General features: G+C 46.2%; 4 protein-coding genes, 1 long non-coding RNA gene and 1 pseudogene across 6 annotated transcripts in view; 2 read left to right on the top strand and 4 right to left on the bottom strand.

The window, feature by feature from the left end:
- Positions 1-17,906: 17,906 nt before the first annotated feature.
- Positions 17,907-19,717, bottom strand: LOC123042392 (uncharacterized). The gene is made up of 3 exons (XR_006418772.1): positions 19,649-19,717; positions 19,379-19,517; positions 17,907-18,706 (listed from the first exon to the last, which is right to left on the bottom strand). It is a non-coding gene; the product is annotated as an uncharacterized lncRNA (long non-coding RNA).
- An 8,934-nt stretch (positions 19,718-28,651) lies between these two features.
- On the bottom strand, positions 28,652-31,952 carry LOC123042393 (endo-1,4-beta-xylanase 5-like). Its single transcript, XM_044464858.1, has 4 exons — positions 31,730-31,952; positions 31,570-31,616; positions 30,362-30,584; positions 28,652-30,253 (listed from the first exon to the last, which is right to left on the bottom strand). The coding sequence occupies exons 1-4, from the start codon at positions 31,776-31,778 to the stop codon at positions 28,848-28,850; spliced, it is 1,725 nt and encodes a 574-aa protein (XP_044320793.1). The 5' UTR covers positions 31,779-31,952; the 3' UTR covers positions 28,652-28,847.
- Positions 31,953-33,976: 2,024 nt separating this feature from the next.
- LOC123047695 (uncharacterized) lies at positions 33,977-34,098 on the top strand (annotated as a pseudogene).
- Positions 34,099-46,898: 12,800 nt separating this feature from the next.
- LOC123039528 (putative serine/threonine-protein kinase-like protein CCR3) lies at positions 46,899-54,000 on the bottom strand. Its single transcript, XM_044462659.1, has 3 exons — positions 53,537-54,000; positions 53,046-53,390; positions 46,899-47,517 (listed from the first exon to the last, which is right to left on the bottom strand). The coding sequence occupies exons 1-3, from the start codon at positions 53,998-54,000 to the stop codon at positions 46,899-46,901; spliced, it is 1,428 nt and encodes a 475-aa protein (XP_044318594.1).
- A 4,736-nt stretch (positions 54,001-58,736) lies between these two features.
- LOC123047082 (alpha-N-acetylglucosaminidase) lies at positions 58,737-68,024 on the top strand. 2 transcript variants are annotated; one of them, XM_044470576.1, is made up of 19 exons: positions 58,737-59,133; positions 59,624-59,700; positions 60,314-60,525; positions 60,911-61,032; positions 61,556-61,641; positions 62,096-62,190; positions 62,273-62,354; positions 62,950-63,056; positions 63,616-63,646; positions 63,734-63,851; positions 64,085-64,132; positions 64,728-64,837; positions 64,945-65,047; positions 65,145-65,243; positions 65,562-65,672; positions 65,964-66,208; positions 66,839-67,076; positions 67,358-67,436; positions 67,517-68,024. In XM_044470576.1, the coding sequence occupies exons 1-19, from the start codon at positions 58,900-58,902 to the stop codon at positions 67,807-67,809; spliced, it is 2,490 nt and encodes an 829-aa protein (XP_044326511.1). In that variant the 5' UTR covers positions 58,737-58,899; the 3' UTR covers positions 67,810-68,024. The 2 variants fall into 2 exon arrangements, with proteins under 2 accessions (XP_044326511.1, XP_044326512.1); XM_044470577.1 differs by lacking the exon at positions 58,737-59,133 and adding an exon at positions 59,196-59,553.
- A 333-nt stretch (positions 68,025-68,357) lies between these two features.
- Positions 68,358-70,330, bottom strand: part of LOC123047083 (D-3-phosphoglycerate dehydrogenase 1, chloroplastic) — a 2,897-nt gene continuing 924 nt past the window's right edge. Inside the window, exons 2-5 of the mRNA XM_044470578.1 lie at positions 69,826-70,202; positions 69,518-69,628; positions 69,328-69,423; positions 68,358-69,241 (exon numbers count right to left, since the gene is read on the bottom strand). Of these exons, the coding sequence (XP_044326513.1) occupies positions 68,564-69,241; positions 69,328-69,423; positions 69,518-69,628; positions 69,826-70,202 (1,262 nt within the window). The 3' untranslated portion in view covers positions 68,358-68,563. The remainder of the gene's footprint in view (positions 69,242-69,327; positions 69,424-69,517; positions 69,629-69,825; positions 70,203-70,330) is intronic.

The raw sequence follows: 70,330 nt of genomic DNA on the forward strand, positions 1-70,330 counted from the left end.
CCAGTGGCCCAGCCCACCATCGTAGCTTCTCCTGTCGTCTTCGTCCTCGGACAGAAGGACGAGCGTGTGGCCGCGGCGCGCGCGCACGCGCCCGAGCCATCTCCTGCTTGCCGCCCCGCCCCGGATCGGCTAAGGATGCCATGACACCCCCCTGGAACCCCCTCGTCCGCTCCCTTGCCTCCCTGCTCTCTCCCTCTCACTCCCCGTACTCTCTCACTCTCCCCCGGTTCTTCCTCTCCTCTCCCTCGCTCTCTCTCTCCCGTGTCCGAACGCACCCATCGCCGCCGTTCGCCATAGCCGCCGCCACCGGCCTCCCCTCGCCTTCCCGACTCGCGCAGGAGCTCCGCCCCCTCGCCCTGAAGCTCTCCGTCAAGCCACAAGACGCCGGACGCCCTGTGGAGCCGCCGTCGCCATCGTCTTCCTCCTCGGGCTCCGACCACCATCGCCGTCGATTCGCCGTCTCCAGTGCGTCCCCGAGCCCGCTTCGACGCCCGCTGCAACCGCGGTGAGCTCCGCCACCGTTTCCCTCTCTTCTCCCCCTCGTTCCCGCGCCGTAACCCTGTTTCCCACCATGGCCGAACCTCCGCCGTCGCCGAGCTCGCCGTCGACGCAGCTCCGGTGACCATTTGGTCACCCCGGCGAGTCCAACAAGTCCGTAAGGCCCCGTAGAGCATCCCTAGCGCCTTGCTTCGCTCGCCTTCGAGCTCCAACCATGTTTCCGTGCACGACCGAACCCCGGCGGCCGCAGCCGAGCTCGCCGCCGTCGACTCCGGCCACCCCAGGCCCAGCCACGGCCACCGCCCGACGCGCCATCGAGCTAGCTTTCCAACGCACCTAGCCGCACGCCGTTTGGAGCACCACAGAGGAAACCCGGGGCACATGTACGCCGCGGACCTCGCCGGCGACTAACCGCCGGCGGGTTTGACTTGTCCGACCTGGGGTTTGACCCCCCCCCCCCCCAGAGTCACTGACACGTGGGCCCCGTCGGCCAGGTGGTTAGCTTAGTGCTAATCACTGTTAATTAACCCCCTCCCCTGACACTGACCAGTGGGCCCCAGCGCCACTAACTCTTATTTAGGATTAAACTAACCTCTGTTAGACCCCCCTGTCACTGACGTGTGGACCCCACACGTCAGGTTTGACCCTAGCCAGCCGCAGTTGACCGCTGACGTCGTGCTGACGTCATGCTGGCGCAATATATATATTTCTGGATTTAAATTAAATCAGGAAATTCCAGAATATAATTTAAACTTCAAAAATTCATAACTTTTATTCTGTAACTCCAAATCAGACAAATTATATATGAAAAATGATCAGAAAAATCCAATCTATCCATCTGTACTATTTTCATGCATGACTAAACAAGTTAACTTGATGTTTAAATGCAGAACAAGGAAAAGCACTTTAAAAGGCCATGTTTGAGTTTGAAATTTGAATCTTTGATTCAAATTGGTTCAAACCCTTCTGGTCTTAGTTGCATTAGCCCAACACACTCATATTGCCATGTTTCATGCATGCATCATACTGTTGCACATTGTTTGGTGATGGTTGTGTATCGGTGTCCTTTGCGACAGGTTCTGCCTCCGAGGAGTACCGTGATTACCCTAACGAAGAACCGTATTAGTGCATCGAACCATCAGGCAAGCAACCAACCATTTGATCATATCGATACAATCCCATGTTCTCGCTCCTGCTCTCTTTTACTGCATTAAGACAACGCGTTTCAAACTGCTGTGTGCTACGGTAGTTGAACCCATTTCCTCTGCATGACCTGTCATTGCCACAGTAACTAGATGAAACCCACTAGCATGTGTAGGAGTTGATTGAGCCATATGTATGTGTTGTTCCTACCTTGCTATGCCTGCTAAGCTTAGAGTCGTGTCAGGTCTGGTTCATCTGGGTGATGGGCTAGAGTGAAATGATTATGTCGGTAATGAGAGTGGTGTGGTGAACACGATTTGGTAAAGGTATCGATGAGAGGCCATGTAGGAGTACATGGTGGGTTGTTTCATTGAAGCCGACCTTAAGCACTGAGATCTGTATGTGTGATTTAAGATACAGCTACTACCATGCATTGGGCCCTGAAATATGACCCCGCTCGACTTCTTATTCACCCTAGCTCTCTGTCCAGGAGTTGCAAGTAGTTTCTGGTGTTTGTAGCCTACTGGAGGCCGTGGACAGCGCTGACCGTAGGGGTGGGCTGTGATGCGGTAGGGACGTGGCCGGGTGTACCGAATACCCGTTAGGTATCTCGGGAACCCTGTTCACATCGTTCGGCATGAGTTCCGGCGACCCCACGACCTCCCACTTGGTCCTCTGGATGCGCGAGAGCAAGGGCCATCCCCTGGTGCCCTCAGCGCGCCAAACTGACGCCTCTAGCGCAAGTCCGGCGTGCCCTCGCCGTGTTCTGTGGTCGCCGTCGGCTGGTCTCCGGCGTGCTGACGTGGCGTCGTCGTTAGGGGCTAATGACCCTGCTAATTAACCCTGAGACACTGACAGCAGGGCCCCACCTGCTAATTAATCATAGATTAGTTTCTATTTAGTTTTTAACTAATCCTAGTGGGCCCACACGTCAGCTTTGACCAAGCTGACGTGGCTGTTGACCTGGTCCCACCTGTCATTGTCACTAACCAGCACTAGTCACTGACCAGTGGACCCCACTGGTCAGGTTTGACCTGGGGCGCCCAGTTGACTCTGCTGACGTCACAGTGACGTGGGGCTGACGCAATAAGTATTTTCTGGATTTAAAAATAATCAGGAAATTCCAGAAAATAGCTAAAACTTCAATAAATCATAGAAATTCAACCGTAACTCCAAATTAAATAATTTATATATGTAAAATTATCAGAAAAATTCAAGGAATCCATCTGTACCATTTTCATGCATGTTTGAACAATGGTTGTCCTCTGTTTTGGACAAAACCAATAAAGGGCATTTAAATAATCACATATGGAGTTTGAATTTGAATCTTGTATTCAAACCAACCCCATTTAACTTGTTGCTAGTTGCATTAGCTCAAAACACATTCATATTGCCATGTCATAGCATGCATCATTTTGTGCATTGCATTGATTGTGTTTTTCTGTGTTGCCGGTATTTGTCCCCTCTCGATAGACGTGATACCGATGATGTGATCGTTGACACTGATGAAGACTCAATGTTATCTTCAGAAGTGCCAGGCAAGCCAAACCCCCTTGTTCATTCCGATACAATCCTACTCTCTCGCTCCTGCTCTCTTTTACTGCATTAGGACAACACCGATTCATCTGTTACTTGCTGCGGTAGCTGAACCCCTTTATCCTTTGCATGACCTGTCATTGCCACAGTAAATAGATGAAACCCACTAGCATGAGTAGGAGTTGTTTGAGCCCTGATGTGCCTACTCATTCATGCTTGTTTGTCATGCCTGCTACTGCTTAGAGTTGAGTCAGGTCTGATTCATCGGGGATGAATCAGAGGTGTGTGAACATGTCCTACTATGTGTGAGCTAAGTGTGTGAACACGATTTGGTAAAAGGTGTCGGTGAGAGGCCATGTAGGAGTACATGGTGGGTTGTCTCATTGAAGCCGTCCTTAGGAACTGAGTTCTGTGTTTGTGATCCATGATTCAGCTACTACCATACATTGGGCCCTGAAATATGACCCCGCTCGACTTCTTATTCACCCTAGTCCTCTGTCCAGGAGTTGCAAGTAGTTTCTGGTGTTTGTAGTATGCTGGAGGCCGTGGACAACGCTGACCGTAGGGGTGGGCTGTGATGCGGTAGGCACGTGGCCGGGTATACCGGGCGCCCGTTTGGTGTCACGGAACCATGTTCACATCGTTTGGGGCTGTGAGCGAAACTCCGGCCGGATCTCCTCATGGATGGAACCCGAATAGGCGATAAACCTGGACTAGAGACTTGAGTGTCTAGGTAGGTCGTGGTCTACACCCACGTCGGCTTTCGCTTGAAGTCTGCCGAGCACATGTCGTGTGCAGACGCTAAGTGGTGGAAACATGTATGAAGAAGTACACCCCTGCAGGGTTAACATCATCTATTCGAATAGCCGTGTCCGCGGAAAAGGACTTCTGGGTTGCTTATATCAGTTCATAGACAAGTGAAAGTGGATACCCTAAAATACGCAAGATAAGCGTGAGTGCTATGGATGGCGTTCTCGTAGGGAGACAGGAGCGGTTCCATAGTGGTGTATTGATATGGTGAATATGTGGACTCGTGTGCGCCACCTCAAAAGAGTCGCTTGCAGTCGTAGTTTAGGATAGCCACCGAGTCAAAGCTGGCTTGCTGCAGTTAAACCCCACCATCCCCTTTGTTGATAATGATGCATATGTAGTTAGTTCTGATGTAAGTCTTGCTGGGTACATTTGTACTCACGTTTGCCTATTTTATGTTTTTGCAGAGAGACTTCGGTCTCACTAGTAGTTCCACGTGGACTTCGACGTTTAGCTTGTTACCTCAGCTACGATCTTGTGCCCTCGGCAGGATCTGGTAGATAGTCAGGCTTCTCAGCCTTTTTCATTTATAGATGTCTGTACTCAGACATGTTAAGCTTCCGCATGTGCTTTGACTTGTATGCTCTGATTGTTGGGTCATGAGACCCATGTTTGTAATATCTCGCTCCTCGGAGCCTATTGAATAAATTACTTGAGTCGTAGAGTCATGTTGTGATGCCATGTTGTATTTACACATATCGAGCATATTGTGTGTATGCTATTGAAATGCTTGGTATGTGTGGGATCTGACCATCTAGTTGTTTATCTTTAGTAGCCTCTCTTACCGGGAAATGTCTCCTAGTGTTTCCACCAAGCCATGGTAGCTTGCTACTGCTCCGGAACACTTAGGCTGGCCGGCATGTGTCCTTCTTCGTTCCTGTGTCTGTCCCTTCGGGGAAATGTCACGCGATGAATATCGGAGTCCTGTTAGCCCGCTACAGCCCGGTTCACCGGAGTCCTGCTAGCCCAGTGCTACAGCCTGGATTCACTCGCTGATGACCGACACGTTCGATGCTGGGTCATGAATGCCTATCCTTGTAAGTCTGTGCCACTTTGGGTAAATGTTTGATAAATTTTGGTAAGGGTTCTGGTCCCAACCAAAATATTGAACATTTTTAAGGAATTATTTTTGGGGCTTTGGATTTAATTCATTAGCTATTTGAATTTGAATTATATTCATATAATTAGAATATAATTTCAAATACCCCCTGAAATATTTCACAAGCTTTTGGAAAAGTCCCTCTAGCAATATAAAATATTCAGATGAGTTTTTGGCATTGTTTGAATTATTTTAAATTCAAAACAGTGGCAAAATAAATTAAATAAAACAAAACAAAACAGAACAGAAATAAATAGAAAGGGAGAGAAGGCCACCTGGGCCACCTACCTGGCGCCACTTACCTGGCCCAGCTCCCCCAACGGCCCAGCCCACCGCCGCCCCCCCCCCCCTCCCCTGTCGTCTTCCTCCCTGCCAGGAGGACGGACACCGCGACGCCGCCGCGCGCTCCACCTCCACCCTGCTCGGCCACCTCCTCCTTCCCCCGGTCTCCCTAGCGGCGCCACGACGACGCCTCGTGTCCCCTCGCTCCTCTTCCTCCCTCGCTGCTCCCTCTCTCTTCCCCGAACACTCTCCCCCTCCTCTGTTCTCCTCACCCGAACGGAGCCTCCGCCACCGACGAGAGCCACCGTGGCTACCGGCCACCCCACGGCTCACCGACGCCCCAGGAAGCTCCGCCGGTCCTCCCTCTACCTCCTCAACGAGCCACGAGGCCCCGGACGTGCCGCAACACCGCCCTCGATGTCTTCTTCAACCTCGGGACCGCCGGCCATCTTCGTCAAATTCGTCGGCTCCGGACCGCCCCCGACCTCGCCGAGCGTCCCCTCGTCATCGCCGTGAGCCACTGACCTTCTCCCCTAACTCAGCATGCTCTCCTTCGTGCCGTAGCGCCGTTCCCCACGAGCTCCGAAGCCACCGTCCGCCATTGCTGCTGCACGCATAGCCTCCGTGCTCCCCTGGCCTCACTGAGCTGCTCTTAGTGCTCCCCATGTCTAGCAGGTGCTGCCCAGCCTCTCCATTTGCTCACTGATGCACCGTAGCGACGCGCCCGAGCACCACCGAACACCATCGCCGCCAAAGCTCGTCGCCGGCATGAGTTCCGGCGACCCCACGACCTCCCACTTGGTCCTCTGGATGCGCGAGAGCAAGGGCCATCCCCTGGTGCCCTCAGCGCGCCAAACTGACGCCTCTAGCGCAAGTCCGGCGTGCCCTCGCCGTGTTCTGTGGTCGCCGTCGGCTGGTCTCCGGCGTGCTGACGTGGCGTCGTCGTTAGGGGCTAATGACCCTGCTAATTAACCCTGAGACACTGACAGCAGGGCCCCACCTGCTAATTAATCATAGATTAGTTTCTGTTTAGTTTTTAACTAATCCTAGTGGGCCCACACGTCAGCTTTGACCAAGCTGACGTGGTTGTTGACCTGGTCCCACCTGTCATTGTCACTAACCAGCACTAGTCACTGACCAGTGGACCCCACTGGTCAGGTTTGACCTGGGGCGCCCAGTTGACTCTGCTGACGTCACAGTGACGTGGGGCTGACGCAATAAGTATTTTCTGGATTTAAAAATAATCAGGAAATTCCAGAAAATAGCTAAAACTTCAATAAATCATAGAAATTCAACCGTAACTCCAAATTAAATAATTTATATATGTAAAATTATCAGAAAAATTCAAGGAATCCATCTGTACCATTTTCATGCATGTTTGAACAATGGTTGTCCTCTGTTTTGGACAAAACCAATAAAGGGCATTTAAATAATCACATATGGAGTTTGAATTTGAATCTTGTATTCAAACCAACCCCATTTAACTTGTTGCTAGTTGCATTAGCTCAAAACACATTCATATTGCCATGTCATAGCATGCATCATTTTGTGCATTGCATTGATTGTGTTTTTCTGTGTTGCCGGTATTTGTCCCCTCTCGATAGACGTGATACCGATGATGTGATCGTTGACACTGATGAAGACTCAATGTTATCTTCAGAAGTGCCAGGCAAGCCAAACCCCCTTGTTCATTCCGATACAATCCTACTCTCTCGCTCCTGCTCTCTTTTACTGCATTAGGACAACACCGATTCATCTGTTACTTGCTGCGGTAGCTGAACCCCTTTATCCTTTGCATGACCTGTCATTGCCACAGTAAATAGATGAAACCCACTAGCATGAGTAGGAGTTGTTTGAGCCCTGATGTGCCTACTCATTCATGCTTGTTTGTCATGCCTACTACTGCTTAGAGTTGAGTCAGGTCTGATTCATCGGGGATGAATCAGAGGTGTGTGAACATGTCCTACTATGTGTGAGCTAAGTGTGTGAACACGATTTGGTAAAAGGTGTCGGTGAGAGGCCATGTAGGAGTACATGGTGGGTTGTCTCATTGAAGCCGTCCTTAGGAACTGAGTTCTGTGTTTGTGATCCATGATTCAGCTACTACCATACATTGGGCCCTGAAATATGACCCCGCTCGACTTCTTATTCACCCTAGTCCTCTGTCCAGGAGTTGCAAGTAGTTTCTGGTGTTTGTAGTATGCTGGAGGCCGTGGACAGCGCTGACCGTAGGGGTGGGCTGTGATGCGCTAGGCACGTGGCCGGGTATACCGGGCGCCCGTTTGGTGTCACGGAACCCTGTTCACATCGTTTGGGGCTGTGAGCGAAACTCCGGCCGGATCTCCTCATGGATGGAACCCGAATAGGCGATAAACCTGGACTAGAGACTTGAGTGTCTAGGTAGGTCGTGGTCTACACCCACGTCGGCTTTCGCTTGAAGTCTGCCGAGCACATGTCGTGTGCAGACGCTAAGTGGTGGAAACATGTATGAAGAAGTACACCCCTGCAGGGTTAACATCATCTATTCGAATAGCCGTGTCCGCGGAAAAGGACTTCTGGGTTGCTTATATCAGTTCATAGACAAGTGAAAGTGGATACCCTAAAATACGCAAGATAAGCGTGAGTGCTATGGATGGCGTTCTCGTAGGGAGACAGGAGCGGTTCCATAGTGGTGTATTGATATGGTGAATATGTGGACTCGTGTGCGCCACCTCAAAAGAGTCGCTTGCAGTCGTAGTTTAGGATAGCCACCGAGTCAAAGCTGGCTTGCTGCAGTTAAACCCCACCATCCCCTTTGTTGATAATGATGCATATGTAGTTAGTTCTGATGTAAGTCTTGCTGGGTACATTTGTACTCACGTTTGCCTATTTTATGTTTTTGCAGAGAGACTTCGGTCTCACTAGTAGTTCCACGTGGACTTCGACGTTTAGCTTGTTACCTCAGCTACGATCTTGTGCCCTCGGCAGGATCTGGTAGATAGTCAGGCTTCTCAATTTTGGAAGCCTCAAAAACTTAAATAAAAGAGGGGCAAAAACCCTAGAAATCTCATTCATTGCTCCAAAAATATAGACATGACGCACACATGAAGCTAGCCTAGAGCACTACCAGCAGCTAGGGATGTGACAATGCATCTATATATTTGGTAAAGGGTGGAAGGCTCGGCCTTATGCCTGGTGTTTTGTTCCACTCTTGCCGCTTTAGTTTCCGTCATACCGGTGTTATGTTTCTTGATTTTGCGTTCCTTATGCGGTTGGGGTTATGGGACCCCCTTGACAGTTCGCTTTGAATAAAACTCCCCCAGCAAGGCCCTACCTTGGTTTTACATTTGCCTAACACCCTATAACTTTCCCTTGGGGTTGCAAACCTGAGGGTCATCTTTATTTTAACCCCCCTGGGCCAGTGCTCCTCTGAGTGTTGGTCCAAACTAGAGCCACTTGTAGCGCCACCTTGGGGAAACTTGAGGGCTGGTTTTAGTTGTACGTAGTGTTCACCATGTGTGCCCTGAGAACGAGATATGTACAACTCCTATCGGGATTTGTTGGCACATCGGACGGTCTTGCTGGTCTTGTTTTACCATTGTTTAAATGTCTTGTAACCGGAATTCCGAGACTGATCGGGTCTTCCCGGGAGAAGGAATATCCTTCCCTGATCGCGAGAGCTTGTGATGGGCTAAGTTGGGACACCCCTACAAGGTATAAACTTTTGAGAGCCGTGCCCGCGGTTATGTGGCAGATGGGAATTTATTAATATCCGGTTGTAGAGAACTTGACACTTGACTTAATTAAAATGCATCAATCGCATGTGTAGCCGTGATGATCTCTTTTCGGCGGAGTCCGGGAAGTGAACACGGTTTGGGTTATGTTTGAACGTAAGTAGTTTCAGGATCACTTCTTGATCTCGTCTAGCTTCACGACTGTTGCATAGCTTCTCGTCTTACTCTTATTTGTGTATGTTAGCCACCATATTTGTTTAGCGCTTGCTGCAACTCCACCTCGTTACCTTATCCTACCCATGAGCTTAAATAGTCTTGATCTCGCGGGTTTTGAGATTGCTGAGTCCTCGTGACTCACAGATACTACCAAAACAGTTGCAGGTGCCGATAATACCAGTGCATGTGATGCCACCGAACTCAATTGGGAGTTCGACGAGGTCCTTGGTCGTTACTATGTTTCGTTTCCTGTTGATCAGTAGTGGAGCCCAGTTGGGACGGTCGGGGATCTAGCATTTGCGGTTATCTTCTTTTCATTTGGATTTGTCCGTAGTCGGACTATGTGTGTACTCTGAATGATGTATGAATTATATCATCTTTGTGTGAACTGGCGATTGTAAGCCAACTCTCTTTATCCCTTTCTTGTTCATTACATGGGATTGTGTGAAGACGACCCTTCTTGCGACAAAACCACAATGCGGTTATGCCTCTAAGTCGTGCATGTACACGCGGGAGATATAGCCGCATCGTGCGCGTTACAAGTTGGTAATCAGAGCCATCCCCGACTTAGGAGCCCCCTACTTGATCGAATCGCTGACGTTGTTGAGTCTAGAACAAAAATGTTTTGAGTCTTAGGATTATATATATATCGGAGCGTAGGATTCTTTTTACTCCTCAGTCCCTTCGTCGCTCTGGTGAGGCCTCCTGACGTAGATGTTGTGACTTTCCTCTCCTCAAATTTCATGAATTTTTTTAGGATCACGCGGGTATCTTGAGATCGTTCTGATATTCTTGTGACGAGAACATTATTCTTGGTGCCTCCTGACATTTAGGGGTTGTGGCAGTGTCCCGGGGAGTTGAGCTCCGAGGTGTTGTCGTCACAATTTTATCGTTGCAGTTCTGGAATACCTGAGTTTCGCCGACATCGAAACTCTCTTTTATGCAGTTGTTGGTGAGATAACCTCGACACCACCCAGTACGGTGGCAAGAGATTGGGAGTATTGCCATAACTCGTATAATGAATGCTTTTCGAAGGTTGAGGTACACGATTTCTGGAGTTTTCTTGGTTATGTGCTGACGGATGGATACAGCTGGATGTAGGGATTGTTAGTTTGGGTGAGATATATTGCTTCCCCTGTATCCCCAACACCAGATTGCATAACCAGAAAGTTTCAGGATTTTATAGATGGGAATTCAAGTATCTTGTGGGATATATTTCCAATAGACACATGATATGATATGATATGATATGATATGATATGGGGTCTATCATATGTTTGTTCCGGCCTATCCTGCAAGCCAAATCCTTTGTTTTGTCTTGAGTTGTGGTATTTGAGTTGCTTCGATGTCAAGTGTTGATCCATACCTTCCCTAAATGGTGTTCTCATATTCCTATGTGAGTACTAATCCTTTCGATCATTGAGATTGTCATGTCAATTCTTTCCAACCGGCGTGCTTCTCTTCAAGTGGATCCGATCATTCCAACATCCGCAAGATCAATTCTAAGTTCTCTCAACGGTGTTCATTTCATCTGTCCAAGTTGCCTTTGTTTTTCCGCCCTCCCACCCTTTTTCTTCAAGGACTCAAAATTTTAATCAAGTATCCTTTTATTGATGGGAAGTCTCTCCATTCTTTTTTGTCAATGTTCTTATCCGATGATTCTCAGGAAGATACTAATGGAGCTTCAAGTTTATTATTCTTCATTCTCTTTTCTTCTCTGGTGGATTCAATTCAAGCTTTGTCGATCATATCTTTTCCTCGTTTCAAATGTTTCCCATGTCGGTGCACCTCTCAATCACTCACCTCTTGCTATTCATTTGTTCCTGAGTGTTGAAGATATCTCAGAAGATTTGTGTCTCCATTATCAATCCATTGAAATTATTTTGAGGTTGTTATCTCATTCAAGCCATTTAATTCAACCGGTGCAATCTCTCTTTTAAAATCGTTCAACGGTGTTTCCTTTTGAGTGGGCCCTAACCCACAGGTCTTTTTCCAGGATCTTACCTGACTCTTCTCATTTTCCCAGAGCCATTCCCAAATTCATTTCCAAGTTTGACGTGAGAATGAATTTTCATCAGTCATATGTCTTCTTCAAGATCGCTTTCAAATTCTTTTGATCCTTGGTTTAACCTTTATATTCTTCATTCCGGAGTGTCTCAACAATTCATGGTGGTTCTCATCTTCACTCTCAACATTTGAAGATCGAAGAAGGATTTCTCCTAAATCTTGGTCCGCTCTCTTGAAGATTCATAGTTCTACCTTATGCCATCCTCTCATAATTGTTTTCGATTGTGAGAATTCTTTTCACCCATCCGACGCATTTCAAGGGTTCCTTTCCTTTCTCGATCATCCGAAGGCCATTATTTCAGAAGATCTCTCGATTCTGAATTGATGTCTCTTCATTCATTCTCCAATGCTTCCGGTGCACCGTTCAGGTATTCTCTAGTCTTCTTGTCATCTCTTCATTCTCTTGTATCTAAAATCTCTCAAGTATCTTCGTTCGTTTTCTAATTCTTCCCGACGATTCGTTCTCTTCTCTTCAATCGTTTTTAATTCTTACGGTGGTTTGTTCATGTTTTTCCCAAGTTTGTGCTATGTCTATCCTTAATCCCTCAAGAAGAATAAGTAGTATGCCAAACCCGTTGCTTGTCATCAATATAAATTGGTGAAGGATACGCATAACGTAATTCTTATTATTGTTTCATCCAAGTGATCTAGTTTCTTGTTTCCAGAGTTTTTCATCATGTCACATTTCTTGGTTCGAGATGCTTCATCTTTTCTTTTCTGGAGTTCCAAGTTTTCCGCATTATATCATCGCGAAGCTCCATCTAAATCATCTCAAGGCTTCACCTTGTGTTTCCAATTTTTACTTTCGTTGATCATTCTTTTATTACCAGAGTTCTTCATGGAGGCTCTACATGGTGGTTCGTCATAGATTCCTTTCATTCTCAATTTGTTCTTCAAGATTTCTCTTGAAGTTAAGATCCGCCAAGCTTTACTCTAAAATAAACATGGTGTTCAGCATATGTCTTATTTTAAGGAGTTCAAGCATTCTTCATCTTGCCTTCCAAAGTGCAATTCTTTCTATCCTATCTTTTGAGGTGGTGCTATATCATTCTTGACTACTTCCATTAATGTTTTCGCGATTCACATGTTGTCAAGAATGAGGTATTCTAAATACATTAATATCTTCGTTTGAGTTATCTTGGTATAGATTTCATTTAAAGCCTTCCCTAAGGAATGTTGTTATTGTGGTGATTATCCATGATCCAAGTTATCTCCTAATCATCTTGTTGGAAGAAGTTTTTCATCTCTTTGGTGTTCTTAATCAAATTAATTGATTTCGTTAGTGGCTGGTTTTCGCCTCAATTTTGAGAAGTTTTCCATAAGCCCACTACAAGCTTATTTGTTTCGTTGTTGGTTTTCCATCAACTCCGTTATAACCTTCTTGGAAGGGTGCTTTTGCTTTCCAAGCTCATTTGTGGCAAAAGTTGGCATTTTCTTCTCCATTCTGTTATTCCAATGATCTATCTTCCATTCTTTCTTCCGGAGGCATTGTGATATGGACTCGACTGGATGACGAGTCGATCATCGTCCCGACCATTCACGGTACTAGTAGCAGCAACAAGAAATCTCGGTCGAGCAAAGATGCAAGATTGTAAGATCAAAAACTAGCGTCGAGTAGATTAGATCGACTCCATAGGCAGCAGCAACAAAATCCCCACGGATTAGCAACGAAGGTATTTGGTATCCCCCGACATGGGACGTTTTCTGTAGCTTTATTCAACTCACGACAAAAAAACCAAATCTGCCTTGTTACACGGCTGTAGCCTTTATTTATATGATGCGCGCAGGCATGGGTTCTCAACCTCAAACCCACAAAAATCTGAAACAGACTCTCCTATCCAAACTAAACAAGCAACTACCTAATTAATCACGCGGCCACGTTGATCACCTACCAATTAACTTGGACTCAGAAAGGACTACGTGACTACTAGTACCCAGAACAAAAGACTTGGACGTGCTTTTGCTACTACGGACCCGGATCAAATTGACAAGTACCGTTCCTACCATAATCGTGTAGCACAAGGAGTTCTGAAGGTGGGCTTGACTTCGTCCGGTGCAACCAGTTGAACAGGAATTTTTCCAAAATAAATAATATGTTCATTGTTGACTGATTTAGATGTGTTCATCATTCTCCCATGATGACTACTGTCACTGATAGCCACATCATTCCCTCCCTCTTGAAACGAAGCCGTCCTCGGTTTCGTGATAGGCTTTGGGTTCTCCTTCTTCTTTACTGACAGAATAGTATCCTCCTTAATATCACTAGCAAACATGGGTTGTAGCACACATCATCTTCCGGCATACCGAAAAGAATAATTGTTTGACCTTCCATCATGTGTGGCCTGATGATCAAATTGCCAACGTCTCCCCAGCAACAAGTGACATGAATCCATTGGCAAAACATCACAAATCACTATGTCGGTATAGTCACCAACCGAAAAATTAAGACGCACCTTGTGAGTAATTTTTAGTCTACCCGACTGATATAACCACTCGATGCAGTGTGGTTGAGGGTGCTTCCATGCAGGTAACCCCAAAGCTTCCACCAATCCCTTGCTGACCACATTGGTGTAGCTTCCTCCATCTATGATCAACTTACAATTGGTGTTGTTGATTTGGCATTGAGTTTGAAAAATATTCCAACGCTGCCCCTTATCCTGAATGCGATCCTCTTGCACTCGTTGCACCATTAGTGAAGGATATGACTCAGCAGTTGCAAAACTCGCAACCACATTTTCAGCATCCTTAGATTTTTCGCTAGAAGTGTCAGAAACTACCTCTTCTTCACTAGCGGATGCATAGCCATCTCTTGTGAGCAACACTCTTTTCTCATTAGAACATTCACGCTTCATATGTCCCCTTCCTCCACACTTGAAACACTCTATGTCACTAGTGCGTCCGATCGACTGTGCACTAGAATCAACCATCGACAGTCCTAATTTTGAAGCATCCTTTTGCATTGAACCATGAGAGCGATTTGATGATGTCGCCCTAGAGCTAGGACCGACATCCTCACTCTTATACTGTGAGCGTCGCCATGTGTTCAAAGTGGTACTGGGAACTGTGTTGACTTGGTGCCGCTTAATTTGTTGTTCCGCACGCACAGCTTGGTGCACAAGATCTTGTATGTCATAGTAGATCACCATCTCAACACGATCCTGCACCTCGATATTTAGCCCGTTAAAGAAACGTGCCATGGTCGCCTTCGGATCCTCCGTTGTCCCTGTACTTATCATAAGCAATTCCATCTCCTTGTAATATTCATCAACACTCATATTACCTTGAGAGAGCCGCTGCAACTTGTTGTAGATATCTCTTTTATAGTGCTCGGGAACAAAACGTCGCCTCATGAATTCTTTCATACCTCGCCAAGTCGTCGGGCGATGTCTTGAACGATAAATTTGATTCCACCAAATTAGCGCGTAACCGGTGAACTCAATTCCAGCAAGTTGAACTTTCTTCTCCTCGCTATAATGATGGGCATCAAAAATTTGATCAACACGCATCTCCCGCTCCAAATAGCCTTCTGGTTCGCACTTGCCGGAGAACGAAGGGATTGAAATTTTTATGCGCCCAATTCCATCGTCCAAAGGCACACGCACAGCTTGACCAACTCGGCCATGCACTCCACCACGAACGGATGTTTCAGGACGAGGCTCATAGTGTCATGGTCGTGGAGCGTACCCTGCTGCCTGGTCAACGCTGTCATCAAGACCATCATCTCCAACATGAGGTGCCGCCAAACGGCGATCATGCACGCCGGTATGTCCGTCGCGAGCCGATGGTGCATAATGCAGTGGAGCAGCCGGAGCAGTCTGTGGTGGTGCAGAATTCGTTGCCGATATATTGATGATGTCTGCCAAACCATCGAACCGAGTGATTAGGACATCTATCCTTTTGCCGAGCGCATCATGACATTGCTTGATGTAGTTGCATGTGTGTTCAAAACTATTCCGAATATTTTGAGGAATATCATCCGCGTACACTAGACGTACAATTTCCGGAGAATCAACAGCAACCTCGTCTTCCTTGTTGACCGAGGTCGACATCTTGATCAACACAATACCGTGAACAATCTTAGCTTTCAATACCACTTGATATGGACTCGACTGGATGACGAGTCGATCGTCGTTCCGACCGTTCATGGTACTAGCACCAGCAACAAGAAATTTCGGTCGAGCGAAGATGCAAGACCATAAGATCAAAAACTAGCGTCGAGTAGATTAGATCGACTCCACAGGCAGCGGCAACAAAATCCCCATGGATTAGCAATGAAGGTATTTGGTGTCCCCCGACATGGGACGTTTTCTGCAGCTTTATTCAACTCACGACTAAAAACCAAATCTGCCTTGTTACACGGCTGTAGCCTTTATTTATCGGAAAAACTAACGCCCGCACGTGTGGGCGTTTACACATCGCCCACACGCCTCCATCACTATTCATTTTGCCACGTATGAACAGATGACATCAGCAGAATTTTTTTTCGTTTTTGGCTTAAAAATATTTTATCTTCTAATTAAAAAAGCGAATTAAGAATCCATTTTCACCATTAAATCCATCTCGACGAGATCTTCAAAACTAGACCCCATGTTGATATGTTTCGACGAAAATTATTTTTGCCCAAAAGTTGCCATGATGTTTACACTGTAGTTGCCATAGTGCTTAAACTAAAGTTGCCATGTGGCAATTTTAGTTTGTAGATCATGGCAATTTTAGTTCTTCGCCCAAAAGTTGCCATGATGTTTACACTGTAGTTGCCATAGTGCTTAAACTAAAGTTGCCATGTGGCAATTTTAGTTTGTAGATCATGGCAATTTTAGTTCTTCGATGACGGCAATTCCAGTACTTTGACCATGAAAATATTTTTTTGTATGAACCATGGCAATTTTAAGTGCATTTATCATGTTAATTTTAATTTATGGTACATGGCAAGTCCAGTTTCTTAATTCCCCGTTTTATAATATGTCAAAATTTACTTTTAAATGTCGAAGAAAATAGTTGAAACATATTATGGCAACTTCAGTGTAAATATCATGGCAATTTATGTGCAATAGACACGGCAACTTTTAACCCGAAACAAAAATTCGTCGAAATATATTGATATGGGGTCTAGTTTCGAAGATCTCGTCGCGAGGGATTTAATGATGAAAACGGATCTTCAACCGGATTTTTCATTTAAGAGATAAAATATTTTAAAACATAAAATTCAAAAATATTTCCACATGCATGCGGTGACATAGCGTAGTCTGTATGTTATAGGGCGTGTGGGTGGGTTTGACTCCCATCACACGTGTGGGTGTTAGCGTTGTCCTTATTTATATGATGCGCGCAGGCACGGGTTCTCAACCGACTCAAACCCAACAAAATCTGAAACGGACTCTCCTATCCAAACTAAACAAGCAACTACCTAATTAATCACGCGGCCACGTTGATCACCTACCAATTAACTTGGACTCAGAAAGGACTACTTGACTGCTAGTACCCAGAACAAAAGACTTGGACGTGCTTTTGCTACTACGGACCCAGATCAAATTGACAAGTACCGTTCCTATCATAATTGTGTAGCACAAGGAGTTCTGAAGGTGGGCTTGACTTCGTCCGGTGCAACCAGTTGCACAGGAATTTTTCCAAAACTAGTAAGCTTACACGTGAAAATTCACGTATATAGAAAAAAAATCAATCATAGTAGCCAAAATTATTACCAAGGAATTTGTAATTGAAGTTAAGTTTCAAAAAAGCTAGTATAATTAAGAAAATTACTTTGTAATGTACCTAAGTATTTATGTACAGATTCAAGGAATTTAAATTCACAGCTTCATTCTCTTTGAGCTGCTGTTGGTCGTTCTTCAAACTTATGAATACCAATGAGCTACGTATACATACATTTACACCTTTTCTCTCTCTAAATCCCATTGATGGAACAACGTAACAGAAAACACATCGGTCCTTTTGAGTAAATCAATGTGTCTAGAAGCATATATATATGCCAGTGGGTTAAAATGCGCATTACCATAACCTTAATATCATCATAAGTAACATGAGTACAAAAATAATATAAGCTCAAATGAACTCGTACATAATGAAAGGCAGGAGATATGCCATGTCCAGTTGTCCACAAGGATCAACATGCTCATTGGGGAAAAAAGAAACCCACTCTGCCCTTTACAAAAAAAGTCATGCCACCTGAGATACAACACCGTTAATATTTCCTCCTCAAGCATATGGGTGGCCTGCCTACACAAATCATCAAGATTGGTACTGCTTTGCTAGTAACCTTGTGGCAATATCTGGTGAGTATGGTTTTCTTGAACACCAAGGGGCATGGATCTCCAATACGTTGCGATAGATGTGATCTATCTTGTGCCTCATTTGAATGAAAGGAATATAAAAATTGTCAATAAAACTATGTAGGAGTGAAATTCAGCACAACCAAAAAGTGTTAATCACTCACACAATTAAGCAATACTGAAAACTTTTACTTGGATTGGAATGAAAACTTTTACTTGGATTGGGTTTCTCTATTAGCTGCAAACTTTAAGATTACATAAGATCCTTACATTACAAACAAGGGGAGATTTTCAACAAGCTATTGACAATTGATCTGTAACGTTAGCAAGGTAGATCTCGATCCCAAAGCCATGCCATTGAGACATGTATTGACATATACTTGGTGAAGAGAACTCTGCTGTCATATGTAAATTTACCTGTCCTCCCAATCTATCAAATGGCATCTAAAGTGTGCAAGAATATTATCCCCAGAGCTATAATATTACTGGCATGCTAAATAAAAAGGCAGTGCTCTTGCATGTTGTTGGCCTTGCTGCATGGATGGAAGCATGTCTATCTTCTAATTTATTTGCAATATTTAAAATTTAAATTTACACAGATAGGTTAGAACATCATTCCTATAGGACATGAGGTGTTGCAAAGGCACAAGGATTCACAACAGTGATTATATGAGGAGTAAAAAAGCATTTAGGCTACATCTAGAGCTATCTATGTATGTCCAAATTTTCATCCAGCAATGGTGAGTACAAAGATACACATAATATGAATCAATTGTACTCCCTCCGTCCCATAATATAAGATCGTATTACATCCAATTTTTGAGCAAAATGAGTGCAATAAGATATTATATTATGGGATGGAGGGAGTACTTCCATTTGGACGCTGAAGATAACTGCCAAATACTTAAAAAGAAATTTGGAATAGGGGGAACCCGTTCAGTCAAGTCCAGAATTCAGCAAGAACTGCACAATGTTCACAAATGTACTGGATCACACTTCACTGAAGCCTGCTCCTTGACTGATTTATGTGCACATAGCCACGTAGTGAAATGCATCTGGAAGCAGCAGAAATGTTAAACAAAATAGACGAAGGAGCAGAAGCCCCGATCTTTTCCCAGAAATAGAATGAGAGTATGTAGATTCAGAATTTTAGATTAAGGAACATTGACCAGAGGAAGGATCAGCAGTACAGAACCAAAGTAATGAATAACTTATGGTAAATTTGGAAGGGTCATTTGAAACCGAAGTATTGCACCTGATCTACTTCTGACGAATACCACAAAATCATGAAAGCTCCTCAACAGCACCGTAAACCAACTGATAGAGAAGCAAAGGAGATGACCAATCGTTCAGGAGGCAGGTAGCAATGATGGCTCAGATGGATTTTGCATTTTGCATTGAAGGGGATGAATTTGCTCATCACCATAGTTAAAGGTAGTTTCAGATGATCATGATTTCTGTATTCATTAACATGGCATACAGAAATTAGCAAAATCAATGAAAATGGAAGAAATTAGCAAAATCAATGTTATTGGTGGACAGAGATTTTTCTTTAAGATGTAGATCTCAAAGTAAACAAAGTAAATAATCATGTCCAACAAACGATAGACAGGCTACTCATTACATGAACCAGGTGTAGAGAGCTACTTGTAGAAACAAGTAATAATGACAAAGTGCAACCAATTCTTCTATCTTTATGTAACTATGCGTCAATAGGCTCAATATACCTCACTTGTAGCTGAAGTGAAGATCGATTCTGGATCAATGCAAGCTTCCGGGTATCTCCACAGTAGCAATATCATAAGCTTCTGGGTTGTTGCACTTGCTCCCTTGATATAGTTGAAGCAAGAAAAAATATTCAGTAAACTGAAATGAAAAACTTTTATACGTAGAGAACCATCATCATCGTCAATAGGTCAGAAAGAGAAGCGCCCTCACCGCCCAACCACTTTGTGGTCGCTGCAGCGAACGAAGTGAGTAATATGGTCGTGCTGTACCTCAGGCAGTAGGGGGACAGTGTTGAGGGAGTGGAGGTGCTCAGGTGGTCTCCTTGCATCATTATCTTCCATCTAAAATTGATGCAGTTGGGCTCAAATAGATCGGCGCGGTGTCACGCTCGGCAGCAATACCTCTGTATATCAGCAACCTCGACGGTGGTACAGAAAGAAAAGAAGCAGAAGCATCAATTTTTTTTGTGGAAGGATCATATACTGGGAAATCCCGTTAACATGAGAAAATACTTGTGTATTAGTACAACATGATAGTATTGTAAGTTTGTAACTCCTTGTATAATGAATATTTCAGAGATTTTTCTTTAAGATGTAGATCTCAAAAGTAAACAAAGTAAATAATCATGTCCAACAAACCATAGATAGACTACTCGTTATAGGAACCAGATGTAGAGAGCTACTTGTAGAAACAAGTAATAATGACAAAGTGCAACCAATTCTTCTATCTTTATGTAACTATGCATCAATAGGCTCAATATACCTCACTTGTAGCTGAAGTGAAGATCGATTCTGGATATGCAAGCTTCCGGGTATCTCCACAGTAACAATATCATAAGCTTCTGGGTTGTTTCACTTGCTCCCTTGATATAGTTCAAGCAAGAAAAATATTCAGTAAACTGAAATGAAAACATTTTTAAAAGTAGAGAGGCTTGGTGCCAAGCATTTCAAATAAAACTAACATCTCTAGGACCGTCTTCTCAAAAAATAGAAATGGAAGACCAGGTAAATTTTGCAACAGTCTCTACTTTTATGAAGAGTCAACTGACTATCATAATTTTTGGAAGGGCTATGACTATCACACTCATGAACAAAAAGATACAATGCATCATTGGGAAAATGGCATACTAAGTGCATATTGCGAGAAAAGATATATATAGAGTGGCTAAACTCTCCCACACTCACCTTATCTTACAACCTGAAGGCACATATCAGCATACCCAAGCTTCTTTTTAGACTTATTCCATTCATAGTTGGTAGCTGCTTACCCATTGTTCTAGAAAATTCACTGATAACAGGAACAACAATGATTACATTGCATCAAAGAAACAAAAAAAAATGCAGCCAAGTAATTCTGGCATGGTACTACCTCACTATTCAACATGCTTTTGTATCAATCTACACTTGTGCCCCGCCCCACTAAAAATCCTTTGTAAACCACCACTTAAATCTAGGGTTGGGATAAAGATGAAATGTCGAATATAATCCCCCAACAGCAACATACACATGTGAATTCTATCTGCAAAATTGAGTTGACTGGTGATGTAATCGGATTTTTGGATGAGTCAAGTTTCTTAAACATGTTTATGGTACAACACTTTTGACAAATGTATCCATCTACCATTACCAAACTTAAGACCTCAAAACAAGGTTTTGCTAAGAGAAACAAGATCTGAATTTCGTAATATGAGAATAGAAATTTGCAAGAGAAAGAAGCCGAAAACTTACAAATAGAAGGGGAAGGGCCGGTAGCTGGAGGAGCAGTACGACGGAGAGTCGGAGCAGCTGAGGAGCCGTGCTCATGGTGGTATTCCGTGCAGCGGCGACCACGGCGGTTGGTGAGCAGCATGGGCATCCATGCATGATGTGCTCCACTGCTCCTCCCCACGGCGTAGTGCCCAATTGGTCATTAGAGATTATATACACAGGAAGGTGAAAAAGGAGAGATGTTGAAGGAAAGGAATAGTCACGGGATTTGAGGAGATGATTAGGAAATTGTTTTGGAAGACTATTAGGAAGCTTACAATGACGTCTGAAGCTTCCTTTTGCTTTTGCTATTTGGGCCAGCCAAATCTCACGCAAAACTGATAAGAACCGGGCATGTGTTAGTTAATATCCAGAACCTGTTTATTTGGTGGTCGGGTGCCGCGGCAGGGCGGCGGCTCCTGCGGCGACCCGCGGCGAAGGGTGCGGCGGCTCGGCGGCTCCCGCGGCGACGGCGGGGCAGCGAACGGCGCGGGGAGGATGGGCGTGCGGAGGGCCCGCCCGTGGTGTGGTGTCCGTTGGGGGGGGAAGGGGGGAGGGGTCGTGCGGGCGTTGTGAGGAGGAAGAGAGGGGAGAGGTCGTGCGGGCGTGCGTTTTGGGAGTGGTTTTTTTTTCAGCGGCGGTGCAGGTTAGCGAGGATGGATGGATCAGTGGCTTAATGCGTGGCTTGGTGTGTTAAACACGGAAGGATTATGGGCTATCGGATATTGTAGATGAACGGATAAAATTGCTTGGATCTGCCCCTCTCTTCCTTTTATAGGGGTAGTAGATAAATAATATGTTCATTGTTCACTGCTTTAGATGTATTCATCATTCTCCCATGATGACTATTGTCACTGATAGCCACATCACATTGTGACGTTGCTCTTTTCACTTATCATCTCGAATTGTGAGGGTCGTGTTTTTTTCGTGCTTATCCATTTAACATGAGTGTCGTGTCCTCTTTTTAAGTTCTTTTCATCTTATCAAGTCTTGCATCTCTTTTCAACCGGAGTGTTGTCCGAATTTGTTCTTCCTTGTTCCTTGTTTATCTCGTTTCAACCAGAGTGGTTTCAATTCCTTCTTGTCCTCTGTACTCGTCATTCATAGCTTTGCAACCTCCAAGGTTCCCATGGTGTTGCTTGTTTCTATTTTCTACCGAGTGCTCTTAATTGTGTTCAACTCCGTTGTGTTCTTTTTTTTAACTTTTCAATCTCTCAAGGTTCTTTGGTTTCACTCATTTGTCGAAGAAGCAACTTAATTTTACCTCTTCTCTTCCTCTTATGTTTCTCTCTGGTGCCATCCTAGATCTCGGGACAAGATCCTCTTATAGTGGTGGAGTGTTGTAACACCCCGGATGTAACGTTTCATAATTGTAACTCCAACTCTTGCCATTTCCGGCTATGTGTTGTCATTTTCCTTCGTGGTTGAGTTTTTGTCTTTTGTTTTGCATTTTGTTCATGTCATGCATCTCATCTCATAGCATCACGCGCATTGCATCTGCATGTTTTCATAAAACTTGCATCCGCTCGTAGTTACCGCTTCTCGCTTCTCTCCGTTGCATTTGTTGATCGTTCTGAGACCAACCGGGTTTTTGATTCCCTCTTGTCTGACCTTTTGACCCTCTCTACACTTTTCTCAAACCCCTCGCACGCGTCCAAAAGTTGTCCTGAACCGGATCCGGGCTTTCATGACCGTTGTGTCTGGATCATCTCCAAACATCCCTAAAATATCTTCATTTATTTGTTTGGACTCCCAAAGCATTTTATTCCCGACCGCCCGATTACGATCGGAGGGACGAGAATGACCCCAAGCCTACCCACTCACTATATATAGCAGCCTAAGCCTAGATCCTAGGATGTTGTCCCATCCATCTCGTCCCCCCCCCTGCCGCCACCCACTGATCATCTCCTCGGGATCCCTCCCAATCCTGAATCCACCAAATCCACCAATCAACAGCCCCCTCGATCCACCAGCGCCTCCTCTGCGTCGATCCTTGAGCTCCATAGCCACCTCCACACGCCCCTCGTCCGCGAGCACCCAAGGCCCTGCCTCCTCCTCGTCGCCTCGTACCTCACCCCGGCGTTCCCGACTGCCTCCTGGCCTCCTCCGCGCTTGATTCCCGCCGTTTCCGAGTCCCCTGCTGCCATGGTCGCCAAGCCGACCAGCATCGGGCCCTGCATCCCCTGTAGGCGCGGCCCATGTCCGTCTCCAGCAGTGCCCTGCCTCTGCTTCAGTGCATGCGGTTGTCGCCTTGGAGACCCGTGCCCCGTGTTGCCCATGGTCGGAATCGCGCCTCCGCCCGCCGCCATCTTCTTCCCGGAGGTCCGCCGTCACTGCAAGTCTTGCCGCCATTTCTGCTCTGTCTCGGTCAGTTCGAGCGGGAGGACGAGCATCAGCCCCTGACCCCTCGCGCGTTGACCGCAGCCTCGCTTTCCATCACGCCCTGGGCCACTTCTTGCGCCAAGGCCCAGCGCTGCCACTTCCTCCGGCCCTGCTCCTGCACCAAGCCTGCCAACAGGCTCCACCGAGCCGGCCCAAGTGGCCTGGTGAGCAGCCCCCTAGCCTTTCTTCTGTTGGGTCAGCCAGATCCGACCCGTATCATTCTTTTTACGTTTTGTTATTTTGCTATTTATCTAGAGTTGGCAGATTTGCAGAAAAACCCTCATGCTTCATGCATTAATATCTCACAAACTATGCATTATATGTAAAAACTTCATATATGTAAAATGCTTAGAATTTCATCTAGTTTCCTAATAATCAAATTTCATCCATGTTAAAAATGTTTAACTTGCTGTTTGTTTAAATTTGCTCAAATGCCATGCTAAAATGATTTAATTCATAACTAAATAACCGTAGCTCCAAATTAAACAAACTTTATATGTAAATTATCTAGAAAAATGCATAGATTAACATGGTGCATTTTATTTTCCTGTTTAACGAAAATAAAATATGTTTTAAGGCAGAACAGTACCAAATTCTAAATATGCACATAGGGATTTTTCGGAATTGTTGTTCCGGCCTCATTTAAACTTGCTTGGATAGTTAGTTTTCATATGTTTCACCTCTTGCCATGTTTAACAACATTTAATATTCTTGTGTTCCTAAACAAGAGCGAACTAAATAACTCGAATATGGTGTTTCGTCAATATGCAACTCGTTGCATACTGACGACCACTTAACTTGTAGTATTGTTTGTTGCACTTTGCCATGCCATGCCTCATTAAACCAGACATGCATCATACTTGTTTGTGCATCATGCCATGTTTATGCTTGTGTGTTTACCATGTTGTTTGCTTCTTTCCGGTTTGCTTCTCTCGTTAGCTTCGGTTTCGTTCCGGAGTTGTGTGGATTCGTTCGACTATGTTGGTCCGTCTACTTCATGGACTTGTTCTTCTTCCTTGCGGGATCTCAGGCAAGATGACAATTACCCTCGATATCACTTATATCTTTGCTTGCTAGTTGCCTCATTCTATCGCTATGCTGCGCTACCTATCACTTGTTTACCATGCCTCCCATATTGCCATGTCAAGCCTCTAACCCACCTTCCTAGCAAACCGTTGTTTGGCTGAGTTACCGCTTTTGCTCAGCCCCTCTTATAGCGTTGTTAGTTACAGGTGAAGTTGAAGATTGCTCCATGTTGGAACATGTTTATGTTGGGATATCACAATATCTCTTATTTTAATTAATGCATCTGTATATTTGGTAAAGGGTGGAAGGCTTGGCCTTATGCCTGGTGTTTTGTTCCACTCTTGTCGCCTTAGTTTCCATCATACCGGTGTTATGTTTCTTGATTTTGCGTTCCTTATGCGGTTGGGGTTATGGGACCCCCTTGACAGTTCGCTTTGAATAAAACTCCCCCAGCAAGGCCCTACCTTGGTTTTAAATTTTCCTAACAACCTATAACTTTCCCTTGGGGTTGCAAACCCGAGGGTCATCTTTATTTTAACCCTCCCCCTCGAGGGGGGGCAGTGCTCCTCTGAGTGTTGGTCTGAACTAGAGCCACTTGCAGCGCCCCCTCGGGGAAACTTGAGGGCTGGTTTTAGCAGTACGTAGTGTTCATCATGTGTGCCCTGAGAACGAGATACGTGCAACTCCTATCGGGATTTGTTGGCACATAGGACGGTCTTGCTGGTCTTGTTTTACCATTGTCGAAATGTCTTGTAAACGGGATTCCAAGACTGATCGGGTCTTCCCGGGAGAAGGAATATCCTTCGCTGATCATGCGAGCTTGTGATGGGCTAAGTTGGGACACCCCTCCAGGGTATAAACTTTCGAGAGATGAGCCCGCGGTTATGTGGCAGATGGGAATTTGTTAATATCCGGTTGTAAAAAACTTGACACTTGACTTAACTAAAATGCATCAACCGCGTGTGTAGCCGTGATGGTCTCTTTTCGGCGGAGTCCGGGAAGTGAACACGGTTTAGGTTATGTTTGAACGTAAATAGTTTCAGGATCACTTCTAGCTTCACGACCGTTGCGTAGCTTCTCATCTTACTCTTATTTGCGTATGTTATCCACCATATTTGTTTAGCGCTTGTTGCAACTCCACCTTATTACCTTATCCTACCCATAAGTTTAAATAGTCTTGATCTCGCGGGTTTTGAGTTTGTTGAGTCCTCGTGACTCACAGATACTACCAAAACAGTTGCAGGTGTCGATGATACCAGTGCAGGTGATGCCACCGAACTCAAGTGGGAGTTCAACAAGGTCCTTGGCCGTTACTATGTTTCGTTTCCTGTTGATCAGTAGTGGAGCCTAGTTGGGACGATCGGGGATCTAGCATTTGGGGTTATCTTCTTTTCATTTGGATTTGGCCGTAGCCGGACTATGTGTGTACTCTGAATGATGTATGAATTATATGATCTTTGTGTGAAGTGGCGATTGTAAGCCAACTCTCTTTATCCTTTTCTTGTTCATTACATGGGATTGTGTGAAGATGACCCTTCTTGCGACAAAACCACAATGCGGTTATGCCTCTAAGTCATGCCTCGACACGTGGGAGACATAACCGCATCGTGGGTGTTACACATTGGCCCACCACCCACTCACCCTACCTTATCCTCTTCTCTCTTGTTCGTCTCTCTTCTCTCCTCTGCACATCCCTCTCTCTCCCTCGACGCACCAGCAGCCACCGCTCGCCTCACCAGCAGTCACTGTTGTCTGTGCCCCCGTCCGCTTTGTGCCGCCCACCTCCGCAGGCGTCCATGCTCCGCCCGCCTCATGCATCCTCCACGCGCCACCTGCCTTCGCCCGCGTCGTCCACCCGCCGGAGCCCGCCTCCGCCAGGGCGACCGGCCGTCGCCGCTGCTCGCGCCATCGGCGGCAGCCACCACTCTCCCCATCGGTTATCGCATGTACCAACTACGGACGTGAAGGTCCGCTATCGCTCGCTCCCATCGGGTGCAGGACGCCGGCTCTATGGCCCGCGCGGCTGCCGCCTAGCGTTGCCCCGCGCCAGGAGGACCGTGCCTGGTGCACTCTCGCAGCATGGTGCCAGAGTTCCTCCTAGATGCCCTGAGCCAACGCCCCCGAGCCCTCTTTCTATGTAAAGAATGTCGTAGCAGAATTTCGTAAATCGATTATGAAAAATGTGGATGTTCAGGTCTGTAAACTTATTGTGTAAATCAATCTATAAAGAATGTTTTAGCTATGAATTTTTGATGTTCAGGTGTTGTGCGAATTGATTATGGTAAATTTGTTGAGTAAATTGATCTATAAGGAATGTTATAGAAAATCTTTAGATGTTTAGGTGTCCTGCGAAAATCGTTGTTGCCTGTAAAGTAGTTCGGCTGATGGGAAAGATGCTTCTTTGTCGTCTATTATTATTGTGCTGACGGCAAAGACTGAGATTGGATGACGGCAAAGTCTTTGACGTATTCCCGACGGAAAGCTGACAGCAAAGTACCGTTTGCTGACTTTTTCTTTGTCGACATTGCTGACGGCAAAATCTTAGCCATTTGTTTTCAGGTATTTGTCGTCTATGCATCACAAACAGCAAATTACCTGATTCCTATAGTGGCACCACTAGGCCACTGTGCAATGAGATGCGCCAAGTGGTCGCAATACTTCGACACAACCTTTTGGATGGTGTACCAATGATGGTTGTGGGACTTTGATTTACAGTGCAGATGACTGCATCAGAGTAGGGCGCGAAATATGCTTCTGTTCATGGAACCATGTGTGAATGTTAGTCCAGAAAGTTGTGCTCTTTTGCTTTGTGCCATAGATCGGATCGAGGCTAGTGGCCAACCATGCATCGCACAACGACTTGTCCTCTCGCATGTTGGAGCTTTCTCCTCTACCCTGCTTTGTCGGATCGCTGGCAAAACCATTCGGTTTATCGTCCTCGCCGTCATACTCCTCCACCACCTCCACCTCCTCCTCTTCATCCACCTGTCCGGCGGCCCAATCCTGCTGATGTGTGCCCATGCTGGTCTAGGTGTACGACTGCGTGCCGGTGTGGGTGTAACCCTGCTGTGCATGGGTGTAGTTCCCAGGCTGGGTGGGATCCGAGTCTTCCACCTGCACTTCCTCATAACCACCTCCTCCTCCACCTCCATTGTGGATGATCTCGATCATCTCCCTCTCCCGTCGTCGTATGCCTTCTCCCCCGTTATAGGCATAGTAGCGAACATCATGCTGGCACCCATGTGCTCTCTGCCTGCCGTCCGCGCCCTGACAAGTTGTGGTGAAGAAGACTCCGAGAAGAGCAGTGGTGCCGCATTTACGTCGATGATGTAAGACACTTGCCCGGTGGTGTTGGCCGTGGATTGCCTACCGAGCTGCTTGGCGGCGTAGTAATACAGAGCCTTGTAATCTCCGGTCATGGTGGCGTCTAGATGGCGGGCGACACCATCAGGGCTCCGCGGCCCTAGCCATGACCTCCACCATGTATGCGACAAGCACGCGCACCTCCACGGACGCCATCAGCAAGCCCTCCGCGGCCTTTCCGCTTCCTGAGCTTTCCCTCCTTTCCGGCCTTCGCTTTGACTTGGCGATTTTTCTGCATCGCCAAGTTGATCTTCCGGGCAAGGGTGATGTTGGGTTCCTCCTGCACCTCCACGACCTCCAACTCTGGCATGCTATCGTCTGGTTCCACGCGTCGGCAGCGGGAGGGAAGAAGAGAGTGGGAGAGAAGGACGGGAATTGGATGGAGAGCGGCGCGATGGAAGAATAGAGCGGGGATTTTGCTGCGGAAACAGTGCGGGCAACTACAAAAGTGCGGGCTCCGCCTTCCTTTTGGGTGGGCCATGGGTGTAAGAGTTTGACGTGTCTCGTGTCCGGAATCCTACAAAGCCCCCCCCCCCCCCCCCCCCCCGGGTTTGTTGTTCGGACTGGTCGGCGGTTGTACAGGCCCGCGTTGGATGACATCCGGGATTCAAACCGCGAGGTCCGGATGTATGCGTGTGGTTTGAAGATCGGCGTTGGAGATGCCCTAAGTAAACGATTTTATATTTTTTTTACAAATGAAGTAGGTTTTTATGTATATATGCAACGCTTCAATATTCATGGCCACAGGATACGACATTGTCTAAAACTCGGTTCGACGACAATTCATTGCCTTTTTGCTGCTTGACGTGCTGAGGGTAGCAAGAAGAGGCAGGATAAGAACACAAAATCTTATCAGAGACGGGCTGCAGTGGTGCATGCCACTATCTCCCTCTAACAATTCTTCTAAAGAATTAGACAGCTACGTATTGCGTATGTGTCTGAATTCTGATCCCTACACCTTGATGTCTATGGCATGCTCCAACGCAGACGATGACGCGTCCACCGTCAAAGTGTGCGCGGTGGCCGACTCCAGCGACGGGTGAGTCACCGTGAACGTGTACTCGCCATGAACGAGGTTCAGCTCAGCCACGCCATTGGCGTCCGTGGTGGCGGCCACGGGGTGCGTCTTCCACTCGGCGATGAGCTTGTCGACGACGTTGCCGGTTGGGAGGTTCGTGAAGTTGTTGTCCGTGAGGCACATGACCCAGCAGCCGTGCTTATGCCAGGCCGCCCAGAGCACCATGCCCTCCACATTGGGGTGGCCGTAGCCTTCCCGCAGCACGTCCTCCAGGTACTCCACCTGGTACGGGCCCGTCTTGGGCGAGACGTCGATCTCGGTGAGCCAGATGGGGACCTTGAGCTGCGCGAGCATGTCCAGCGTCGCCCTCATGTAAGGGATGTTGGGCGTCTCGAAGTGGCTCTCCAGCCCGACGGCGAGCTTGATGCCGGCGTTGCCGGGGTAGGAGCGGATCTGCTCCATCTTGGCGGCGTACTTGCTGGCCATGGCGGTCAGGTCCATGGCCCACTCCAGGGTGCCGTACTCGTTCATGAACAGCGTCGCGTTCGCGTCCATCTTGGCCACCTGCCCGTACACCTCCGCCGACACGTTGGCGCCCAGCCGGCCCTCGTAGAACTGCCCGTGGAGGTTCTCGTTCACCACGTCCCACGCGATCACCTTGCCGGCGTACCGCGTCACCACGGAGCTCAGCCGCTTCTGCATGGCCGCCTTGAGCTCCTCGGCGCCCAGCGGGTTCACCCACGCCATCTGCGTGTTGTTGGTGTCCCAGAACACGTTGTGCCCGCGCACCTTGATGCCGTGCCTCTGGGCCAGCGCCAGCATCGCGTCCGGCACGCTGTAGTTCTCCTGGTTCCGCTTCCACTCCGTGCTGTACCACTTCATCGCGTTCTCGAAGCTGGCCACCGTGAACCGCGACGTGAACCACTTCTCGTACGCCGGCATGTTCAGGATCTCCGCCGTCATGGCGTTGCCCAGCGGGAACCCGGGCCGGAGGAGCTTCAGGCTCAGCTCCGCGTTCGCCAGCGGGGCGCCGTCGGCGCCCCGGGCGACCACCTTCACGGCGCTCTTGCGGGCCTTGGCGGCCGACAGACTGGTGTGGTTCTTCCACTCGGCGAAGGTGAAGGGCTGCAGGGACACGCTGTCCACCAGAATGTCCACCGTAGCACCATCCGCCTCGAAGAAGAACTCGGCTGGCCCGGATGAATAAGCGGTCATGCCGCCCTTGAGCATGCTCCAGCAGCCGGCCTTGGCCACGACGGCGCCGCCGCCGATGTACGCGCCGTTGGGGGCCTTGAAGATCGCCTTCACCACAGCCGTGCCGGACGAAACCTGCAACCATGCTGCATATGCGTGCATGATATATGGTCACAAGTTCAGATTCAGAACTGCAGATATATACAGTATGGAGTAGTACTTTCTGTTGTGGGTGATAAAAGGATTGTACGTACCTGAGAGGGAGTAGTGGTGGTTGGTCTTCAAGTGGATCTTCTGATAGACGCCACGCGACGGCTGGCCCTTGTTCTTGGCGTCGGCGAACTTGTTGCCGGACTGCGAGCTGTTCACGGCGGCCTTCACGCCCGGCGGCACCAGCCAGCCCATCAGCCCGCTGTCGAACTCGCTGTTCTGCAGAATGCCGCCTTTGTACAGAGATCTCATCGGACTGCTCAAGCACTGGATAACACAGAAACAGGCACAAGATTAATCCTCATCCTGATGTGATTAATCCTAGACATCCAGCGCTAGCTGCAATTCTTTCCTTTTTGGGGGGGCAATTCAGTATTTCCTTTCAAGGTCTTGTAGGCTAAGATCTTGTACACTAAATTCAGCATTTACTTGATATGATATTTTCATCACTTTTGGAAATCAGTAGTTTCAGTTTCTGAAAGGCTTTAGACATATGCTAAATCGAACATTTTTGTGGCAATTAATATTGATGCGAGGATGACAAAATTTAGTTGCGAGCACAGCAATTTCCTTGCAAAAAATAAAGTGAAGCAGATTTGTCATGCTCATCAACTAAACTTGTCATCCTCCGCTAACACAACTTGTCATGAAAAACGTTCCGCGGAAAAAGAAGAAAAAAGAGATTTGGTCATATCTTCTACTCTATTAGGTAATATCATGAACGGATATTACAAATTTACAATGGGCTATGGTAATAATTTAGTATTAGAAAGAAAACATGGCTCAAGAGCTGGTATGGTGTTTTCTTTACGGCTTCCGTCCATTTCTACAAACAAGTCTATAGGTTGAACTACACTCCAGTACATACTATCTATGAATGTTGGTCCAGAACGTCGGTAACCTATAGGGTTTTAATACAATGTACTTCCGTGCTACTACAAATGTTTACCGTCACCGCAACAATCAATTTGCTTCTAGGTAAAAAAGGACACATGTCGAGGTTGGTATATTCTGTAAGGCATGCTTTACATTTCTGTTGTAAAAAAAATCGATAAAGTTCTGTTGTAAAAAATATCAGCAAACTTCTATTTTGTCTATGAAATCACCTTTCTCAGCTGGTAGGCAACCCCTGATTTATTTTGACTTATGTCATGCCAAACGAAATGACTTAAAAGAAGGAAAACAAATCCAAAATATCTTTCTTCGGAGTAACAAATCCAATCCAATATCCATTTGGGCAGAGAGTACTTGCCTCGAGGCTCGCCGTATGATCGTAGGGAATCGACTGGACCATCCACCCTACATACATGAACATCAAATGGGAAAACAGATTACAGATCCGCCGCATAAACCCCAAGAACCTTCTCGGAATTACGAACTGGAATGCGCAAGATAAAGTGGAGAAATCTAACCTTCAAACAGGGAAATGGATAGCAGAAAGATGAATATTAATCTCCCCATGGCGACCACCAGTGTACGTCTACGTATGATCCTCCTTCTACTGAACTGGAGAGATGGTTAAGTTGATGGAGATGGCGAGGTGAATATATATAGGCAAAGGGTAACTGATTTGCTCTTGAGAAGAACAAGGTGGCGTGTTTGCTAGCTTCTCAGATCCTTGACTCAACCGAAAGACAAGGCAGGAGGAGCAACAGCAGTGCATTATCTGTGGATGCAGTTAAATCTTGCTATTTATGGCCTTGTTAATTACCCCATATGAACGCATGCACAGATGGATCAAGTCCAGATCTTTTGATCCCCGCAAAGAATTCCATATCTTTTGCTATACAAGAAAAATCGACACAAATGCAAATGATTAATGTCAATTAAAATTGATCCAATAATAGGTAGTAGTATTGGGAATATTTGGTGTATAAATACTCGGTATCGTACTTTGGAGAATAATAGAAAGTAAATTTTAGAAGATTGCTAGCTAATCAACTCAATAGCAAAATTTGGAAAGTAATACAGAATATCCAATTGAATCAGAAATCCAATATCCTTGATATCTTAATAGAGTTTCTCTTTGCTAGTTTAGCTCGATCAGCGCTTTGATTACCGCCTGAGAAATTCGGTAACCGTGCAGTTACCGCGTTTCTTGCTATCCCGCGAGAAATGTACGTACCAACCATTTTTTTGGATTTTTTTTAAACTTTGAATTTGAACGGTGCAGGTATAGTTAACTAGCGCGGAAATTCTTGCATAACACAAAACCAACAATGGTCTACTGGCACATATGCCCCTCCTCACTAAACCTTCAACACTACTTCCCGATTAATCTGAGTATAATACATATCTATACATAGGTTAAATAAATTTGAATTCAAAATTCATTTGAAATTTTGAATGGTATTGGTATCCGGTCGGTAATTTTTGGTAACCGCAGTAACCATGTCACCCCCCTCCTCCCCGGTTATTTTCTTGGGATTCGGTAGCCAAAACTCTGAACTCGATAGGCTAAAAAATCTTTGCACGAAGAGTTACACTTCTTTTTGAACCGCACGAAGAATACACTTGGTTGGGCGCAAATTTGCAACGCCAACGAATTTGCAGCTTGTGATTATTTGGCACTTCGTTTTTTGCTAGATCTTAGGGACAGTTTCACTAACGAAATCGGGAGCCCAAGGCGGTTGTTTTATTGAAAAAAATGGAAACCCAACCTTCACTCTCACATATAAGTAATTCATGAAATGAGGGTGCGTGAAAATCCTCACACCCGGTGTCTATAGCATGGTTCTCGAGCTTATCAATATAAGTGTCATAGGGGAAACATAAGCCTCTTATGAAAATGAAACTTGAAATTGAAAAGTTAAAATGGCATTTGGCTACATCCGCTTAGATAAAATACACCTGAACAATCTTCGACGACTTCGTTGACACTATGGTGAAAATGGGCGGCATCGGCGTGCTCACAGGATCTGGTGGAGAAGAGGTCAAGGTACACTGCAGGAAGGCTAACTGAAGTCTTCTCGCTTCTCCACATCGCGATCTGCACAATTTCTTATTGTGTGATGATGCGAAGATACCTGCAAGGAATCCCAAGATCAGATGAAGCTCCTTGCATGGATCGGCGCATCTTTGTTCAATCTTTTTACTACAATAGACAAGTTTGATCAGATTTATAAATCCATGTGCCTACGTTTTCCTTTTGAGTGGGCCCAAATTTGCCTACATGTGGGTTTAGGCTATTAACTGGATTCGGTCTTGTCAAACCACAAGCCCTGCAAACAAGCTGGGCTTGGGCTATTAATTTGATTCGGCCTTGTCAAACTGCAAGCCCACTAAGAAAGCACGGCCACCCCTCAGCTTGCCGTGACTTGATTATTATATCTTTTTCTTTGCAAGAAAACTCTCAATTTATCCATCTTCAATCATGGCAATACGAAGAACACCAGAAATAACAAAACTTGCATCTAGATTCATGCACCATCTAGCGACGACTACAAGCACTGAAGCGAGCTGAAGGCGTGCCACTGTCATCGCCCCTTCCTCGCCAGAGTCAGGCAAAACTTGTTGTGGTAGACAGTCAGGAAGTCGTCGTGCTATATTAGATTATTAGTACCACATATATCCTAAAAAAAAGTACCACATTGCCTGGCCACACCAAAAAAGTCGGTGGAGGGGAATACAAGGGGACGCGCACGATTCTCATTCAAATCATACATTTCTCGGTTTTTTGGCTAAGATCTTTTGTGGGTGAGGATTCATATACGTAGCTTGCTACTTGAGTCTTCCTGTATTGTCCAATCAGTGCACTACTGCTAGGTCTGATGCACCCCAACAAAATCAAGTTAAATATTTGTTAAAGGATTATAAATGAAAATATCTTAAACACATTATCAGTCAAGCTTATTCGATTTTGAGATGGTTATTTGTCTAATTTATTTTTATGAAACCAATGAAAGTGATAAGTTCAATTTATGTTTCTAGTTATGATATTGTTATCTTTTATTTTGAACACAATACAGACGGAAACGTTAATACATATGCACATACACTCACCCCTATGAACACGTGCATGCACACCCTACCCCGCCTTCGAGAGATTGAGCCGGCACATCATTTTAAGATTGACAAAGGCGCCACAGACATCTTCATAGTCGACAAGGATATCTCCTCCCACTGAAAGCATACCGACAAAAGGCCTGAAATAAATCCCGAAAAATACGAGCACCAGTGTCAAGTCTAGGAATAGAATCCCAATGGGCCGGGGATGCCACTATCCTTCTAACCATTTAACCACTGGTTGGTTCGCTTGATATGGCTACTTTTATGGGTATACTAACCTTGTATTAAATTACTTCTAGGGTAGTAGACTAACAATTTCACACTTTTTTGGGTGAATTATATAATAGTGTAGCCTTTGCAGGAAAATATGTCATATTGTTTTTACTTATGCATGTTTAACCAAAATGAGTCCTTTTAAATTTGAAAAAGATAAGTATATATTTGTTCCATATTAAATATGTATGATATTTTCTCCTTTAAGATTTATAAGAATATTATGTGAGCATACGCCTGGATCCCTAGAAATACTGCATGGGTGCGGTAACACCCGCTAGGATCACATCACCCTATGAGATGACAAAGCGTATGCAGTGCATGGCGGTCAACCCGTGGGACGGAGGTGGCGAAGCACTGACCAATGCAAACTTATTATGCTCGAATTGACTCTGTCGAGAATCCACCATTGTCTTGGGCGCCATGTAGCGCTTCCTCGGAGACACCGCCGCCATCGATAACGTGAGGAGACCCAAACATGGCAACCCCCTAAGCTCTAAGGTGGCGGGAGCATCGGCCAACCCAGCAAACCAGGCGTGGCAATGTAGCTAAAGGCGGAGCCATCTGCAACCTGACATCGGCACCATGTATCGCTCGATGAGTGAGACTGGCGGAACCAGAAGTAGAGCAGGAAGAAAGATCCACAGTTTTTAGATAATATTACCCCCGTTCTAAATTACTTGTCGTGATGGAGGGAGTATTACCGAGGTATAAACTTGCTTATGATGATTACCAAAGCCACCTGATTACCTAAAAAATGATGGCCTATCATCGTGCATCCATCACTTCTTCGCTCTCCAGAAAAATCATCCATCAGATCCTTCTCTCCGGAAATAAAGCCCACGGCCTCGATCAACTCTATCCCTCGCCCCATTGACCACATTTTGCAAGCATGTACTCCCTCCGTGCGGGTTTATTGGCCCCTTCATATTTTGGATCAAACTTTGATCATCTACGAAACCAATAAAATATAAATTATATGATACACTGTTGGATATGTATTTGAAATAGGTTTTCAAAAGTATAATTTTTGTGGCATATAGTTTGCATTTTATTAGTTATTTTTTGGGCCAAACTTTAGCCCAAACTAAGAGGGGGTCTAACAAACCCGGACGGAGGTAGTACGTACTACACACCGTATCCATGACCCTATGTTGTAGGGGTGTGGTGGGTCAAGCCGTGTGTGCGATTTCTAATTAACTGAACTCCCCAGAAAAAAAAAACTGAACTGAGTTAGCTCAGTCAGCGAATTAAAAATTGTCGATGAGCTGATTAGTGAGCACATTGATGCAAAGTATGGATTCCAGTATATTTCACTACTTGGGCGACAGGTTGGAAAACCATTTTGATATATACTACCAAATATTGCACCTTGAGCGCGTATCAGAATTAATCAATGGAAAAGGCAACGTACCAACTGGGCCAATGATTGTGTGCCAAAGGTGGGTGGACCGTTCACCTTTTAAAATTGTGAAGAAAAAAGAAGCATGACATGCAAGTAGCATATACTCCTATATCATACATCTTTGTTTAGGCGATCTTGACACACACTTTTAAATCAAACCTTGATCCACAACTTGATAAACTAAAATGACAGATCCAGCTATGGATAGCGTACCTGATTTAAAAATTGCGAACAATATCCTCCCCATACATTTCACAATAAAACAATCTGTTTTGTTTCTTGTTCTATGAATCGAATTAGGATTCGAAGATTCGTGGTACAGAAGATGCTTGATGTATTACTATTGTCATTATTAAAAGGTGTCAATATCACTGAAAGATATGAAGCGTTCCTACTCCATCGAGGGAGCCGCGTGGTAGTTTATATTGATGCGTGGCCGAAGCCTGGCTTGACGTACAAGGTTATGACAGAAAGAGTTTGGGTAGAATACAAGAGAAGGAAGGAGGTTGAGATTACAACTCTATATTCTAACACCCTCCCTTAATCTCAACTAACCTAAGTTAAGATTACTCTTGAATTCTTCAAATGGTCTTGCTGGTAGTGCTTTTGTAAAACCGTCAGCCACTTGATCCTTAGAAGGAATAAATCGAATCTCAAGTTTCCTTGCCGCAACCCTTTCTCATACAAAGTGAAAATCAATTTCTATGTGCTTTGTCCTGGCATGGAACACTGGATTTGCAGACAGATATGTTGCTCCCAAATTATCACACCATAAACATGAGATACGATTCTTCTTGATTCCCAATTCCTCAAGAAGTGATTCAACCCAAATGATCTCAGCAGTTGCATTAGCCAAAGACTTGTATTCAGCTTCTGTACTTGAGCGTGACACAGTAGCTTGCTTTCTAGCACTCCAGGAGATAAGATTAGATCCAAAGAACACTGCAAAACCTCCAGTTGATCTTCTGTCATCACTACATCCTGCCCAGTCAGCATCAGAGAATGCACTCACAAGAGAAGAATTAGACGGTTTGAAATGAAGTCTTATTCTCATAGTATGTTTCACATATCTCACAATCCTCTTGACAGTTGACCAATGTGCAGAAGTAGGTGCATGAAGATATTGACAAACCTTGTTGACAGCAAATAAGATATCTGGACGTGTGAGAGTTAAATATTGTAGTGCTCCCACAGTACTCCTATACCTTGTACTCTCCTCCTCTTGAAGTGACTCACCCTCATATGCTGAGAGACTTTCTGAGGAGGATAAAGGTGTAGACATTGGCTTGCAATTTTTCATCCCCATGCGAGACAGAAGCTCAAGAATATATTTTTCCTGGTTTAACACAATACCATCTTGAGTTTTCTTGACTTCAATACTCAAGAAGAAATGCAAATCACCTAGGTCCTTCAAGGCAAACTCTGAGCTCAAATCATGCAAAAGAGCATTAGTAGCATTTTGTGAAGAACTTGCAACTATGATATCATCAACATATATAAGCACAAAAATGACTACTCCTGCCTTGTTATAAATAAACAAGGATGTGTCAGCCTTGGAAGCAACAAAGCCAAGATATTTTAACTGTGAGCTCAATCTGGAATACCAAGCTCTGGGTGCTTGCTTTAGACCATAGAGTGCTTTATCAAGCTTGCAGACATACTGTGGCAATTTCTTACTCTCATACCCAGGTGGTTGTCTCATAAACACTTCCTCTTCCAGAACACCGTGCAGAAACGCATTCTGTACATCTAGCTGCCTTAAACTCCATCCTCTGGATACAGCAATGGCTAACACAAGTCTGATAGTTGCAGCTTTCACAACGGGACTAAAGGTGTCCTCATAGTCAATGCCATAACGTTGCTTAAAGCCCTTTGCAACTAGACGTGCCTTATATCTGTCAATGGAGCCATCTGCCTTCTTCTTAATTCTATACACCCATTTGCAATCAATAATATTTTTACCTCTCTGATTTGGTACAAGATGCCAAGTCTTATTCCTCATGAGCGCAGAATACTCCTCATCCATTGCCTTTTTCCATTTAGGATCATCAAGTGCATTCTTCAACGATGTTGGTTCTCCTGAAATACACAACATTCCATATGGTATAGTTCCATCTTTCCTAATTTTAGGATTCCGTATACCTTTCTGTAGTCGGGTCATAACACGTGAAGAAACCTCACGCTGCACCGCTGGTATACTTGCCACAGAAGATCCAGGAGAATCTGCTGATGCAGTGGACTGATTTGTCGTCATATGCGCAGGGGATCCTGTGGCTTTTGGTGTGGCTGCCCCTCCTGCAGGCACTGGCGCAGAGGATCCGCCACCCGACCGCGACTGGAGGCGCGCGTGGTGCGGAGAGGATCTGGTCCCCCCGCTAGTCCCGTCTGACGCGGCAGCACGGGAGTGGCCTGCCCTGGATCCAGGACTGGAGCCATCAGGGGCTTGATCCGAGGCGGATGCAGTCGCGTGATCCGAGATCTGCGCGCGTGCAGGGGTGGCAGGCGCCGCCAGATCTTCTTCGTCATCTGTGCCAGCTTCGTATCCTTCCTCAGCATGAAATATAGGATCAAAACCAGCCATATTTTCGAGATCTTGGTCATTTTGAGCACCGTTTTCTCCAGGGACCTGCACAGGCATAAGAGAAAGACTAGTACCAGCAGGAATATCATCACATTGGTTAGTACAATTGTTGTCGCCCCCATGATCAAAAGACCGAAGATGTGAAGGAAGAAGAAGAATTTCTTTGCGGAGAAGTGCACCAGCATTAGGATGAAGGGATGCAAAGGGAAACACGGACTCATCAAATACAACATCTCTGGATATATACACCCGACCAGTAGGAACATCAAGGCACTTAACCCCTTTATGCATGGGGCTATAGCCTAAAAAGACACACCGTTTTGAGCGGAAAGCGAGTTTGCGTGTGTTGTAAGGCCTAAGATTGGGCCAACAGGCACAACCAAAAATACGAAGAGATGTATAGTTGGGTGTGACACCAAGAAGTCGTGTAATGGGTGTTTCAAATTTGATAACTTTACTTGGAAGCAAGTTGATGAGATATGTAGCAGTTAAGAATGCTTCATCCCAAAATTTAAGCGGCATGGAAGCATTTGCTAACAAGGCAAGCCCCATATCAACTATGTGACGGTGCTTTCTTTCAGCGGATCCATTTTGTTGGTGAGCATGAGGACAAGATACATGGTGTGATATGCCAAGCTTTTGAAAGAAAGAATTTATTTTTTCATACTCACCACCCCAGTCACTTTGCATAGCAATGATTTTAGAGTTCAGTTTGCGTTCAACAAGATTTTGGAAATTGAGGAAAACTTGGAATACATCAGATCGCTTTTTCAACAGATAAATCCAAGTAAATTTACTATAGTCATCAATAAAACTTACATAATAGGAAAATCTACCAACTGAAATAGGAGCTGGCCCCCATACATCTGAAAAGATAAGTTGTAAAGGGGCAGTAGACACACTAGTAGAAATTGGGTAAGGTAATTGATGAATTTTTGCTTGTTGACACGGATCACAAACTAACTCACTACTAGGCTCATAAGAGAGTTTATTTTTGCTAAGAACATATCTAACTATGACTGAAGATGGATGACCTAAACGACTATGCCACCTTGATGTAGATAGCTTGGTGACAATATTTGCTTGTTTATTGGACCATGAAGATGATGATGATGATGATGATATGAGTGGGTAGAGTCCTCCCACGCACCGTCCTCTAAGAATGACTCTCCTTGTTTTCAAGTCCTTAACCAAGAAAAAATAAGGATAGAACTCAATAAGAACATTGTTATCAAGAGTGAATCGATGAACGGAAACAAGATTTTTAGAGGTTTGAGGAACATGCAAGACATTGGTCAAGTGTAAATTTTTCACGGGGGTTTTAACAATTGAACTGCCAATGTGTGTGATATCCATACCAGAACCGCTTGTCGTGCGAATTTGGTCGCCTCCATTGTACTTCTCCCGCATCGTCAACTTGTCAAGTTCACCTGTGATGTGGTTTGTTGTTGCACTGTCGGCGTACCAGTTGGTGTCCACGCCATAGGAGGCTGCATGCGCTTGCTTTTCTTCCTGGTTGTTTTCTTCATAACGCCACCAGCAAACTCGTGCACCTCCTGGATTGTGTCTGTAGCATATCTGACATTCTGGATAGTCATGCTGTTGCTCACGAGCCTGCTGTTGCTGTTGCTGTCGAGGACGGCCTCTGAATCCGTCGCCTCCATTGGAGGAAGACGACTGTCGGTCACCGCGGTCACCACGATCACCACGGCCACGGCCTCTTCCTCCACGCCCGCGAGATCTGCCACGAGACTGGCCACGGCCTCTGTAGACCGCATTAGCGGATGAATAGAACCCGCCTGAAGATGAGTCGCCTAGCATCTCCATCCTTTGATCAAAGGCAGCAATCTGGGCAAAAAGATCGTCGGCTGTGATGATGTTTTTGACAGCGCCGATCGCCGCCACCACGGGGTCGTAGTCGCGGTCCAGTCCGGCCAGAATATAGTCCACCATCTCCGGATCAGATACAGGACGACCTGCAACAGCTAGTTCATCCCCAAGACTTTTCATCTTCGCCATATACGCCGAGCTTGACATCGAGCCCTTCTTGGTATTGGTGATGGCGATTCTCAGATTAGTAATCCGAGACTGAGATTGTGAGGCGAAGAGATTTGTCACCGTCGTCCAGAGCTCAAAAGTGGAATCTTTCCCAACAACTTGTGCAAGAATTTCTGGAGACATGGAATTGAGAAGGTATGATAGAACCTGCTGATCTTTGGCGATCCAGGGTCCGTATAGAGGATTCGGCTCTAGGGCCGTGGTCTTGTCTGCCTTCGTGATCTCCACCATCTTGGGTGGAGCGGCATCGGTGTTGTCCAGGAGCCCCGTCACCTGCGCGCCTCGCAGGGCTGGGAGGACCTGCGTCTTCCAGAGGATGAAATTACCTCTTGCGAGTTTTCTCAGACGGCGGCGATCCAAGGTTGAGGGAGACGCCGGCGGAGGAAGCCATGGAGACGATGATGTGTGGTTTCTAGGGTTTTGGATTGTGGCTAGATGTATGAGAAGAGGTGGCTCTGATACCATGAAAGATATGAAGCGTTCCTACTCCATCGAGGGAGCCGCGTGGTAGTTTATATTGATGCGTGGCCGAAGCCTGGCTTGACGTACAAGGTTATGACAGAAAGAGTTTGGGTAGAATACAAGAGAAGGAAGGAGGTTGAGATTACAACTCTATATTCTAACAATCACGACTTATTAGTCAGTAAATTGGAAGCTAGTGCACCAAAAAAGCTAATTTATTGGTGGCTCACCTTTTGAAATGTCACTATTGATATTAGTCTATTGTTCATGTATAAAAGAAACAGATTAAAAGAACAAATCAACATTTCAGTTGAGAAGTGTTCCACGAAGACCAAACAAACAAATAAGAAAGCTACGGCTAATTAAGTAGCAAAAGCAGACCACGCAAGAAACAAACATAGAGGGATTTAATTAGCAAAACACGCTATACGAAGGAAGGGGTCCATGGTAGTCCATGTAATAAGAGAATTTCTCCATTTCTATTGTAGGTGGAAAATGACAAGAGCATTTGAGTATGCATACATTGTTGTCCAACATGCTGGTGTGTGTGTGCCAGCATGTTTCTTCTTCTTCTTCTTCTTCTTCTTCTTCTTCTTTGTTCTGTTTAATGTGTGTGCAATTCTGCAAATGTATCCCACCGTGTCTTGCTATTCTTTTATTTAATTGAAATGGTCCAGATTGCCTAGTGTGTGTTGTAGTTTCAAGAGTGCATGAAGCATCAGATCAAGAGGAGAAGGGCAGATTAGTTTTAGAGCTTGTGCTCTTAACGGAGCACACCAATCGGTGAGATGGTGACCCATTGTGCTGCACTGTGCAATTAGCAACCAAACAAAAAAAAAGTTTTAGAGCTTGAGATCAAATCAAATTATCTAGTCGGGAGGTCACTCGGGAGTGTTCGACGCGCATACACTTGAAAAATATGTTCACCGCAGCACATTTCATTTCAGCACCCAACAAACAGGCCGAGCTGAAGCTACAAGCTAAAGCTACGTATATCGTTAACAAGGTTTTTGTATTTCAGAAACAAATAATTTCAGACCACTAAAATATGCGAAATTTCAGAAATTATTTCAGAGTTTGATATTTCAAATTTCACTTAATTTTAATGAATTCTAACATAATTTAAATTTATTTTGAAATCAGTTTGAATCTATCTTGAAATTTCGGGGTTAAAAATATTTCGGACCCCACTGAAATATGTGAAATTTCAGAAATTTCACTGAAGTTTCATTGAATATTTTTTGAACATGCCGAAAAAGGCTTTCGCCCGCTTTATATTATAAAGCAAACCACCCAAGCCAAGCATCCAACAAGGTTCAACAAAACACACAAACACACGCACACAGAGGTACACAAGAACACAGAGAAGTCATAAGGGTTAATGCTGAGGGCACAGCACAACAAGCCCTAAACACAAAACACACACTCCACAGAGCAACCAGACAGCCTAGTCCAGTTCTGGGGGTGGGGGCGGCAGCAGGGCGCCACGCGGAGAGCCATCGAGCGGAGGTCGGTGAGGAGGGTGGTGATGACGTCCCGGTCCCGGGGGCGGCTAAGCGGCCGCCAAAGCTGCAAGTAGCCACACATCTTGAAGATTGCGTCAGTCGCACGTCAGAGAGGCACTTTCTGAATAATAAGCTTATTGCGGATGTTCCAAAGCGTCCAGGCGAGAACTCCAATGCACAGCCATCTAATATGGCGGTAGCGAGGAGGGAAAGCGTTGAGCTCCGCAAGTAAGTCGGGGAAGTTGGTATTGCACCACTGTCCACCGACCGTTCCGTGGAAGCAAGCCCACAGGAACTGGGCAGTAGAGCACGAGAAGAAGATGTGGTTAGCATCTTCGGCCGTGCCACAGATGGGGCACATCCCATCGCCCGGGTCGTTACGCTTGAGGACTTCAACCCCAGAGGGGAGGCGTCCACCGATCCATTGCCACAAGAAAATCCTAATCTTCAGAGGTAGGCGGATGTCCCAGATCAGGCTAAAGGGCTCCGGGGCCGCCGAGGGAGCAATGGCAGCGTACAAGGACTTCATGAAGAAGTGGCCAGACGGTTCAAGGCGCCAGGAAAGGGAATCCTGGGCCTCCTCGACGTTCATAGGCATAAGGGCGATGTCCTGGAGGAGGGAGTCCCAAGCCGCCACCTCGTGGGGGCCGAAGGGGCGCCGGAAAGCGAGACGCCCTAAGTCAATAAGGGCCGTCTGGACGAAGACCCGAGGGTCGGCCGCAATGGCGAATAGTTCTGAGAATCACGCAGCCAGGGGGAGTCCCCTAACCAACGGTCGAACCAGAACAGGGTCGAGGACCCGGAGCCAACCGAGATGGACGTGCCGATGCGGAGGATGGACATAAGCTGGATCACGGACTGCCAGAACTGGGATCCACCCGAACGCTGGCAGAAGGCAAGAGGTGGGCCCTTAAGGTACTTATTACAAATGATGGTAAGCCAAAGGCCTCCCTCCCCATTGGTGATACACCAAAGCCAGCGGGTCAGGAGAAATGTTCATGCGCCGAGATGACAAGATCCCAAGGCCACCCTGGTCTTTGGGTTTGCAAATGTCTGACCAGCTCACCATATGATACTTCTGCTTGTCGCCCTCACCAGCCCAAAAAAACCTCGACTGGTATTTGGCAACCTCCTGATGGAGGGTCTCATGGAGACCGTAGAAGCTCATGAGAAACCAGAGAAGGCTAGCAAGCGAGGAGTTGATTAGGATTACCCTGGATGCTTTCGACAGCCACCTCCCCTCCGGGGTTCAACCCGGTGCTGCATCCTAGTCACAGTCGGGCGGAGGTCAGCTACGGTGAGCCTGGAGCCACTAATGGTATCCCCAAGTAAGTCGTGGGGAAGGAACCCAGGCGGCAGTTCAGCCGGTCCGCAATGGACAGAGCCTCCTCCGGAGGATAGCCAAGGACCATCACTTCACTCTTATCGAAGTTGATGGTGAGCCCAGACATCTGTTGGAAACACAGGAGGAGGAACTTCAGGTTGGCAATGTCGTACGCGGATCCCTCCAGCATTACTATGGTATCGTCCGCATATTGGAGGAGGGAGACCCCTCCCCCTCCCACCAGGTGGGGGACTATGCCGCGGATATGGCCACAAGCTTCGGCCTTATCAAGGATGACTGCGAGGGCATCGACTACCATGTTGAACAGAAACGGGAAGAACGGGTCACCATGGCGTACCCCACATAAGGTGGGGAAGTAAGACCCGATCTCACCGTTAATGTTAACCGTCGTCCGACTGCAGGTGACGAGTTGCATAACGCGGGTCAGCTACCGATCGTCGAAGCCCTTGTGGAGCAAAACTTCCCCAAGGAAGGGCCAATGGACAGTTTCATAGGCTTTATGAAAGTCGAGCTTTAGGAAGACCGCGCGGTGGTGCTTGGATCAGACTTCATGGAGGACTTCATGGAAGACCAGCACCCCATCCAAAATAAACCGGCCTTGGATGAAGGCGGATTGGTTAGGGTGGGTGACAGAGTTTGCTAGAAGGGTCACCCTATTGGCGTACCCTTTAGCCAAGATCCTGAAGATCACGTTGATCACCGTGATCGGGCGGAATTGGCGAATGTCCAAGGCCCCCGGGACCTTGGGGATGAGGGTAATGACCCCATAGTTAAGGCGCCCAAGGTCCATGGTCCCTGAGAAGAATTCGTCGAAGAGGGCCATGACTTCCGGTTTGATGGTTTGCCAGAACGTTTTGAAAAACGTGACTGGCAATCCATCCGGGCCCGGAGCCAAGGAGGGGTTCACTCCTTTGATCACCGCTAGGACCTCGTCCTCCGAGAAAGGTGCCACCAAGGCGGCATTGGCCTCGTCGGAGACTAGCTGGGCACCCGACCATGTATCGGGGGCCAGCGCAGCCCCACCCCGAGGGGTAGGGGAGAAAAGGGCTTTATAGGAGCCGTCTACGTGGGCTCGGATGTCCGAGGGCCGAACAAGCTGGGTATCGCCGTCCCACAAGGAATGGATGGAGTTCCGTCGTCGCCGGCCATTGGCGATTGCCTGGAAGTAAGCCGTGTTAGCGTCACCACGGAGCACCCACCGTTGGGTGCCACGCAGCCGCCAATATGCCTCCTGGTCCGAGTAGATGACCGAGAGCTGGTCCTCAAGATCATATCTCAGCATCCACTCGTCCGGAGAGATCCCAGAAGTGTCAGCGCGGGCGTCCAGGACTTGGAGGGCACTCAGGAGGGCTTTCTTGCGGTCACGGAGGTCTCGGCCAAGGTTCGCGCCCCAACCCTTCATAAATTGGCGGACAAGCTTGGCGCAGAACTGCAAAGAGTCAACGGCTGACATGGCGCGGTGAGGAGAATCGCGCGCGGCGGTCCACTTAGCCGGAACGGCCTCGCGGAATACGGCCTGGTTGAGCCAGAAGAGCTCAAACCGGAACCATGGAGGGATAGGGGGCGTTCATCGGCGAAGGAGAGGAGGAGGGGGACGTGATCGGATCTGATCCGGATGATTGCCTGGAACGAGGCCAGGGGACATCAGTACAGACAAAAAAAATCAACGAAATTTCACATATTTGAGTGGGTTGAAATTTTTAACCCTCATCGTTACGACACATGCAGTTTACGTCTTGGCGATCGAGTCATCCCTACTAACTAGATCATGGTGGCGCGCGTTGCCGCGCCCACCCTTATTTTTTTGACAACACATAATGATTCACAGCATGGGTGAGGGTAGAATCCTAATAAGGAAAAAAAGATAATGCTTATCTCAGTTATTGTCTCCATGTACCGTCTAAAAAACTTTTAATCTCATGCATCAAGGGGGCATTCATGGAATAATTTTTTACACCATCGGCCACTTTCTTCTCCAACCCAGTACAGAATATGTACAATGGCGCATAAGGCCACAAACTGAAGATTCAAACTATCCCATTGAAAGGATAACTTATTGAAAAACACTTGGAAGAACGAAGGTAAATGTCACATTACCTATGTCATGCAAAATACTACTCCATGACTACAGAATTTTACATCCGTGCAGTGCTTCCATGCAACTGAACTTGCCTGCATGGTTCCTGTCAAATTATTGTGAGAAAGTGTCTCATTAATCTTCTGCATGGCTAGGCTTCAAACTGGATACTTGTGGAAGATTAAGAAATGCTTCAGTTCACATGCAGAGGCTCGGCTGATATGAAAACTACAACAAAGGTGGGGAGAAGGTCTACCTTACCCTTGAATTCAGATCAAGATGCAGAGTCGGGTCGCGGTACAGCTGCAAAGGCATGGAGGCAGATTAAGGAGGACAGCCAGTGATGGACGCCACGGCTTGTTGAGCGACCGTCACAGCCACCAGGGAGGAACGCTGGAAACATTAAAAAACACTCTAGAGGAAGAGTACATCCCGGGAGGAGGGCACCGACACAGAGGACAAGCTTGCCGGCGGGACAGAGTACGACGGCGGCGCATCACGAATGAGCGAATGGACAGAGGAGCACAGACGGGACAGAGGACGGCAGCAACTCATGGCGGACAAATGGAAAGAGGGATGGATGGGGCTGGGCAACATAAAACCTTGGAGGACCTGGCCTGTTAACATGTCAATGAAGAAGTGTTTGCACGTTTGACTGACCTGGGCCTTTGATTTTATGGGCCCGGTTACAGAGAGAAGCCCGAGCTCATTCTGCGGAGCAGCAGCCCGTGAAACGTCCTGAGTACGTGAACGACCTAGGCGAGCGTGTTAACAACCTGGGAGAAATCTTGTGCGTACATAACAGCGATCCAACGGCTAAAAACATCAAGTCGCTGTGGAGGCTTCTAGCTAGCTGAATTATACTGTTTAGTAATAGTGTCGCTTAGGCTCACTGTTGTCTATGAGCCCGAGTGCTGCCTCGAGGTTGGTCACCACGTTTGACATGGCGGGCCGGTCCTGTGGCTGTGACCACAAACAACGTGCTGCCGTGTACGCCACAAGATTCAGTGCCTCCATCTGCCCCGGCGTCGGCACCGGCGACGGGCGCCAGTCCAGCACAGACCCCAGGCTCCCACCCTCGATGAGCGGGGCAGCAAAGCCAGCCAAGGTCTTCGGGTCCTTCCCCTCCTCCCAGCTAGGCGGCCTCCCGGTCAGCACCTCCAGCATGACCACGCCGAAGCTGTACACGTCGCTCGCCGTACCCACACGCCGCGTGCGGCGGTACTCCGGGTCGATGTACCCGAACGTGCCGGCGACCTCCCCGACGAGCTGGCCACCCGTCGTCGGCTCTTGCAAAACCGCCGCACCGAAGCCGGACACGCGGGCCGCCCAGCTCTCGTCCATAAGGATGCTGGACGAGCTGACGTTGCGGTGGATGATCCGTGGCTCGGCGACGCGGTGCAGGTGGTCGACGGCCATTGACACACCCAGCAGCGCCTGGACACACGCCTTCCACGACGACGTCACCGGCGACGCAGAGGCGGAGTGTCACGGGAAGGGTGGGCCCCGTCCAGAGAAGCCCAGCCCAGCCGGAGCGAGCCAAGAGAAAGGTGAAGCCCAACCCATTGGTGCGAGGCCCAGAGTGGACCGAGTAGGTATAAGGGAAGCAGCGCTTCGCTAGGGTTGGCATCGTTGGATCACTAGACTAATCGCCGCCGCTGGGCGTGTATCCCCTTTTCCCACCTCCCGGCTCTGACCTCTCAATCCTCCTTCTTGCTTTGAATCCTAGTTACCAAACCATGTAATATCCAGATATTTGAGAGTCTATCGATCTGATCCATCTTAGGATCGTATCATTTGGTACCAGAGCCTTCAAATCCACCACCAATTTTTCTTCCGCGGCCGATCTGGCACCGAAAACTCGCAGTCTGAAAGAGATCATGGCGGGGACTGATGTCCAGAAGCAGCTGGAGGAAGCCGCGGCGGAGCGGAGCGGCATCGCCAAGGCTCTTCTCGCGATCCAGAAGACGTTGGATCTGATGGCCCCCGCCGTCGCGAACATGGAGCCAGCGGTCGCCAAGATGGAGCCGGCGCTCGCCTCCTTGGAGCCAGTGGTGCAAGATCTGGCGGCGTGGCGCCCCGGTGTTGATACGGCGATGGGGCAATTCCGGGTCGATCTCGGTGAGATCCGTGCGGAACTGGAGAAGATGGCGCGGCACACAGCAGGCCGCGACAAGATGGCGGAAGCTTCGAGTTCGGCAGTGGCGGACGCGCCTGAGCTCGAAGGGCATCGCAGTGGCGACGGCTACGGGCTCGATGGCCACCGCAGGGCTTCGATTCCACGGGAACTGGTTGGGGGGCTCTCCTCCCCGCACCGGTCCCGGCCAACGGTATGGTCCGCACTCCTTTTCCTACGGCACCGTTTCCCCCACCACCGTTGTTGGATCTTGGCAGTAGTACTGGTCATAGAGGTTCGTATCATAAGCATGTAGAGTGTCCCATTTTTGATGGCGATAATCCTACTGGGTGGCGTATTCGTTGCGAAGCCTACTTTTGCATGTGTGGAGTTGATCCAGCCGTGTGGGTGGACACTATGGTTGTCCATTTCACTGGGGCTGCTGCCTTGTGGCTCGAATGGTCTAAGATGCATCTTAAGGCTGCTAACTGGGAGGCTTTCTGCGCAGCAGTTCTTGAAAAATTTGGTCGGTCAGAGTTTCAGCATCTCTTGCGTCGTTTTTCGAAGCTTAAGCAGGAGGGTTCGGTGTTAGAGTATGCCGAACAGTTTAATGTAGCCATGCACTGTTTGTTGGCGCACCATAGCTCTTGGGATCCTCTGTTTTTCACCACTCAATTCATTGAAGGATTAGCTCATGAAATTAAAGTAGCAGTAATGTTACATCGTCCAAAAGACCTCGATACTGCTGTTTCCTTGGCTGAATTGCAGGAAGAGGTGGTTGACATGGTGCGGCAGGAGCAAGAGGCTAATGTGGCGCAGCGCTCTGGGGCATCCAGCAGCAGAACCGGGCGTTTCTCTTCTCGCCCAGCCTTGTTTGTGGTTGTGCCTGCGACGGCTTCAATTGGACGTCCCAATACGTCTAAGCCCATCTCTACTACACTGGAGACACGACGAGGTCTGGATATAGCCAAGCCATCTTCAAGTCCTACACACACCACAACGGATGACAAACTCAAGGCTCTCAGGGCTTTTCGCAAAGCCCGTGGTCTCTGCTTTACTTGTGGCGAGCGATGGGGGCCAGGGCATGTTTGTGCATCCACGGTTCAGCTACACGTCGTGGAGGAGCTTGTGGGCATGATTTCACCCCCTGCCTCACCGAGTACTGCTGTGATTCAGGCTGAAAGCTCTGAAGATGATCTCTGTCTTTTGTCGGCGGCAGCGGTTCAAGGTACAAAAGCACCCAAAGCTTTTCGGTTGTCTGGAAAAATTGGAAACAAGGTGCTGCTCATGCCCGTGGACTCCGGGAGCTCTCACAGCTTTGTCAACACCGAGACTGCTCAAGATTGGGAGGGGGTGCAAGCTATGCGTGTACCACTGAAAGTCAAGGTTGCGGATGGGGCAGTTACACTATGCGATCAAGAAGTGTCAGACTGCGAATATGTTATTCAAGGCCACCGATTCAGTTCCACACTCAAGTTATTTCCCTTGGGCAGTTATGATATAGTGCTGGGCATGGATTGGCTCGAGTCTAGAGGCCTGATGACCGTCAACTAGGGGGAGAAGCTAATGACATTTCAGCACAAGGGCGCGTACATTCAGTTGACTAGTACCACACCTGAGATGTCGTGTTGTCGAGCCATTACAGGGGCTGAGCTGCAACTGATGCACGCTCGCACAGAGCTGGCACATGTGTTGCTCCTAGCTATATCCAAGCCAGAGGGAGCATCTGATCCAATTCCAATAGAAGTAGAAGAGTTGCTCACGGAATTTACAGATCTGTTTGAAGAACCCAAAGGGTTGCCACCTCAGCGGGAGTTCGACCATGCCATTGAGTTGATTCCAGGGGCTCAACCAGTCAAACGTCGTCCGTATCGTTATAACCCAGCTTAGAAGGACGAAATAGAAGCTCAGGTGGCTGAGATGTTAAAGCAAGGGATTATTCAGCTCAGCCGTAGCCCGTTCTCATCACCTGTCTTGCTGGTGCGGAAGAAAGATGGAGAGTGGCGTTTTTGCGTGGACTATCGCTTCCTCAATGCTATTACCATCAAGAACCGATACCCCATTCCAGTCATTGATGAGTTGCTAGATGAATTGCATGGTGCCACTGTGTTTACCAGTTTGGACTTGCGGTCGGGGTACCATCAGATTCGAATGAGGCCAGAGGACGAGGCCAAGACGGCCTTCCAAACTCATCATGGTCATTTCGAGTTTAAAGTAATGCCGTATGGAGTGACAGGTGGACCACCAACTTTCCAGGGAGGCATGCATGTGGTTCTTTCTCCATTCCTGAGAAAAGGAGTCCTTGTTTTTATTGATGATATTCTGGTATTCAGCAAAAACCTGGCTGAGCACGTGGTGTTGCTACGGAAGGTGTTCCAGCGACTGCAGCAATACTCCTTGAAAGTGAAGAGGTCAAAATGTACATTTGCTCAACTGCAGCTGCGCTATCTTGGCCATGTTATCAGCGCAAAAGGTGTAAGTACTGATCCAAAGAACACTGACAAGGTTCTAGCTTGGAAGCAACCGGAGTCTGTCAAAGAAGTGAGCCAATTTCTGGGGTTGGCAGGCTATTATCGCAAGTTTGTTAAACATTTTGGAATTATCAGCAGGCCACTTACAGACTTGCTCAAGAAGGGTGTTCCGTTCTTGTGGACACCTACCCAAGAACAGGCTTTTCGCCTCCTGAAAACAGCTCTCACCACAGCGCCTGTTTTGGCTTTGCCGGACTTTTCCAAGCCTTTCGTCATCGAAACAGACGCGTCAGATGTTGGCATTGGCGCGGTTCTTATGCAACAGCAGCACCCCATCGCCTTTCTCAGTCAGTCCTTGGGTCCTAAGCATCGGGGGCTCTCGACCTATGAGAAGGAGTGTCTGGCCATTCTTATGGCAGTCGACAGATGGCGTTCATATCTTCTGTTGTCTGAGTTTACTATCAGAACGGACCATAGAAGCCTTTCATGTCTCGATGAGCAGAAGCTTACTACTCCCTGGCAACACAAGGCTCTCACTAAGCTATTGGGACTGCAATATAAGATCGAGTATCGTCGCGGGGCTTCTAATGTAGCGGCTGATGCTTTGTCTCGCCTGCCTGAGAGCAACATGTGCGCCCTGTCGGTGTGCGTGCCCACCTGGTTAGACGAGGTGAAGAAAGGATATCAGAATGACCCGGCTTGCTCGAATAAGCTGGCAACTGCAGCTACAGGGGCGCCGCTGGATGGTCCTTTCACGGTGGTTGATGGACTGATTCGATACAAGGGCAGGGTCTGGCTCGGCTCCAACGCAGCAGCTCAAAAGAGGGTTTTACAAGAACTGCATGCGGGAGCACTTGGGGGGCACTCTGGTGTGCACGCTACATATAATCGAATCATCAGGCATTTTGCATGGCCGAGAATGAAACAGACTGTCAAGAACTTTGTGGCAAACTGTGCGGTTTGTAAGCAGGCCAAGCCGGAGCATGTGAAGTATCCAGGGCTTCTTCAGCCGTTGCCCGTGCCCAAGCAAGCCTGGGAGATGGTAACTTTGGACTTCGTGGAAGGATTGCCGTCTTCTCGAGGATTTAACTCTATCTTGGTGGTGGTGGATAAGTTGACGCGGTACGCACATTTTATTCCCCTACGGCATCCTTACTCAGCTTTACAAGTCGCAAAAGCTTACCTGGAGAATGTGTTCAAACTTCATGGGCCTCCTGATAAGATGGTCTCAGACCGTGATCGTATCTTCACCAGCCGGGTGTGGCAGGAGCTGTGCAAGCTGACGCGTACGACTCTGAACATCTCTTCTGCGCGGCACCCCCAGACTGATGGTACCACCGAGAGAGTCAATCAATGCATGGAACTGTACCTCCGTTGCTTTGTGCATAACTATCCTAGCAAGTGGGTGGACTGGCTGGCGTTGGCAGAATTTTGGTATAACACCTCTTATCACTCAACTCTTCGCTCTTCTCCATTTGAAGTCCTGTATGGACACAAGCCACGTTTCTTCGGGATCACCAATATTGCCGAGGAGGCAGTAACTGATTTGGCAGCCTGGACCAAAGAGAGAGCAACAGTGATGGCGCTGGTCAAGCAGCACTTGCACAGAGCGCAGCAGGTGATGAAGAGCAAAGCTGATCGCAAGCGCTCTGATCGAGTTTTTGCTGTTGGGGACTGGGTGTACCTGAAGCTTCAGCCATACGCGCAATCGTCGGTGGCTACGAGAGCTAATCACAAATTGGCATTTCGCTATTTTGGTCCTTTTCAGGTGCTGGGGCGCGTCGGAGAGGTGGCATACAAGCTGGCGCTACCTGAAAAGGCGCGTATTCACCCCGTCATCCATGTCTCTCAACTCCGGCTGGGCTTGCCTCCGTCAACACAAGTTATGCCGGAGCTGCCAACGCTCGACGAAGATCTCCTTCCTCTGCAAGTGCCCGAGCAAATTCTGCAATGTCGATCGGTGACCCGGGGGGCTCGTCCAGTGAAGCAAGTCCTTGTGCGTTGGTCTGGGTTTCCCGATTCGTTGGCCACCTGGGAAGATGAAGTCCCTCTGAAATCCATATTTCCCAGAGCTGTGGCTTGGGGTCAAGCCAAGTCTCAAGGAGAGGGGAATATCACGGGAAGGGTGGGCCCCGTCCAGAGAAGCCCAGCCCAGCCGGAGCGAGCCAAGAGAAAGGTGAAGCCCAACCCACTGGTGCGAGGCCTAGAGTGGACTGAGTAGGTATAAGGGAAGCAGCGCTTCGCTAGGGTTGGCATCGTTGGATCACTAGACTAATCGCCGCCGCTGGGCGTGTATCCCCTTTTCCCACCTCCCGGCTCTGACCTCTCAATCCTCCTTCTTGCTTTGAATCCTAGTTACTAAACCATGTAATATCCAGATATTTGAGAGTCTATCGATCTGATCCATCTTAGGATCGTATCACGGAGCCGCGGCTTCCGCCCTGCATCAGGTGGTCCCTGAGCGTGCCGTTGCTCGTGTGCTGGTACTGGTAGACGAACATGCGGTCGTCGTCCTCCGCGCACCAGCCCACAAGGGGCACGATGTGGTCGTGACGGAGGTGGCAGATGGTCTCGAGCTCCGCCACGAACGCGCCCTCTTGTTCGTGGCGTTGCGGCCCGTGATTCTTCAGGCTCTTGACGGCCACCTCCTGGCCGTCGTGAAGACGACCTTTGTACACCGTCGCGGAGCCGTCCTCGGTGAGCACATGGCCGAAGTTTCCGGTCAAGAACGCGATCTCCGCCGACGCGAACTCCACGGGTACATACGTTGAGCTCACATACTGGACCGTCGCAGACTCCTATATATGGAAGACGATGGGTAATTAATTAAGCTGCAAAACCAACAAGATGAGAATGGCTCTTCTGGCTGCGGGTTTGTACGCACCTGCAGCTGCAAAGAGCGCGAGCCGGAGCCTGACGCCATAGCAGATGCAGCAACCATTGTTGGTGGTGCCGCCGGTAGAAGAACGCTGGTAGGATTCGGAGGAACGACCTGGTCGAGGCGGCGGGCAATGGAGATGTGGCTGAGCAAGGGGATAAGGATGAGGTGGGAGTCGATCCTGCGGTTGACTTCCCTGAACCTCTCTGCCTGGTCGTCGGCGTACAAGAACTTCCGGCGCACGCTCCATTTCTGGCAAGCAACGACGAGATCGTGCGCCTCCTGGAGCGTGTCGCCCAGCCCGGCCAGCGGTTGCGCCACCCCCGGGTCCTGCAGCTGCACCAGCAGGTCGCCGATCACGGATACGCGGCGCGCCAGGTTCTGGCACTCCAGCTTGTTCTGCCGGGCCGTGTCCGCCGCCGTGGTAATCTTCGTGACAAGCCCGTGGACATACAAAGCCAGCTGGGCCACCGTCGCCAAACCCGCCACCGTGGTGGCCGCCATGGCAACCAGACTAGCTACACTGTATACCAACTAGCAAGACGTTAATTAGTACTACTGCAATCAAGCCACATTAACATTAAAACCCACAACAAGCAGAGGTGGATATATACATGGTCGTCGCCTCGCCGGAAGACGGCCGAGTCGTCGACTCCGCGTTATACTACTTATTATTACTTCACATTATTTCTCTAGGATAGGATTAATTTGAAACAATCATTTCTCACTAATGATATTGATTTGGTATTGTAGACGCTGATAGTTTTTCTATGAATTTAATCAAATCTAACAAAGTCAACTCTAATGTGCAATGCATTTTGAAATGAGGAGAGCACTTTGTTAACTTCTTCAAACCTAGGTAACAAAATTATCATCTGACTGAAAAAAACTTTGACACCAATTTTCATCTAATAGTTGGTTAATTAATTTGTTGCACATTTTTATGCAACTTTAGATGGATTTGTACAAAACAAATTATGTAATTATCGTAGGATTTGTTGATGTTTGTCAGGATCTAAATTATTGTGATACACATTGGCTAAATGGAATAACCGAGTGAACAAAAAAAGTAAAATGGGTATAATAAGAAAATCTTAGTTAAACCATGTAACATGTGTGATAAGCAATCCAAATAATTCAAAAAACGGAAGAAAAAAATCTTAGTTAAGAAGGTTCATGTAAGGAAACGGTCCCAAATCACGATCTATTCTCTTTTCAAAACCCACAACACAAGCTTGGGCTCTTCCTACATGCCATAAATGGCCCAACAAAAACAGAATCGCTGGCAGGCCAGCTGGTCCATGGGCGCGGTGGGAATGGGCTTTCCTTTCGGATACTCACCTGTCTATTTTCCCATACTTATTCTTAATAGCAGCAGGGTGCCTTCCGTGCCTCTTAAAAAACATAGATGAATCATCGCATCTCAGTCCTCAACGGAATCAAAGTAGCTTCATCAGCACCACCAGTAAGCCACTTGTTTTTTGCAGATGATAGCATGCTGTTTGTCAAGGCCAGTGCAGATGGAGTTGTTGAGATGTCTTCTCTCGTGGAGAGTTTTTGTAATATAATGTGTGAAAGGATAAATCTGTCGAACTCATCAATCCACAAGCTACCTCCCACCCCTGCCCGTGCACGCGAACCTGGATCGGGGGGGTAGTCCGTCGGATGTGACAACATTTCGTGTGCCATCAGCGTTGAAGCCCCCCCCCCCCTCCTCTCCTCAAATTGTGGGTTTCAAGGCAACATGGTGAAGGTGAGGTGGCACGGCTGCCGAGCCAACCGGGGTCAGGGTGGAGGAGAGGAGACTATCTGAAGATAACTTCGAGGAATAATACTAATATCAATCAAATGAACCTGCTTCAATTGATGCATGTTCATTGATTTTGTTGTAATGTATAACACTAATTAAAGATTTTTAAATCCATCAAACTGAATTTTATTTTAGGTGCAACTAGAACTACTCCGAGTCTTCATCATCATCCTCATCCTTGTTGGTGTTGTCCGAGGTATCGATCCATATGTCCTTCCAACGTTCGTCGTCTGACGTGAAGATCAACCTCCCACATGCTTCAACGATATCGCACTGCGATATCGCCAATGCCTTCCTCCGATGCCGGGTCCACCCGCTCCGCGCGGCGCCTTGCCGTCCTCTCCGTCCAGTAGGCGCGCTCTTTGGCGACGTCCTCCGGGTGGCGTCGGCGCCACTCCGCCATGGCTCACTCGTCCTCCTCGGCGACGAGTAGGCGGCGCTGCAGCTGAAGGTGGTCCGCACGGTCCTGGTCCGTGATTAGACGAGGCGGAGAGGCGACGGCATGCGCATGTTCGCGCGTGTAGACGCCCCAAAAGTTCATCTGCGACGGAGGCCTCTCTAGGCGCCACGCCGCCGCGTCGTATGCGCTACGGAACGTGCCGAGGCCGAGCCGAACTTCGCCGAACCGGATCTCGGCGGAGTACCAACCGTTGGGGCACTCGCGGATGACGCGGTAGCCCGAAGATCCCCGGCGGCGCGGCGGCATGGTGGCGCGGTGGTGGCGGGGCGCTAGAAGCGGCGAGAAAGCGATGGAAGCGGCGAGGTAGTGAGGGGATGGGCGCGTGGCAGTGTGGTGGAGCGCGTGGCGAGCGCCGCATTTTATAGGCGCGCGTGAAGCGGCACGCCAAATCTACCGCGCGAGCTGCCGCTATTCCCCGCGCGCTAGTTTCCCGCCTCCGCTGCCGGGTCGTCGACTCCGCGTTATACTACTTAATATTACTTCACATTTTTAAACTAAAGACTTTTTTCAAAATCATGAACTTTTTTCATTTCGTGAACATTTTTAGAATTAGCGAACATTTTTTTTGAATCATGAACAGTTTTTTCAAATTCGTGGGCATTTTTCGGATTAGTGAAGATTTTTTCAATCGTGAACATTTTTTCCAAATTCGTGAACATTTTTCAAATTGGCGAACATTTTTTTTGAATCATGAATGTTTTTAAAGTTTGTGAACATTTTTTTACAAATTCGTGAACAGCTTTGGAATTCCAGAGCATTTTTCCGTAATCATGAATATTATTTTTTGAAATCGTGATAGTTTTATGAAAATTAGGAACTTTTTTTATATCCCAAATTATTGAATAAAAGAAAAAACAAACAACGAAGAAAGGAAATAGGCAGCGTCCCGGCCTGCAGAGATTTGCGGAGCTGAGCTCGGCCTGGTCAAGCAGCAGGCCCGTTACGCAAGCACGTCCGTCTCTTGGCTTTGCCGCGCGCGTCAGCGACATCAGATTGTTTAGTACCACCTCGCCTAGCGAGGGCGGAGGAGTCCGCGGAGAATGCTACAAGAGGAGGGGCCGCGGCCCGCTCCCACGCAGGTTTGGCTAAATGAGATCGAGTGCAGCCTCTATCAAGATTTGTTTGCCACTTGTTTGTCATTAAGCTTCTGAGTCTCTTTGCCATCCTATAGCGGTGAAAGGTCAAAGTTACTCTGAAGCTTAATGCGAACATGTGACCAATGCATTTTGAACCGGACGCGTCTACCATCTGGCTCAGCTCGTCGCTGTGGTCTGAAACTACAGTTATTTTAATTAAAATTTTCATTGCTTGCTTCAATCTTTATTTCATTTTTTTTTTGTCAAACGGGCATCCTAACTATTACAACAAGGACTATATTGCAGATTTTTTTTTAACAGCGGAAACATCTATAGATTTCTTTTTCAACAAAGATTGTGTTGTGGCCACATAGCTCATATTGCAGAATTGTTTTTGCAACATGAAAGGTTAGATTGTTTTTGCGATAGAAAGCATCTTGCAGAAGAAGAACGAAGAAAAAAAACAATGGCTCTTAGGTCGTTCGCGCATAAATTGAAAACTGAAGATAGAAGAAAAAAAAACAAATCGAAAACTAAAGATAGCCAGTGGTAATTTTGATGGCGGAATAGCATATTCTTTAGTCGAGACAAAAGTAATCGGTCTTGTTCTTTTATAATGGAACCGTGCTACAAATGTGTTGAGACCAATTTTACAGTGCAAGGTCGTGAACATTAGAGAACTTCCCTCAAACTTGTTAAAGGGTTCACTTTGCAACCACAAACTTTGAAATGGTTTAGTTTATCTCAGTTATGTCTTTGTCGGGCAATAGGTACCTCTAAAAACACATGTAAATTTTAGTTGAGAATTTACTAGATTGTCCATTGTATTATGCTTGATCGACTGGAATTTGCTCAAATTTTTCCATGTTGAGTTTTGAACGTATATTTTGAACTTGAAATTCAAGCCGCAAGAAGCACAACCCTTCTTAAAAGATTTGTAAATTATTTGCCAATATGGTTAAATTTTGGATAAGATTGACATGCCGATTAAGTGAAACTTGCTTTAGTTTCGAGTTCAAATTAGTTGTTCAAGCAAACTATACTATTGTTCAAATAATATATAGATCAGAAAAATTCATTAACGAGTCGGGTTAAACTATAGCTAAAATTGAGATACGGTTTGAGAGAAAAAAAACATCATGTTTTTGTTTTAGCTGTGAGTGAGAAAATGATGACACGACAAAAGGATGATAATTTTTGTGATATACTGTTGGCTAGGACCAAAAAATGTCAACAGGCTAAACCAGTTTAATGAGAACAAAAAAGGGTGAAGCAAACCATTTTCAAGGTTTAGGAAGGTGAACCAAAGCAAATTAAAAAACTGTTATAAAATGAGCTACAGGACAAGTTTATAATTTTTTTTTGACAGTCTCACAAAACTTTATTACATCGTCACAAATGTTTACAGAAGACGAAATCAAGATTACTAGGTTGCCCTAACCAAACATGACGGCCGAACCCTAACAGATTATGAGCCCCAACATTCGAGATTCTGAATTCATGACTTAAAAAACAAGAATTAAAAAGACTAGCCCTATCCTTTATCTATTGAACGATGGAACCGAAATCAGCTCCGCTCCTTTTTTTTTATCGCCTCAACAGCACCCTTGCAATGTGAAGCAACTGAAAATTTCCTGGACAGAAAGATCATCTGCTAGATGGGTCAACAGACATCTCTCTGCAGAGACATCTGCTAGGTTATTCTTTTTCCCATAAAAATTGGTGTTCTACTGTGACATCATGAAACCCCCAAATTAAACTGAAAAGGCAGCCCAAAACAATTTAAAAACACCGTGACTGACGTCATGGGCCCGCCCGTCCGTCCGTCGTCATCCGAGCGCGGCCTGCCGCTCTTGTCGTCTTCGCTCGCCACCTCACCATTGCCGCCCGCGACCGCCCCCCGTCGCCGGAACCTGCCGCCGTTTCGCTTTCGCCCTCCATTTTAAGCCCCTCTCCCCCCTCCCTCGTGATGCCGTCCCCAGAGCCCCACTCGCCACTCCCACCTGCCCACCTCGCGTCCTCCCCCTTCCCCTTCCCTCCCCGCCACCGCCGCCGCGATGCCGCCGCCCCCTCCCGCTCCCCGGCTCCCCCTCCTGCTCGCGCTATTGATCGCGTGCGCCGCGTCGGGGGTCGGCTGCTCGGGCCCGCGGTTCGCGCAGCTCGACCGCCTCCGCGAGCTCCACCAGCGGGAGCGCCGGCCTGCCGCCGAGCAGGCGGACGCCGCGCGCGGGCTCCTCGCGCGCCTCCTCCCCTCCCACCCCGCCAGCTTCGAGTTCCGGGTCATCTCCACGGTACGGGTGCTTCGTTCCGACGGGATTTTAGGTTTCAGCGGTTGCTGGAAGTGGCGTCGCATCAGCAGCGTAGCCGACGACTGAATGCAGTGAGCAATTCGCTAGGTTGAGAAGCCAATTGGCGAAGTGCGCCGTTTGATTATAGAGTGTTTGATTCGAGTGGGCGGCTGGTTTTTTTAGCACAGGATGTGTAAACATCTGGCGACTGAGGTCATGGACTGATGGATTTTGGCAAACATCTGAGAAACGTAATGCCTAAATCCATCGTAGGCTGGTGGATTCTGCACCTGGTATTTGGTGATTTCCACCTGTTAAAACTGAAGCCACAGATTTGGTGATTTCCACCTGTTAAAACTTAAAACTGATTTCGACCGTGTATCCTTTTAGCGTCGACCGGGTGGATTTTTAGCTAGGTTCATGGTAGGTATATTTGTTTGACTCTCTAGTATCTGTCAACAAGGATTCACAATCCCTTCCACTGAAATTACAGGCGCAATGTGGCGGAAAGGCGTGTTTCATCATCAACAACCATCCATCGTTTGATGGAGAAGGAACTCCCAAGATACTGTATGCTTCTTCCTTTTGTTCTACCATTCATTGTGCCCTTGGTGAAAAATCTTTTGCAGCTGTAGAATGTTAACCTTTTTAGCCTCATGTTACTGTCTCTTTTTATGCAAAGGATATTACACATGTGTCGGCGTTATTTATATGCTGCATCTTGCCAAAATTACATGTTAGGTGGCCCACTGATGACTGATCTAAATATGTCTCCTATTCCGCAAACAATGAATTTCACACCCCATTTTGTTAGTTCCCTACGAGCCTTACGTTTACTCCCTGCATGCACTGAAAACCTTCCAGTATTTTCATATGCTTTGGTATCAGCACCATTTTTATTTTTGGATGTTATATATGTGTCCATAGTGACCTTTGCTTTTATATATTCTTTGGGACAGAGCAAGTCCTGCTAGAATCATGTACCAGTCCTACTTGCTAATTTGAGTGCCTAATGTGCAGTTTAAAATATCATTCTGCATTTCTGCTATATTAGTTTAAGGGTTACTTAGACATGATACAGCATTTTGATTTGGCCTTTAACTTATTATAAGTTTATCCCTATACTTTCTATGTAGTAAAATCGGACAGAAGTCATTCACATTTGTTCTTGTATTTTGACCAGGATACTTGGAGCAACTGGGGTAGAAATTTCTGCTGGTCTTCATTGGTATTTAAAAAATTATTGTGCGGCACATATATCATGGGCTAAAACTGGTGGTGCACAATTATCATCTGTTCCATATCCTGGCTCACTACCTCGTGTTCCTGCTGGTGGCATTTTGATTCAAAGACCTGTTGACTGGAGCTACTACCAGAATGCAGTTACATCCAGTTGTAAGCCGAACTTTCTTTATAACTTTGATATTCTCGTTTGCCATCTGCTGAGCATGTTTTCCAATTTCAAGCATTAGAGCACTTGCGGAATTATAGTTGTGAAGCTGTGTAGATCAACTTTTTGAACCCCATAACGTGGTATCCTGTTAATGATGACTTCCCGTTACGTTGATGAAGACATGATAGATATGCTCAGTTTGTTTTGTTTTATGTCATGTATTATTCCCCCTCTTTGTTGTTATATACAATTGGATGATTTCTGGTTACTAATAGTGATGCTATTCCTTCTCTCAAGAGCTCATTCTGACTTAAAAAATAAATAAAATTGTTTAATCCTTTTGTATTGGTAATGATGTGTTTAAAGATTATTTTTCTTGCTTTTAAGATTCTTTTGCTTGGTGGGATTGGGAGCGCTGGGAGAAGGAGATTGATTGGATGGCTCTTCAAGGAATCAATTTGCCTCTAGCTTTCACTGGGCAAGAGACTATATGGCAGAAGGTTTTTCAGGTCTGTGTGTGTGCGAGTTTATTTTTTGAAACATGCTGTATACTGAATAAATTAAACTGTGCATTTTCCGTACGTTCTTAATCATTAAATCTTTGTAAAGAAAGCCCATAATCCAGGTAGAAATATAAGCTGAATGGTGATGTAGAACAGCAAATGCTAGCATGAATACTAATCAAGAGGTAGACCATCAAGGCAATTCAGATAAGCGAACATGGAAGTACCTCATCATATTTCCAAGTGGGATGCCATGTTGCACTGTTAGCACAGATGATTTAGATTGGATTCATGATGCTTAATGTTGTCCTATTGTGAAGTGCGGAGGATCATCTGGGATTCTGGGTAGAGTAAATGATGTAACCTTGGTTCTGCATGTCCGTACTCTGTTGTTTAAGACAACGCGGACTAATTTCGTAAAACACCATGTGGCGATAATGTCCTGTGTCCATTAGTGATTGTTTCAACTTATAGTTTTATATCATTCTGCTAGTAATTTGAATTTCATCCCACCCTTGCATACTTGCAGAGGTACAACATTAGTAAATCTGATTTGGATGATTTCTTTGGTGGGCCGGCCTTTCTTTCATGGTCTCGGATGGCCAATATGCATGGGTAAGTTACTATATGGTGCTTCAGGTTTACAATTAGAGCCTCCCATCTATTTTTTTTCAAATTACAGGACTCTTAGTTGATCGCATATTTTTTTGCATTATAAACAAGATATGCTGTTAGTTTTCGAATTCTTTTCATCTTCAACTTAAATCTGATCCAAGTCTTCTCAATCAAGTTGCCAAGTTATGAATTTTTGCTATCTTAACTTCCAATAAGACATTGGTCTCCTCTTTAGTAGTCAGAAATGCTTAACTACTTTTTAATCTTGTCTTTTTGTATGCAGTTCTTTTTCTTAATTCAAAAGCATGTCATGAGATTATGTATTCAGGGTGAGTAGTCGTAGTTACTGGGAGCGGTTATATGTAGTTGCATGGATTTCTGAATCTAGACGACATCATGTCTAAGTTGCTTTATCTTGAATGAACTCATAAATACATTGTAAAATGGTTCTCAGATGGGGTGGGCCTCTTCCTCAGACTTGGCTTGATGATCAATTAACTCTTCAGAAGAAAATTCTTTCTAGGATGTATGCATTTGGCATGTCCCCAGGTGACGTTGTAGTACAGTTCTACTATTTCTGAGTTTTGTTTTTCTGCACCTTTTTACTCTACCCACCTCCCTTCCCTTGCAGTTCTTCCAGCCTTTTCTGGTAACATCCCTGCTGCACTGAAGTTAAAATTTCCCTCAGCTAAAGTCACCCACCTTGGAAACTGGTAAGAGTGATATTCGAAACAATACTTGCTGAGCATATTATTGCCATGATGAAATACTTAAATATAACGTATCGAGCCATGTCCAGTTCTGGACACTGCTGAATTCTCAGCAATTTTATATATTCACGTGCTCCACCATCATTGTCTTTCATTGATGTTGTCACAACGTACCTTATACCTTCTATTCGGTTCTCTGAATGTCTTGCACATCTGAGTGTCTTGGCCTGTAGGCTGTTGACCGAATCAATCTTGGATATTCGACACACTATAGTTCTTGATGCCAGCAGCGATTTGCACTTAAGATTCGCGACAAACTTCGGCTCTTTTGCTTGCTCATTTAACATTGGGTGTTTTTTCGTATGTATATCAATTTATTGTTGAAAAAGAAACTGGCACCAAATTCCTAAGGTATGCCAGCTATTTGCACCAACATTATTTGTCAACACAGTTCAACAAATGTGAATAACTTTTTTGCGGATCAACTAATGTAAATTAGAGTAATTTATCAGATGTTCTGCAGGTCTTTCTTGTTCATATTCACTATGGTTATACTTAAGCTATATGCGCTTATTTCATTCTCTTCTGTGATATTAAGGTTCACAGTTGACAGCAACCCACGGTGGTGTTGCACATATCTTCTTGATGCATCCGATCCCTTATATGTAGAAATCGGGAAGTTGTTTATAGAAGAACAAATCAGAGGTAGGATGTTTTACTCAAAACTGAACTCCATTTTTGTAAAGCATGGTATCTTGATAGCAGACCCAAGTCAATGCCTGTTCTAAAATTAGTGTCATGATTGGAAATTCATCATGAGAGTAGAGAGGACCTAGTGTTGGCTCCTTTACCTGTTATTCCCTAATAGTGTCAATACTACTGAGTAAATTGCTCTATTAGTTAGCCCTCTGTGTGTTATTTTGTATGTCATATCCAAAACAGAAGGATAACAAAGGTCCACTCCGTAATCATGCCTGTAATGTGTTGTTGGGCAGTGACGACATGTTGCCAATTGGTGCAACAGTTCGTTTTGGTGAGGTGAATGCTATAAAAGTTCCTTAGTTTAAAATATGATGAACCTGGACACCTGGTCAATATAGTTTAGGAAAAAAATCAACTGCGGGATGGATATATGCTTGCTTTTTTTTAGAAGACTGCCTAACTTATATTTAGGTACTAGATTTTCCTGCTTTGCAGATTTTTTTTATCATAATAAATATTCAATCCCTAAAACATATGATGAGTTTTGATGTTCTTTGCACAGAATATGGTAGGACAAGTCATGTATACAACTGGTATGTTTCTTTCTATCATTCAAACTATTAGGAGTTCCCGTTTGATGAACTCATTGTCTCATTTGGTGATATCTTCTGTACATGTAGTGATACTTTTGATGAGAACACCCCTCCATTGAGTGATCCAAACTATATTTCTTCCTTGGGTGCTGCGACATTCAGGGCAATGCAAAGTGGTGATGATGATGCTATTTGGTTAATGCAAGTGAGTTCTTTTGAAGTGTTAAAATGTTGTTAACACTTGCGATAGATTGGTATGTAAAATGTGATTGTGAGGATTGTAGGGTATGTATATCTTGGTTGATGCGCTTAATTTTTCGTTCTAATCCCTCTTCAGCTGCATAATTCTCTTTCCAGTTACCAATGTTTTCTTGCTGCATGAAAACACACTTGAATATTTGATATGAAACTTTCACTGACATGTATTATCCTTTACAGGGTTGGTTGTTTACTTACGATCCTTTCTGGGAACCCCCACAAATGAAGGTGCAATCTCATGAAAGTTTGATATTTTGATAATATGTTAAGTACTGTTCTGTTAGTTTTGCTAACCTTTTGTTAGATTACAGTTTTCTTGAGATCTGTATCTTTACTTTTTTAGTGACATAAATAATTTACATTGTGATTTGTGCAAGTGGAACGGTCCCTCTGAAAATTAGGATTTATGATGTGATATATCTAAAATGAATACTGCAATGATGTGAGGTGATCCTGTTTATTTGTTACCACACAAGCCTTCAGTGTTCCAGTAACATATTATAATACCAATAATGGGCAATTTGGATGGATGTCATCTGTAAGGTTACCTCTCTGATACTATTCACTTATTCAGCTTATGCTAATTAGGAAGTCAGTGCCTGCAGTGACATATACTTAATTCCACAACTGGCATACTCAACAAGTGTTGATAAGAGCACAGACCCTGTGTTTCTAGTCATTAACTCTAGCGTTTTTTTACTGAAGTCTTGTGAAAAGGCGGCTACTGCTACTCATCACCAAATTGTCGTGTTTTCTAATTACAGTGTGCAGTTTTTATGCTACGAGGTTTCTCTTTTTTTACATCAAATTCTGTGTTGGTTAGGCACTACTGCATTCTGTTCCAGTTGGCCGAATGATTGTTCTCGATCTGTATGCTGAAGTGAAACCAGTATGGATCAATTCTGATCAGTTCTATGGTGTCCCCTACATCTGGAAAGTCATCTCTCCACTCCATAAACGCACTATCTATTCAGTTAAATAAACATACCTTGTCATTGTTTCCTTTTGTCATAAAGGAATTGGTGCTATCTTTTCTTCAGGTGCATGCTTCATAATTTTGCTGCGGATTTTGAAATGTATGGTGTCTTGGATGCTGTTGCTTCTGGGCCTATTGATGCTCGACTAAGTGAAAACTCCACAATGGTATATACATCATTTGCTTAATCAGTTGTTGCTGCTACTGAACTTGCAAATATTCTATGTGCTGATCTCTTTCTTCGAACAACGACGTCTGTTATAGGTTGGAGTTGGCATGTCTATGGAAGGTATCGAGCAAAATCCTATTGTTTACGACCTTATGTCAGAAATGGGTTTTCATCACAGACAAGTGGATCTTCAGGTGAAATTTCATAAACCATTTTGAAAGCGAGCTTTATGCAATAAATATATATTGTTCTTGTGTAACATGGCAGTTGCTATATAATACATCATTTGGTTTCTTAGATATATGAAGATTTTGAGCCATATTTTTACACATTTTCTGTTTGATGTATGCTTCAGAATTAACTAGTTCATCAGATTAGCATGTGATGTGTTTAGTTTGCAGCAAATGTGGCCTGCTACTTATTGTGCACTTCTTTCATTTATGTTGGGCCCTTAGAGCTTGCTGATTAGCGCAACCAATTCTTAGATTTCATCAGACTTTCACTGTTTCCAGGTATGGATTGAGACATATCCAACAAGAAGATACGGGAAATCAGTTGTTGGATTGCAAGATGCTTGGCGAATTTTGCACCAAACTTTATATAACTGTACAGATGGTAAAAATGTAAGTTGTGGTATGAAATCTGCCATATGTAATCATCATACCTTGTATCCATTTTCGTCGAGCGTTAGATAAGCATAAACTAGTAATAGATCCCTAAAAAAAGCATATCCTAGCAATAGGAAATAGTGTGAAGTAACAAAACTGTACATTTCTGAGTTTACATTTTTCTGTGTTGTACACCTGTTCTTAGCTTCTATTTCTAAACTTTTGCTCAATTTACTTCTGTGATTCTTTAATGGTTTGGTTGTGTTCTCTATTGTTATCTTGCTCATGAATTTATTATTGTAATAGGACAAAAACCGGGATGTGATAGTGGCGTTCCCAGATGTTGAGCCTTTTGTTATTCAAACACCAGGATTGTATACGAGAACTAGCAAAAATTATTCTACAATGTCATCAGAGAATTCTGTCGTGAAGGATGCATCCAATGATGCATATGATCAACCACATATATGGTATGATACCATTGCTGTTATACATGCCCTAGAGCTTTTCCTTGAATATGGAGATGAGGTATCTGACAGTAGCACCTTCAGGTAAGAGCACAGGTGCTCATATTGCTTAATTTTTGGCGTAAAATTGTTACTCTTTTGGTTAATGTTTCAGTATTATGATATTGCAGGTGGTAGTATTTTCACATTTTGTTGTTTCATTGATCAGCCTTCAATATGCTCAGCTTCTTAGTGACTTGTTTGATTTAATTCGTCCCTATAGGGCGCAAGATAAGTATGCCATTTGCAAGCTAAAAAGGTGTTAACTTCAATGGGCTTTGTGCTAATGCTATGTCATTGGCAAGTTCAAAAAAGTATTATCTTCAACAGGCTTTGTGCATGCTAACTATTCTGAACGGCTGAATTAAAAAACCTCCAGAACTTTGTCCGACTATTATCTTCTGGCATTTCAGAACCTTTGATGGTGTAGCAGTTGTTTAGTTTCTTATTCCCATCTAGAATTGTTTTTACCTGAATTTCTGATATGTTCCTTGTTGCTTTCTATTCAGCTAAACTAATTTGAATTGATAGTAAACACGATCTGATTGTTATTCTGCGATGAAAATTTTGGAACCAAGTTGTTTTTTTTCAATAGATGATGAGTCGTGCATATACATCTTTGGAGCATCAAATGGTGATGTTAAATAAGTTAATTCAATCTCATGAATTTAACAGATATGACCTCGTGGATTTGACTCGTCAGGCTCTGGCCAAATACGCGAACCAAATCTTCCTAAAGATAATCCAAGGCTACAAATCAAACAACATAAACCAAGTGACCACCCTGTGTGAGCGCTTTCTAAACCTTGTTAAGGATCTTGACGTGCTGCTAGCCTCTCATGAGGGATTTCTGCTTGGGCCCTGGTTGGAAAGTGCAAAGGGCCTTGCACGAAGCAAAGAACAAGAGATACAGGTAATAACTTTTATCTTCTGATTTTTTTTTTAAGTACTGGACGGTTTCATCCTTACCTGCTTCATTAGTTGATGGCAACCAAGGCCAAAGGAGTCAAAACTGCTAGGTAGACCAATTCTGTTGTAGATCGTTGTGGGTACTAGGCCACTAAGTATTAAGCTTTGATCTTGTCATGCAATGCTATTGTATATACGAATCTTAGTATTCCGAAGGTTGCTAAAAAAAACCTTACATGTAATATTGTTCATTGCTGACATTCAACTGCTTTCAAACGGGTGCAGTACGAATGGAATGCTAGAACCCAGATTACGATGTGGTTTGACAACACTGAAACAAAAGCAAGCCTGTTGCGTGATTACGGTGAGACAGCATCACACATGCCACCCTGACCTCCTTCTTACCCTTTTCTCTTTAATTCTTTTTAACAAGTTCTGTTGCAGCAAACAAGTACTGGAGCGGCCTGCTGCGGGACTACTACGGGCCAAGGGCCGCCATCTACTTCAAGCACCTGATATCAAGCTTGAAGAAGAACGAACCTTTTGCGCTGGAAGAATGGAGGAGGGAGTGGATTGGCCTCACCAACAACTGGCAGAGCGACAGGAAGGTCTTCGCGACCACAGCCACCGGAGACGCCCTAAACATCTCCCGGTCGCTGTACATAAAGTACCTGCGCAATGCCGATTCACTTGGGCTAGATGGTATGGACTCGTTCGGAAAGCCTGCAAGCTTGTAAATTTCAAGCTCCTGGGTATGTATCTCTTAAGAAATTTATAGAAGATCAGATGGGATGTTTTAGCTAGAGGTCATCAAACGGTTGGGTGTTTGGGTCAATGATTTTTCACTCCATGATCTGATTGCACGGTGAAACATGCCTTTAGTTTTGTTTTCGATTTGACTGGTATGTAATCATGAAACTAGGGGTCAAATGCAGTCCCTGTTGTGGCTTCAGGCGTGTTCGCAAAATGCACTACCCCCTCCGTTCCAAAACAAGTGTACATGTTAGACGCAAAATGCACTACCTGAACTGGGCTCTGTCAGATATGAAAAGCAGACGATTCTCAAAAAAGTAAATAAAACGAAAGTAAATAATTCTTCACTTACTGAGCAGTGGTGGGCATGACCTTTGGGCACATTCACAAGACCGGTGGTTGGTGACCCTAGATCCTATTTGACTTTGGACTTCCGGTGCCTCATGTGGCCTAGCAAACAGCAGATCTAGAACGGCACAGGCATACAAGACTACCACCACGCCCATGTTCACAAAGTAAAGCAGAGAGAGAATTGACAGCGACCTCCTTATTAATCAATAGCATCATGCTGAAACATAAGATGGATTAACCAAAACACCAAACCAAACTCGAGCACCACCACAAGAATCCCCAGGAACAAACTTATTGCACCGACGACGACCCATCTGACATCTAGACCCCTGATCAACCAACCAGCTAGCTACATCAAAATTTCAAATCCAAACATACATATTGCGCCTAGAGCTTGAGGAAGACAAACTCCTCGATCGCGGGGATCTCCCCGATCTTGGTCAGCGTGGCCTTGCTGGGCTCCTCATCAACACCGATCGCCATGATAGCCGTCTTGCGGGGAGCGATCCTCCCGACGCTCATGAAGCTGACGTTGACGTTCTCCTCGCCCAGGACGCTTCCGACCGACCCGATCATGCCGGGCTGGTCCACCTGCCTGCACAGGATCAGGCTGCCCTCCATGCTCACATCCACCTCGAACGCTCCGACCTTGGTAAGGTGAGGGATGCCGTCCTTCACCCGCCCCTCCACCGTGACCAATCCAGAGTCAGATATCGCACTCGGGAATTTGGAATCCACATTGGCTATCTGAACCTGAATGTACTCGAGAGGTGTCTCGGGTGAGGGTGAGCCATCCATCACGATTTTCTCCTCGCTGACACGGATGCCCCTCTGCTTCGCGGTGAAGTCAGCGTTGACCAGATTGACGAAAACGTCGGAGATTGGCTCGATCACACCCTTGGTGATCATCGCACGGAGAAGTCTCGTGTCAAGATCATCGGGAGCCCTTGCAGATGCATAGGTCACCTTCACAGACTTGATACCGCCACCACCAGCAACTAGCTGGACAGCTAGGCGCCCAAGCTTTTCAGCGAGCATGACATAAGGTGCAAGCTCTGACAGCACCTGTATGAAACACAACGATATAAAGACAGATTCCAGATGTCACAGAAGGAATAAGTTTGGAGTCAACAGAGAACAAGAGGCAATACCTCAGCAGGAACCATTGGTGCATTGACCGCAGAAGCTGCAAGCTCCCCTTTCAGAGCTCCAGTGACAGCTTCAGCTATTTCAATAGCCACTCCTTCCTAAGGAATTTGAGATGTTTTCAGCATTTTGGCAGTTTAGATAATAGAACCTGAATGCAGGTCATCACAACATCTCTGCGCTAATTCACCATACCTGTGCTTCTACTGTGCTGGCACCAAGATGTGGTGTCACAGTAACATTCTCATGCAGCACTAACTTGCTGTCTGCTGCTGGAGGCTCTTTAGTGAACACATCAAGAGCAGCCTAACATACAGATGTAAATATATAAGCGCGACTGGGTAAAACAACTGCACAGAATTCAGTAAAGCTTGAAGTACCAAAGGGAAGCACATCAAGAGCAGCCTAACATACAGATGTAAATATATAAGCGCGACTGGGTAAAACAACTGCACAGAATTCAGTAAAGCTTGAAGTACCAAAGGGAAGAGAACTGGACAGACCTGTGCAACAATTCCTGCATCAAGAGCCCTGACTAGAGCATCTTCATCAATCACACCACCACGGGCAACATTTATAATCCGAACGCCCTTCTTCATCTTCGCGAAGGCTTCATCGTTGAGCATCTTGTTTGTTGAAGGAGTAAGGGGCATATGCAACGAGATAAAGTCAGCAGTTGTCATGGCCTCTTCCATGCTTACTAGGTCAACTCCAATAGCGCGAGCACGATCAGCAGAGGCATATGGATCGTGTGCAATCACGTGCATTCCTAGACCCTTGGCACGGCGTGCGACCTCTGACCCGACCTTTCCAAATCCAAGGATAGCAAGAGTTTTGCCAACAAGAGACACACCAACATACTTGGTTCGCGCCCATTTACCTATACAAGAGTGAAGTCAGCAAACGAGGTTGCTAGATAAACATCAGCGAGCAATTTCATACGAGATACCAACTTGAGCTAAGCATTAGTAAAAGCGGCGACAAGATCACTATGACTGCTACAACACT

The sequence above is a fragment of the Triticum aestivum genome, chromosome 2B, assembly GCF_018294505.1.
Source record: "Triticum aestivum cultivar Chinese Spring chromosome 2B, IWGSC CS RefSeq v2.1, whole genome shotgun sequence".
Taxonomy (NCBI): Eukaryota; Viridiplantae; Streptophyta; class Magnoliopsida; order Poales; family Poaceae; genus Triticum; species Triticum aestivum.

What these genes read in the sequence shown, in the direction of transcription:
- LOC123047082 (XM_044470576.1), top strand. Translation starts at nt 58,900, where the DNA reads ATGCCGCCGCCCCCTCCCGCTCCCCGGCTCCCCCTCCTGCTCGCGCTA. An exon ending in GGGAACCCCCACAAATGAAG is followed by an intron (nt 64,133 to 64,727) that starts GTGCAATCTCAT and finishes TGTGTTGGTTAG; the next exon opens with GCACTACTGCATTCTGTTCC. An exon ending in ACAGACAAGTGGATCTTCAG is followed by an intron (nt 65,244 to 65,561) that starts GTGAAATTTCAT and finishes CACTGTTTCCAG; the next exon opens with GTATGGATTGAGACATATCC.
- LOC123042393 (XM_044464858.1), bottom strand. Translation starts at nt 31,778, where the DNA reads ATGGGGAGATTAATATTCATCTTTCTGCTATCCATTTCCCTGTTTGAA. An exon ending in ATCCATTTCCCTGTTTGAAG is followed by an intron (nt 31,617 to 31,729) that starts GTTAGATTTCTC and finishes TCATGTATGTAG; the next exon opens with GGTGGATGGTCCAGTCGATT. An exon ending in ATCATACGGCGAGCCTCGAG is followed by an intron (nt 30,585 to 31,569) that starts GCAAGTACTCTC and finishes TGTGTTATCCAG; the next exon opens with TGCTTGAGCAGTCCGATGAG.
- LOC123039528 (XM_044462659.1), bottom strand. Translation starts at nt 54,000, where the DNA reads ATGGCGGCCACCACGGTGGCGGGTTTGGCGACGGTGGCCCAGCTGGCT. An exon ending in GTTGCTGCATCTGCTATGGC is followed by an intron (nt 53,391 to 53,536) that starts GTCAGGCTCCGG and finishes CCAGTATGTGAG; the next exon opens with CTCAACGTATGTACCCGTGG. An exon ending in ATGCAGGGCGGAAGCCGCGG is followed by an intron (nt 47,518 to 53,045) that starts CTCCGTGATACG and finishes CTTCCCGTGACA; the next exon opens with CTCCGCCTCTGCGTCGCCGG.